A 72,089-nucleotide genomic window follows, 5' to 3' on the forward strand; every position below is an offset into this window, starting at 1 on the left:
AACGTAATCCCACTGCGGGCCTTGGAACCATGGGCATGCACAGTGCATAACCTCGACTCTCACTCCCCTCCTTCCCTCTTCTTCAGACTGTGCGGTGTCACGGCCGTGGCATGCTAGGGATCAGCTGATGGCGCACAGTCTAAAGAAGGCGGAGGGAAATGAGCGAGAGCCCGAGGGGAAGATATGCACTGCGCATGCCCATGGATCCCAGGCCCGCAGTGTGACTCAATCAGAAGACACTGCGAGGCGGGATCTCGGGCAGCGCGGCCGCACAGGCGCAGCCAGCCTGACACCAAATTATGTCAGAAGACAGGCAGCGCAAATAGGGCATGCCCAAGGGATAACAGAGCAGGCTCCGTGACAGCTTAAAACAACGCTGAGGAGGCAGCGCATGGCACCAAGGGGGTAGGAATGACGGCTGTGCTGCGTCACATTACGAAGGAAAGTCCCAGCTCCGGGACGGTATAACGGTATCAGTGAACACATTTTATAAGTGTTAAGTTCTGCGTGTGCAAAGAGCTAAAAAAAAAGAGCTACCTTTTCCTTGTGCAGCATTACTGCTGCACAAGATGGCTCTTTCAGTAACAAACGACGGGGGGGGGGGGACAGGTTACCTTACATTTAGGTTGTTGTGCCAGCGTGGCGGTTGCAGGACACATTGCCGGCTACACAGCTGGGGATCAGCTGACGTTACTGAAACCCAATAACACTGGGTCGTATGTTTTTACTGTGCAGCCTGCACTTCTGAGCCGCAACTGGCGGTGTTGGAGCCCAGGAATAGCAGTTCAGGTGGTAGAAAGATGAACACAGCAGGAGACCTGGATGACACCCAATTACTTAATCAGGCAGAGGAGTGGCAAATTCCTGCGAGATCCAGGCCTGGTTCATTTTCAGGAAAGTAAGCCAGTCAACGTTATCGGAGGATAGTCGCATGCGACGGTCTGTTAGTACACCACCTGCGGCACTAAAGACACGTTCCGATAAGACACTAGCCGCAGGGCAAGCCAGCACCTCCAATGCATACTGGCTTAGCTCTGGCCATGTATCCAGCTTAGAGACCCAAAACTTGAACGGGGAAGAGCCGTCTGGGAGTACAGTAAGAGGGCAAGCCATGTAGTCTGTCACCATCTGACGGAACCGTTGCCTCCTGCTGACTGGAGCCGCCGGTGATGGTGTAGACATTTTGGGCGGGCACACAAAAGTGTGCCAGAGTTGTGCCATACTGGGCTTGCCTTGGGCAGAGGCACTGCTTCTGCTCCCTCTTTGGGCAGAGCCTCCCCCACTGCCTCGACGCACTGAGCTGCTTTGTAAAGCACTAGCAGCACTCCTCTCAGTTGGACAGGAGAAGATGATGGAATTCACCAGTGTGTCGTGGTACTCCCGCAATTTACGCTCCCGGGTCAACGCAGAGATGAGGTTTTGGACGTTGTCCCGGTAGCAAGGATCGAGGAGGGTGAACACCCAATAATCAGGCATGTTGAGAATGTGGTCGATGCGGCGGTCGTTTCTCAGGCACTGCAGCATGAAATCCACCATGTGCTGCAGAGTGCCAACTGGCCCAGAAACGCTGTCCCCTGCTTGAGACATGATCTCTGCCCGCTCGTCATCACCCCACCCTCGCTGTACACACTGACCACTGGACAATTGTGTCGCTCCCTCCTCTGGACGGAGCTCTTCCTCCTCCATTGACTCCTCCTCATCCTCCTCACAAATTGGCCCCTGCGTACCCCTTTGTGAGGAACCACGTGGCGCTGACTCTCCAGAAGCTGATGGAAAAGGTGACTCCTCATCCTCCACCTCTTCCACCACATCATCCCTTAACCCTTGCAAAGTTTGCTGAAGCAGGCAGATAAGGGGGACAGTCATGCTGACTAGTGCATCATCTGCACTTGCCATCCGCGTGGAATAATCAAAAGGACGCAAAACCTGGCAGACGTCCTTCATAGTGGCCCACTCTGTGGTTGTGAAGTCTGATCGGCGCTGACTGCGACTTCTTTGCGCCTGATGCAGCTGGTACTCCATAACTGCTTGCTGCTGCTCACACAACCGCTCCAACATATGTAACGTGGAATTCCACCGGGTAGGTAGGTCACATATGATGCGGTGTTCCGGAAGGCGGAATCGGCGCTGCAGAGCAGCAATGCGGGATCTGGCCAAGCTGGAACGCCGCAAGTGAGCACACTCTAGGCGGACCTTGTGCAGCAGGGCATCAAGATCCGGATAGTCCCTCAGAAAACTCTGCACAACCAAATTGAGCACATGTGCCAGACATGGGATGTGAGTGAGGTTGCCAAGGGCCAAAGCTGCCACCAGATTTCGGCCATTGTCACACACTACCATGCCTGGCTGGAGATTCACTGGCAGTAACCACACATCGCTCTCCTGCTTGATGGCATTCCAGAGCTCCTGCGCTGTGTGGCTTCGATGCCCCAATGAAACTAGTTTCAAGACGGCCTGCTGACGTTTGGCCACGGCTGTGCTCATGTCGGTCATAGGTAAACGTTCACGGGTCCATGTGGAGGTGGACTGTGACGGATCCTGCAGAGAGGAATCAGAGGAACTGGTGTAAGAGGAGGAGTCGACGCGTACAGACTGGATTCCTGCAATCCTTGGAGTGGGCAGGACACGTCCTGCGCCACTCGCACGATCTGTACCTGGCTCAACAACATTAACCCAATGGGCAGTGAGGGAAACATATCGCCCCTGTCCATGCTGACTGGTCCACGCATCGGTGGTGAGGTGGACCTTGCTACTGACGGCGTTCAGTAGCGCATGTTTTATGTTTGCCTCAACATGCCTGTGCAGGGCAGGGACAGCCTGCCTGCTTAAGTAAAAGCGGCTGGGCACCTTGTACTGTGGGACTGCCAATGCCATCAAGTCACGGAAGCTGTCAGTCTCCACCAGCCTGAACGAGAGCATTTCCAGGGACAACAGTTTGGCAATGCCTGCATTCAGAGCCTGTGCTCGGGGGTGGTTGGCCGAGAATGCCCGCCTTTTCTCCCATGCCTGGACTACCGATGGCTGTAGAGTAGACTGGGAGTGTGAGGATGACTGGGAAGGTGGTGCTGTGGGTGGAATTACACTAGGTCTCTGGACAACAGTGGAGGAAGAGGCAACACGAGATGAAGAGGTGGTAGCTGCCGCTGTTGGTTGGCCTACGTCTTCACTGTGTTTCTGTAACTCCACCGCGTGCCTGTTCCGCACATGTTTCCACATATTTGTGGTATTGAGGTTGCTGACACTTTTACCTCTTTTTACTTTCTGATGACACAGCTTGCATTTGACAAAACAAATGTCATCTGCAACTGTGTCAAAAAAGGACCAGGCACTGCAAGTCTTGGGAGCGCCCTTTTTGGCTTTGGAAAGAGACAGGCTCCTAACGGGTGCCAAAGTGGAGGCTACAGGCTCTGCAGTCTTCCCCCTCCCTCTCCCTCTTTGGCCCGTAAGGGGAAGCTCTTCCTCAGAGCTGCTCCCACCACCTTCCTGTTCCTCACGCCACGATGGGTCAAGGACCTCATCATCTCCACTACCCTCTGCCACCAACTGCTCCTCCTGGGTAGTCTCGGCAGCACAGTACGTATCAGAAAGCGGCACCTGAGTTTCATCATCAGATGCGTACTGCGCTGTGGTCACCGGAGGCACTGGCCCACCTGCCTCTTCAGAGTCAGAGAGATAAAGCTTTTGGGCATCACTGCACACTGCCTCTTCTTCCATTTCTCCAATGCTGCTTGGCTGGCCCCCTGTTTCCAAGCCAAGAGATTCAGAGAACAGAAGTAGAGACGGCTCCTGTCCTGGGCTCTCTGACTGCCTGGCCAATTTGGCAGGTGGTGAAGAGACAGATGGCTGCTCTCCAGTGCTCTGTGCCTGAGAGGATGTGGCACTAACTGAAGTCGATGCCGAGGCGTTAGCTGCCATCCACCCGACAACGGCTTCAATTTGGTCTTCACGTAGCAGCGGTGCACGGCGCTCTCCGACAAAGCTGCGCATGAAGGACTGTTCCCTGCTGAAACTGAGTGACGACGAGTCACCGGCACCCGCAGCAGGCACAGAATCACCACGTCCTCTCCCTGCTCCTCTCCCTGCTCCGCGCCCACGCCCACGTGCCTTACTCCCTGCCCTCTTCATCTTGGTTGACAGATAAAGATAAGCAGAAAAGTACTAAGGCCTTAGTGTGCTTATTCCTGAAATGCTCCTCCTAACAGGTGTAAGAAACACTAATGTTGTAAATTGTGGACTAAACTTTATTATTTTTCAAATGTGGCCTACACAAGTGTTAAGTTGTGTTTGGTGAACTTAACTTTTTTTTTGGTGCAGATCGGGCTACAGAGCTAGTTTAAATCACACGGAGACCGTGTAGACAGCCGTAAACGGCGCTGCAAGGCCAAAAAACCCTCCTCTCGGTTATCCTATATAGTGTTTTTCCACTATTTAGCTGGATACGAGTGGAAAGACACTAATAGGAATTTTTGTTTTCAAATTTTAAACTGGCTGCACTATTTGAAAAAAAGGAAATTGTTTTTCAAGGTATGAGGCAGTAACGCACCCTGAGCTGAATCCAACCGGCTATGGCTGCACACAGACTACAGGGCGAGCTGGGCTCACACAGAGACCGTGCAGACAGCCGTAAACGGCGCTGCAAGGCCAAAAAAACCTCCTCTAGGTTATCCTATATAGTGTTTTTCCACTATTTAGCTGGATACGAGTGGAAAGACACTAATAGGAATTTTTTTTTTCAAATTTTAAACTGGCTGCACTATTTGAAAAAAAGGAAATTGTTTTTCAAGGTATGAGGCAGTAACGCACCCTGAGCTGAATCCAACCGGCTATGGCTGCACACAGACTACAGGGCGAGCTGCGCTCACACAGAGACCGTGCAGACAGCCGTAAACGGCGCTGCAAGGCCAAAAAACCCTCCTCTAGGTTATCCTATATAGTGTTTTTCCACTATTTAGCTGGATACGAGTGGAAAGACACTAATAGGAATTTTTGTTTTTCAAATTTTAAACAGGCTGCACTATTTGAAAAAAAGTAAAATTTTTCTCTAGGTATGAGCCAGTAACGAACCCTGAGCTGAATCCAACCGGCTATGGCTGCACACAGACTACAGGGCGAGCTGGGCTCACACGGAGACCGTGCAGACAGCCGTAAACGGCGCTGCAAGGCCAAAAAACCCTCCTCTAGGTTATCCTATATAGTGTTTTTCCACTATTTAGCTGGATACGAGTGGAAAGACACTCATAGGAATTTTTTTTTTCAAATTTTAAACAGGCTGCACTATTTGAAAAAAAGTACAATTTTTCTCAAGGTATGAGCCAGTAACGAACCCTGAGCTGAATCCAACCGGCTATGGCTGCACACAGACTACAGGGCGAGCTGGGCTCACACGGAGACCGTGCAGACAGCCGTAAACGGCGCTGCAAGGCCCAAAAACCCCCCTCTAGGTTATCCTATGTAGTGTTTTTCCACAATAGAGCTGGAGACTGGTGGAAAAACACTAATAGGAAATTTGAGAAAAAATGTGCAGCAGGCTGCACTAAGAGCAAAAAAGGACAACTGTGTGAGGCAGTGTGAACCCCCCCTGAGCTGAATACAACCGGGTATATGGCTGCACACAGACTACAGAGTGAGCTGCACACACACACACACACAGAGACCTTGCAGAACGCTGTTAAAACAGCGCTGCAAGGCAAGAGCAAGGTGAACAGTGAAGAACACACAGCGTTTTGCTAAATTAGCCTTTGGAAAGGAAAATAAAGCAATTAGCTAGCTCGACTGGCCCTCAGTTAGAACACAGCGTCCTGTCCCTAACTGAAATCACAGCAGAGTGAGCGCAAAATGGCGGCAGCGTTTTTTATAGTGCAGAGTGACATCATTTCAGCAGCCAATCCAAGCCTTGCCAGTACTTACATGCCCACCATGCTAAACAGGATGTGCCCACACTTCCAATCATTCCTCATTGGCTGCTGCGTTCAGTTTGAATTCTGGGAACTTCCGATTCCGGTATCCGATACGCTGGAAGTATCGGAATTCGGTATCGGAATTCCGATACCGCAAATATCGGCCGATACCCGATACTTGCGGTATCGGAATGCTCAACACTATTCATTACAAATAAAGAAGCAGGGCGCGTCCGAGGGTGAGTATATACCTAATAAGAATATAATCACCCTCGGACGCGCCCTGCTTCTTTCCGACAGCCTTCCTTCCTAAGAACCAGCCCTTCCGTGGTGTAGAGAGAGGGTTTGTTACACTCCAAGGTGTTCCCCAGGTTGCCTTTCCTGAGCTTCGATCTTCATGCTCTCGTTTAGTAGTTGTTGGAAAGTAGGCTGCATTAGGCCTACAAATTGGGTATGGGGTGGAGAGAGATGGTGTGTTACACTCCAAGGTGTTCCCCAGGTTTCCTTGCCATTGCTTCGGTCTTCCGACTCTCGTTTAGTAGTTGTAGAAAACTACACTGCATTAGGCCTACAAAATGGGTATCGGGTGGAGAGAGATGGTGTGTTACACTCCAAGGTGTTCCCCAGGTTTCCTTGCCATTGCTTCGGTCTTCCGACTCTCGTTTAGTAGTTGTAGAAAACTACACTGCATTAGGCCTACAAAATTGGTATCGGGTGGAGAGAGATGGTGTGTTACACTCCAAGGTGTTCCCCAGGTTTCCTTGCCATTGCTTCGGTCTTCCGACTCTCGTTTAGTAGTTGTAGAAAACTACACTGCATTAGGCCTACAAAATGGGTATCGGGTGGAGAGAGATGGTGTGTTACACTCCAAGGTGTTCCCCAGGTTTCCTTGCCATTGCTTCGGTCTTCCGACTCTCGTTTAGTAGTTGTAGAAAACTACACTGCATTAGGCCTACAAAATGGGTATCGGGTGGAGAGAGATGGTGTGTTACACTCCAAGGTGTTCCCCAGGTTTCCTTGCCATTGCTTCGGTCTTCCGACTCTCGTTTAGTAGTTGTAGAAAACTACACTGCATTAGGCCTACAAAATGGGTATCGGGTGGAGAGAGATGGTGTGTTACACTCCAAGGTGTTCCCCAGGTTGCCTTGCCATTGCTTCGGTCTTCAGACTCTCGTTTAGTAGTTGTAGAAAACTACACTGCATTAGGCCTACAAAATGGATATCGGGTGGAGAGAGATGGTGTGTTATACTCCAAGGTGTTCCCCAGGTTTCCTTGCCATTGCTTCGGTCTTCCGACTCTCGTTTAGTAGTTGTAGAAAACTACACTGCATTAGGCCTACAAAATGGGTATCGGGTGGAGAGAGATGGTGTGTTACACTCCAAGGTGTTCCCCAGGTTTCCTTGCCATTGCTTCGGTCTTCCGACTCTCGTTTAGTAGTTGTAGAAAACTACACTGCATTAGGCCTACAAAATTGGTATCGGGTGGAGAGAGATGGTGTGATACACTCCAAGGTGTTCCCCAGGTTTCCTTGCCATTGCTTCGGTCTTCCGACTCTCGTTTAGTAGTTGTAGAAAACTACACTGCATTAGGCCTACAAAATGGGTATGGGGTGGAGAGAGATGGTGTGTTCCACTCCAAGGTGTTCTCCAGGTTGCCTTTCCTGAGCTTCTATCTTCAGGCTCTCGTTAAATTGTGGTTAAATGGAACAACTGCATTTGGCGTACTAGTTGGTTTGGGGCCTACTAACAGTGTCTGCCGCTCCTTGCTGTTCCCCTGGTTTCCTGTCCTGAAATTCCGTTTTCAGGCGCTCGTTAAGTAGTTGTTAATGTTAGACTGCATTTGGCCTACTAGTTGGGTTGGGGCCTACTATCGGTGTCTGCCACTCCTTGCTGTTCTCCTCCACTGGACAAAGCTGTGCCGCCTGTTTACTACGGTTGCCAATTTTGAACTGCATTTCGACTACTTACTGATTTGGGCCTACTCTCTGTGTCAGCCTCTCATTCCAGTTGTCCTCCACTGCAATGCCCCCTGGTTATTCCTGTGTTACCAATTTTGAACTGCATTTAGCCAACTTTATTCTTTGGGCCTATATCTGTGTTTCCTCCTCATCCTGCCCATTGCCCAGCCAGTGATAGATGAGTCTGCTGGTACATTGACCCATAACGCAACATTCCCCGTGCACGCTACACAACAACATTGTGACCCTGCTGAAAGTCAGGTTGCTCTTCCCGCATACCATACCACCTTACACGGGGACAAAGAGGAAGGTGCAGATGAAAGTGCAGGTTCCTTCATCAGGTGGGGGGAGAAATACTAGTTGGCGACGTCACTGGCACAGGGCCTCTCATAGTACGCAAAAGTGTTGCTGCCGGTGGGAGGCGCCCCCGCCATGCAAACACACCGCTGTACTTTGAGGGGCCCTGTGCCAGTGCCAATGCCAACGAGTGGGCCCCCCCTGCTTGCTCAGGTTCACAGCACTTGCAAAGTTGAAATACTTACCTCTCCCTGCTCCACTGCCGTGACGTGGTCCAGATTTCCTGGGCCCACTAATTACTTGAACCAGCCCTACCCACCACAACTTTAGCCAAATGACCCCCAATTTCAAATGCCTTCCAATTATTATAAGGTAAATTACGCTTGACAAGCTTCATTAAGAAGAATGGATGGTTTTGACATTAAAATGGGCACTCTAGGTGTTTTCCTGGCCCCCACTCACTGCCGACTATGCTGCCCCATTGACTTGCATTGGGTTTCGTGTTTCGGTCGATCCCGACTTTACGTCATAATCGGCCGATTTCACTCGACCCGACTTTTGAGATAGTCGGGTTTCGCGAAACCCGGCTCGACTCTAAAAAGGTCAAGGTCACTCAACTCTATTCAGCACAAATATCCCACTTATGTACCTACTTAAACATGAAGCTTTGCAAATGGACCAGGTGAGATTGTAGCAAGCCCAATCTCATCTCATCTGCTCAGCCTTATTTAGTAGCAATGAGGTGGTGGACACTGAGGAGTAGGAAGGAGTAGGAAGAGGAGGATCAGGATCTAGTAGACTAGTAGCCACACAACCTTTGTCCCGACTCTCCTATGTGGATAGGCTGAGAATGGGAATGAGGAGAAAGAGAGGGAGGAGGAGGATACGGGGAATCATCATCATGGTGGAGACATGGAAGTGTTGGCTGTATGGAGCTTGGCTCACATGGCAGACTTTATGTACCAATGCCTTTCCTGTAACCCTCGCATTACATTAATTTTGGCAAAACTGGTTGTCCACCCTGTTAGACAAGGAGAACTTTGTATCTCTTCTTCTTGAGGTGGAAAGATCTTCTAAAATGATGCTATATCAGAAGACTATTGTGGAAAATATGTTGCAAAAATTCCCATCAGACAACTCTAGCAGTAGGGGGCAAGATTCCTATCCCAACCAAGGAGGAGAGGCCAGGGAGACACACAGCAGAGGAAAGGGTACACTGTCAAAGGCATGGGCCAATTTCATGACACTAGCCAGTGCCCAGGGCCTGATGATTGGATAATTTTGACGCAGAAAAGTTTTTAAAGATGTTCAAGCGATACCTGACCCACAAAACCAGCATTCTCCCTGTGACTTTCAACTATTGAGTCTCAAAGCTGGATATCTGGCATGAGCTCTATGCCTTGGAGAAGTTATGCTGCCCTGCCACTAGCATCTTGTCTGAGTGGGTTTTCAGTGCCAGGGGCGTCATAGCAGACAGGCGCTTTCGTCTGTCAACAGAGAATGCAGACAGGCTCACTCTCATATAAAGGAACAAAGCTTCAATAAGCCCACACTTTTCCACACAACCAGATGATAGCAACACATAAAGTGTTTATAAGGCTAGTTTCACACTAGCATTTACCTGATCTGTGGCGGGCTGCGGACTTCCTCTGTGAAGCCCCGCCCTCTGCCGCACCTCCGCTGCTAGCTCCGCCTACATCTGCATGCGGCCCGCATGCGGCCTGCGTACCTATATTTAACATTAGATACACAAGTCGTGCGGCTGTGTGCGGACGGTGCCGCATGCGTCGTTTTGACGATGCGTAGGACGCAGCCTGTAGCATTTTTTTTTCAACATCATCAAAACAATGCATGCGGCACAATCCGCATACAGCCGCACAACCTGCGTACCTAATGTTAATTATAGGTACGCAGGCCGCATGCAGGCCGCATGCAGATGTAGGCGGAGCTAGCAGCGGAGGTGCGGCAGAAGGCGGGGCTTCACGGAGGAAGTCCGCAGCCCGCCGCAGATCAGGTAAACGCTAGTGTGAAACTAGCCTAATATTCAATATTTTAATGAGGCCCACCAGTTGTTGCATTTCAGGGGTCTATGGATAATCCTCATCATACTTTCTGCAAAGTCTTTATGACTGTATAAGTACATCAAATACACTTTCAAAATATTTTTGTTCAAAATTTTGTTATGGAGTCAATGACTCATCCATATAGTTTAACACGATTATTGTTGCATTATGGTGGTATTTATGTAGAACTTACAAAAAGCGTGGAAAAATATTTCAGGATTACACTACTCACCCATACAGAATTATGAGCTTACTGTCACATTTTGGTGGCATATAGCAGTAGTAAAAAGCATTTCAAAATGTTACTTGTTTCTTTACATTTCCTACCCATACACTACTATGTGTTCTGGGGTACATTTTTGTGATATGTAATATTCAAAAAAGTCTCAAATTTTGTTGTGTTATATTTCTCAGCTGTAAAGTATTGCGTGTTCTTGGCTACATTTCGATGGTATACAACCCTACAAAACCTTTTTCAAAATTTTAACATTATTATATTGATCATCCATAGGGTATTACATCTTCTTGGGTGCTGTTCGTTGCTATAAAAGCCTAAAAAAAATTGGTAAAAAAAACTTATCAGTATAATAATGCTCACCTATAGACTTTTCCATAGTATGGAGTACATTTCATTGCTATAAAAGCATAGAAAACTTGATCAAAATGTATCGGTATTATATTTCTCACCCATAGGGTATTACATCTTCTTGGGTACATTTTGTTGCTATATAAGCCTCAAGAAAATTGTTTAAAATTTATTCTTATTATATACCACACACAAAAACTATTACGCGCTCTGGAGTCTATTTTGTTGTTAGAAAAGCCTCAAAAAACTTGTTCAAAATGTAATTGTTATTATAATGCTCACCCATAGGGTAATCCGTTGTCTGCATTACATTTGTCGATATATCCCTCAAAAAACTTGGTCAAAATGTATCAGTATTATATTGCTTGCCCAAAGGGTATTACATCTTCTTGGGTACATTTAGCTGCTATATTCACGTAAAAAAACTTGTTAAAAAATGTATCAGTATTATAATGCTCACCTATGGACTATTCCATGGTATAGCTTTTTATACCATTTCATTTGTATAAAAGCCTCATAAAACATATTCAAAATTTATCGGTATTATATTGCTCACCTATAGAGTATTACATCTTCTTTGATACATTTCGTTGCTATAAAAGCCTCAAAAACCTTGTTCAAAATTTTATTGGTATTATATTGCTCATCCATAGACTAGTCCATGATCTGGAGTACATTGCGTTGGTATATAACCCTCAACAAACTTGTTAAAGGGAACCTGTCACCCCCAGGACCTATTAAAGTAAAAGAGTCACCTTCAGCAGCACTAAGGCTGCATTCTGTGAAGGTGGCTCTTATGTTTATTATCCCTAGGAACGCTGAAATAATGACTTTTATAAATTTCCCGCCATACCTCTATTGAGTCAGGGAGGTATATTTTCTCCTCCTAACTCAACCGCCTCGCAGCTGTCCATCATCCAGCTCTGTCCTCCGTGCACTACCTCTTCTCTTTCTCCTGACGTCACCAGCGCCTGCGCTCTGCAATCAGTTCTCGGGCATGCGCTTGCGCCTGTGTGTAGCGGAGGCTCCAGATCCCGCCCCGCAGTGTGTTATGATGTATTCACACTTCAGGGCTGGGAATCTGGCACTTGAGCAGTGGAGCGAGCTACCGTGCTCCTCGGTAGGAGTGCTGAAGGCTCGCCAGACTTCACAAATCCGAGACATCGGCACTATCTTCAATGGAGCACGGTGACCGGCTCCACTGTGCAGGTGCCAGATTCCCAGCCCCACAATGTGAATATATCATAACACACTGCGGGGTGGGATCTGGGGCCTCCTCTACATGCAAGCGTGATATCCTTACATCACCTGATGTCAGTTCCCGGGCAGCGCACACAGCGCATGCCCGAGAGCTGATTGCAGAGCGCAGGTGCCGGTCACATCAGGAGAAAGAGAAGAGGCGGCACATGGAGGACAGAGCTGGATGATGGATGGCTGCAAGGTGGTTGAGTTAGGGGGAGAAAACATACCTCCCTGACTCAATAGCGGTATGGCGGGAAATTTATAAAAGTCATTATTTCAGCATTCCTAGGGATAATAAACATAAGAGCCACCTTCACAGAATGCAGACATAGTGCTGCTGAAGGTGGCTATTTTACTTTAATAGGCCCTGGGGGGGTGACAGGTTCCCTTTAATAATAATAATAATAATATTTATTTATATAGCGCCAACATATTCCGAAGCGCTTTACAGTTTAACAGTTTCAAACACAACAGTCATAGGTAACAATGTTATTGTTACCCAATTTGTCACGATTCACACCGTGACCGTCACCCCTATGTCACAGGTCGGGGCGACTTTAGGCCAACAGACAGCTATCACATGTGCAGGGGGGCTATCTTAGTTATCCCTCCACTCCACAATGTGATGAAAAAACACACACAAGGCTATTGACCTCTTAGTTTACAGCAGGGGCTTATTTTAGGTATCCCACTGCTCTTCAATATAACAGGAACTGCAGGGATTTATGTATATCCCGCTTACAGTTCCACTTAAGACTTGCAGCTCTCTGGCGTCCCCCTTACTCTCAGGTCATATGAGGTACTGCACTTGGGGTAATTAGTCGCCAGAAAGGCTGCCTGCTATGTACTGGCTATCAGGCACGCTGCAGCGACGTGATAAACTACTCCCACTCAGGCAGGAATAATAATTATCAACGCCGCAGTCGCTACGACACCCAACTACCCAGTACAAAACGTATGCTGCCACCAGCTTCGATTAAACGGGTCCGAAGCTAACCCAAAAACAGTAGCGTAATTTCCCTTCAGGAGACTTAGGATACGTTTTAGAGCAGGAAGAACGAAAACTAGTAATTTTATATATTTTACTCCGAAATTAAGGCAGTGTTATAAAAAAGATGTTACAATATGAGACAATTGAAATATGTACAAGATAATTATAAAAATAAACAGGGATTAAATAAGAAAAAGGTACAACTCACATGTTCTCAGTTCATATCAGGCAAAAACCATGCTAATGTTATTTCCCTTTAAAAAATGTATCAGTATTATATGGCTCATTAATAAAGTATTACATCTGTCACGATGTGCCAGTCTTAAGTTAGGGATTGGGTGCCTGCAACTGTCACTGCAGCTGGGGCCATACTATTCCTGTCCCAGGCATACTCTTGAAAGTAGAGAGGCATGGGTATCAAACTTTACTATGCTCCTGAATGCACACTGAAACTATTCTCTCCCCCACCCAGGGAAGTATGGAATAGACATGAAACAGATAGCACAAACCAGGCAGACAGGGTAAAGAAAAGAAACTATCACACAAAAATGCTCATGAAACAACAAAGTGGAGAACAAGGAAACAATAGAAGCGACCAACCAAATTGGAGAAGAAAAAGAAATATATACACAACCAAAACCATGCAGAAATACTCTTAGTGTTAGCTTATGTTAAACTAGAAGAAGAGGGGACGGGAAGAAAACATTAGACTCGAACAAAGAAGACCTAGGAAAACATACTCAGAAGGGAGGTAAGAACATTTCTAAAACAATCCACAGCGCGGAGATTGGAACAAAACAAAATCCTCTAAACTGCATGCTTGCAAGCGCCAGAAGCCTGACAAACAAGATGGAAGAACTAGAAGCAGAAATTTCTACAGGTAACTTTGACATAGTGGGAATAACCGAGACATGGTTAGATGAAAGCTATGACTGGGCAGTTAACTTACAGGGTTACAATCTGTTTAGAAAGGATCGTAAAAATCGGAGAGGAGGAGGGGTTTGTCTCTATGTAAAGTCTTGTCTAAAGTCCACTTTAAGGGAGGATATTAGCGAAGGGAATGAGGATGTCGAGTCCATATGGGTTGAAATTCATGGAGGGAAAAATGGTAACAAAATTCTCATTGGGGTCTGTTACAAACCCCCAAATATAACAGAAATCATGGAAAGTCTACTTCTAAAGCAGATAGATGAAGCTGCAACCCATTATGAGGTCCTGGTTAGGGGGGACTTTAACTACCTGCATATTAACTGGGAAACAGAAACCTGTGAAACCCATAAAGGCAACAGGTTTCTGCTAATAACCAAGAAAAATTATCTTTCACAATTGGTGCAGAATCCAACCAGAGGAGCAGCACTTTTAGACCTAATACTATCTAATAGACCTGACAGAATAACAAATCTGCAGGTGGTCAGGCATCTAGGAAATAGCGACCACAATACAGTATTGTACAGTTTCACCTGTCTTTCACTAGGAGGACTTGTCAGGGAGTCCCAAAAACACTGAACTTTAGGAAGGCAAAGTTTGACCAGCTTAGAGATGCCCTTAATCTGGCTGACTGGGACGATATCCTCAGAAATAAGAATACAGATAATAAATGGAAAATGTTTAAGAACATCCTAAATAGGCACTGTAAGCGGTTTATACCTTGTTAGAATAAAAGGACTAGAAATAGGAAAAACCCAATGTGGCTAAACAAAGAAGTAAGACAGGCAATTAACAGTAAAAAGAAAGCATTTGCACTACTAAAGCAGGATGGCACAATTGACGCTCTAAAAAACTATAGGGAGAAAAATACTTTATCTAAAAAACTAATTAAAGCTGCCAAAAAAGAAACAGAGAAGCACATTGCTAAGGAGAGTAAAACTAATCCCAAACTGTTCTTCAACTATATCAATAGTAAAAGAATAAAAACCGAAAATGTAGGCCCCTTAAAAAATTGTGAGGAAAGTATGGTTGTAGATGACGAGGAAAAAGCTAACATATTAAACACCTTCTTCTCCACGGTATTCACGGTTGAAAATGAAATGCTAGGTGAAATCCCAAGAAACAATGAAAACCCTATATTAAGGGTCACCAAACTAACCCAAGAAGAGGTGCGAAACCGGCTAAATAAGATTAAAATAGATAAATCTCCGGGTCCGGATGGCATACACCCACGAGTACTAAGAGAACTAAGTAATGTAATAGATAAACCATTATTTCTTATTTTTAGGGACTCTATAGCGACGGAGTCTGTTCCGCAGGACTGGCGCATAGCAAATGTGGTGCCAATATTCAAAAAGGGCTCTAAAAGTGAACCTGGAAATTATAGGCCAGTAAGTCTAACCTCTATTGCTGGTAAAATATTTGAAGGGTTTCTGAAGGATGTTATTCTGGATTATCTCAATGAGAATAACAGTTTAACTCCATATCAGCATGGGTTTATGAGAAATCGCTCCTGTCAAACCAATCTAATCAGTTTTTATGAAGAGGTAAGCTATAGGCTGGACCACGGTGAGTCATTGGACGTGGTATATCTCGATTTTTCCAAAGCGTTTGATACCGTGCCGCACAAGAGGTTGGTACACAAAATGAGAATGCTTGGTCTGGGGGAAAATGTGTGTAAATAGGTTAATAAGTGGCTTAGTGATAGAAAGCAGAGGGTGGTTATAAATGGTATAGTCTCTAACTGGGTCGCTGTGACCAGTGGGGTACCACAGGGGTCGGTATTGGGACCTGTTCTCTTCAACATATTCATTAATGATCTGGTAGAAGGTTTACACAGTAAAATATTGATATTTGCAGATGATACAAAACTATGTAAAGCAGTTAATACAAGAGAAGATAGTATTCTGCTACAGATGGATCTGGATAAGTTGGAAACTTGGGCTGAAAGGTGGCTGATGAGGTTTAACAATGATAAATGTAAGGTTATACACATGGGAAGAAGGAATCAATATCACCATTACACACTGAACGGGAAACCACTGGGTAAATCTGACAGGGAGAAGGACTTGGGGATCCTAGTTAATGATAAACTTACCTGGAGCAGCCAGTGTCAGGCAGCAGCTGCCAAGGCAAACAGGATCATGGGGTGCATTAAAAGAGGTCTGGATACACATGATGAGAGCATTATACTGCCTCTGTACAAATCCCTAGTTAGACCGCACATGGAGTACTGTGTCCAGTTTTGGGCACCGGTGCTCAGGAAGGATATAATGGAACTAGAGAGAGTACAAAGGAGGGCAACAAATTAATAAAGGGGATGGGAGAACTACAATACCCAGATAGATTAGCGAAATTAGGATTATTTAGTCTAGAAAAAAGACGACTGAGGGGCGATCTAATAACCATGTATAAGTATATAAGGGGATAATACGAATATCTCACTGAGGATCTGTTTATACCAAGGAAGGTGACGGGCACAAGGGGGCATTCTTTGCGTCTGGAGGATAGAAGGTTTTTCCACCAACATAGAAGAGGATTCTTTACTGTTAGGGCGGTGAGAATCTGGAATTGCTTGCCTGAGGAAGTGATGATGGCGAACTCAGTCGAGGGGCTCAAGAGAGGCCTGGATGTCTTCCTGGAGCAGAACAATATTGTATCATACAATTATTAGGTTCTGTAGAAGGACGTAGATCTGGGTATTTATTATGATGGAATATAGGCTGAACTGGATGGACAAATGTCTTCCTGGAGCAGAACAATATTGTATCATACAATTATTAGGTTCTGTAGAAGGACGTAGATCTGGGTATTTATTATGATGGAATATAGGCTAAACTGGATGGACAAATGTCTTTTTTCGGCCATACTAACTATGTTACTATGTTACACAAATAAGGACTACTTCTTCACCACCAAACTGGGCACTTGTAAGCTGTCACCAGCATAAAATAGAGGAAGCAGTGGAGTGTAAATAGAAGCCCCTGCAGAGTGATAGGATAGGTCAAATAGCAGATGGAAAACACCTGCTGTAAGAAAGAAGAGGATGAAAAGACAAATGAGTAAACAGCACCTGGGCAGCAACTGGATTTCTAGTGACTTAGCAGATAGAGACACCAGTAGACAAACACAAGACTGCCTAATCAAATCCTGAGGCATGACAACATCTTTATGGGTACATTTTGTTGCTATATAAACCTTACATATTCTTGCATAGATTTTGTTGGCATGTAACCCTCAAAAAAGTTGCTTAAAAATGTATCAGTATTATATTGCTCATCCAAAGACTTACATTTTCTTAGATAGATTTTGTTGCTATAGAATTGTGGGGTGGTAGTCGTGGTGAGGGGCTGCTGTGTTCCCACACCCTGGCACCCCACAAGAAAATAATGTGCTGTCTGTCGTGTGATTTGTGTGTAGTTCATAACACTCACTTTTGGATTGGAGGTCTGTACTAGAGATGAGCGAATATGTTTCAAAAACGATTGTCAAGCAAAAAATAAAAGCTGGTAATTCATGTGCGGCATTCGGTGAAATCACACCGTGACAGGTTAGAATAGAAAAGAAAGAATAGGTATATACACATAGAATACATATATACAATACAGACCAAAAGTTTGGGCACCTTCTCATTTAAAGATTTTTCTGTATTTTCATGACTATGAAAATTGGACATTCACACTGAAGGCATCAAAACTATGAATTAACACATGTGGAATTATATACTTAACAAAAAAGTGTGAAACAACTGAAATTATGTCTTATATTCTAGGTTCTTCAAAATAACCACCTTTTGATTTGATGACTGCTTTGCACACTCTTGGCATTCTCTTGATAAGCTTCAAGAGGTAGTCACCGGGAATGGTCTTCCAACAATCTTGAAGGAGTTCCCAGAAATGCTTAGCACTTGTTGGCCCTTTTGTCTTCACTGTGTGGTCCAGCTCACCCCAAACCATCTCGATTGGGTTCAGGTCTGGTGACTGTGGAGACCAGGTCATCTGGCGTAGCACCCCATCACTCTCCTTCTTGGTCAAATAGCCCTTACACAGCCTGGAGGTGTGTTTGGGGTCATTGTCCTGTTGAAAAATAAATGATGGTCCAACTAAACGTAAACCGGATGGAATAGCATACCGCTGCAAGATGCTGTGGTAGCCATGCTGGTTCACTATGACTTCAATTTTGAATAAATCCCCAACAGTGTCACCAGCAAAGCACCCCCACACCATCACACCTCCTCCTCCATGCTTCACGGTGGGAAAAAGGCATGTAGAGTTTATCCGTTCACCTTTTCTGTGTCATACAAAGACACGGTGGTTGGAACTAGGGTTGAGCGAAACGGGTCGGCCATTTTCAGAAGTCGCCGACTTTTGGCAAAGTCGGGTTTCATGAAACCCGACCCGACCCCTGTGTGGGGTCGGCCATGAAGTCGGCGATCTTCTGAATCTGGTATCGGAATTCCGATCCGGAGTTCCGATATGTTTGCAATATCGGAAATCGGTATCGGAATTCATATTTAAGTGTAAAATAAAGAATTAAAATAAAAAATATTGCTATACTCACCCTCTGATGCGCCCTGGTACTAACCGGCAGCCTTTCTTCCTTCGAATCAGCGTGTGAAGGGCCTTAGATGACGTCGCGGCTTGTGATTGGTCGCGCGACCGCCCATGTGACCGCTCGCGCGACCAATCACAAGCCGCGACGTCACCGCAAGGTCCTTCAAGCGCTGATTCTTAGGAAGGAAGGCTGCCGGAAAGAAGCAGGGCGCGTCCGAGGGTGAGTATATGCCTAATAGGAATATACTCACCCTCGGATGCGCCCTGCTTCTTTCCGGCAGCCTTCCTTCCTAAGAATCAGCGCTTGCAGGACCTTGCGGTGACGTCGCGGCTTGTGATTGGTCGCGCGAGCGGTCACATGGGCGGTCGCGTGACCAATCACAAGCTGCGACGTCATCTAAGGCCCTTCACGCGCTGATTCGAAGGAAGGAAGGTTCCCGGTTAGTACCAGGGCGCGTCAGAGGGTGAGTATAGCAATACTTTTTATTTTAATTCTTTATTTTACACTTAAATATGGATCGCAGGGCCTGAAGGAGAGTTTCCGCTCCTTCAGACCCTGGGAACCATTGGAGTTTCGGCCGACCCCGACCCCGACTTTTTTATAGGATCGGCCGATTTCACTCGACCCGACTTTTGAAAAAGTCGGGTTTCGTGAAACCCGACCCGATCCTATAAAAGTAAAAGTCGCTCAACCCTAGTTGGAACCAAAGATCTCAAATTTGGACTCATCAGACCAATGCACAAATTTCCACTGGTTTAATGTCCATTCCTTGTGTTCTTTAGCCCAAACAAGTCTCTTCTGCTTGATGCCTGTCCTTAGCAGTGGTTTCCTAGCAGCTTTTTTTACCATGAAGGCCTGCTGCACAAAGTCTCCTCTTAACAGTTGTTGTAGAGATGTGTCTGCTGCTAGAACTCTGTGTGGCATTGACCTGGTCTCTAATCTGAGTTGCTGTTAACTTGCGATTTCTGAGGTTGGTGACTCAGATAAACTTATCCTCAGAAGAAGAGGTGACTTCCTTTCCTTGGGCGGTCCTCATGTGAGCCAGTTTCTTTGTAGCGCTTGATGGTTTTTGCAACTGCACTGGGGGACACTTTCAAAGTTTTCCCAATTTTTCGGACTGACTGACCTTCATTTCTTAAAGTAATGGCCACTCGTTTTTCTTTACATAACTGCCTTTTTCTTGTCATAATACAAATACTAACAGTCTATTCAGTAGGACAGCTGTGTATCCACCAGTCTTCTGCACAAGCCAAACGACGGTCCCAACACTATTTATAAGGCAAGAAATCCCACTTATTAACTCTGACAGGGCACACCTGTGAAGTGAAAACCATTCCCCGGGACTACTTCTTGAAGCTCATCAAGAGAATGCCAATAGTGTGCAAAGCAGTCATCAAAGCAAAAGGTGGCTACTAGAGTGGAGCGACTTTTACTTTTTTTCGGATCGAGTCGGGTTTCGCGAAACCCGACTTTGTCAAAAGTCGGGTCGGGTGAAATCGGCCAATTATTGCGAAAAGTCGGGGGCCGACTGAAACACGAAACCCAATGCAAGTCAATGAGAAATCAAAGTCGGCAGTGAGTGGAGGACAGGAAAACACCTACAGTGTCCATTTTAATGCCAAAAACATCAATTCTTAAGCTTGTCAATCTTAATTTACTTTATAATAACAGTTATGCATTGAAAATTGGGGGTCATTTGGCTAAAATAGTGGGGGGGGTAGGGCTGGCTCAAGATTTTCGTGGGCCCAGGAAACGCGGAATACGTCACGGCGGTGGAGCAGGGAGAGGTAAGTATTTCAACTTTGCAAGTGCTGTGATCCTGAGCAAGCAGGGGGGCCCACTCGTTGGCACTGGCACAGGGCCCCTCATAGTACAGCGGTGTGTTTGACGGCGGGTGGCGCCTCCCACTGGCAGAGACACTTTTGCATACTATGAGGGGCCCTGTGCCAGTGACGTCGCCAATGAGTATGCCCCCCCACCTGATGAAGGAACCTGCACTTTCATCTGCACCTTCCTCTTTGTCCCCATGTAAGGTGGTATAGTATGCAGGAAGGGGAACCTGACTTTCAGCAGGGTCAGATTCTGGCTGTGTAGAGTGCAAGGGTAATGTAGTGGTCTGGGTCAATGTACCAGCAGACTCATCTAGCAGTGGCTGGGCAATGCGCAGAATGAGGAGGAAACACAGATGGAGGCCCAAAAAATAAAGTAGGCTAAATGCAGTTCACAATTGGTAACAGGACTAAACAGGCGGCATTGCTTCGTTCAGTGGAGGACAACTGTAATGAGTGGCAGACACAGTTAGTCGGCCCAAATAATAAAGCAGGCTAAATGCAGTTCAAAATTGGTAACAGGACTAAACAGGCGGCAGTGCTTTGTTCAGTGGAGGACAACTGTAATGAGTGGCAGACACAGTTAGTAGGCCCAAATAATAAAGTAGGCTAAATGTAGTTCAAAATTGGTAACAGGACTAAACAGGCGGCATTGCTTTGTTCAGTGGAGGACAGCTGTAATGAGTGGCAGACACAGTTAGTAGGCCCAAATAATAAAGGAGGCTAAATGCAGTTCAAAATTGGTAACAGGACTAAACAGGCAGCATTGCTTTGTTCAGTGGAGGACAACTGTAATGAGTGGCAGACACAGTTAGTAGGCCCAAATAATAAAGTAGGCTAAATGCAGTTCAAAATTGGTAACAGGACTAAACAGGCGGCATTGCTTTGTTCAGTGGAGGACAACTGTAATGAGTGGCAGACACAGTTAGTCGGCCCAAATAATAAAGTAGGCTAAATGCAGTTCAAAATTGGTAACAGGACTAAACAGGCGGCATTGATTTGTTCAGTGGAGGACAACTGTAATGAGTGGAAGACACAGTTAGTAGGCCCAAATAATAAAGCAGGCTAAATGCAGTTCAAAATTGGTAACAGGACTAAACAGGCGGCAATGCTTTGTTCAGTGGAGGACAACTGTAATGAGTGGCAGACACAGTTAGTAGGCCCAAATAATAAAATAGGCTAAATGCAGTTCAAAATTGGTAACAGGAGTAAACAGGTGGCATAGCTAGGTACAGGGGTGGGCTCCTCTGCTGAGTAGCAGACAGTGATAGTAGGCGCAAAGTATTAACTAGTCTAAATGGAGGCCAGGGCCCCTGTATATTTTAACTATCATCTATCATTTCAACAAATTTGTATTGGCAGTGCCATTGAAGGATTTAACAGCACAGACTACAAAGTGGTGGAGCAGGGAGAGGTAAGTATTGCAAGTGGTAGAGCACTGTTCGAGCTGGGGGTGAACATTCTCTCGTGGGCGGCGGTACTGGCACAGGGCCTCTCATATTAAGACGGTGTGTCTGACGTTGGTTGTGCACCACCACCATCAGAGACACTTCATTGTACTATGAGGGACCATGTGCCAGTGCCGTCGCCCAAGAGTTGGCCCACCCACCTGTCCAGGCAAACGGCACTCGCACGGGTGCTTGCGCCAGGCGGTGACCACGGCTCTGTGGGGGCAGTCAGCCCATTTAGGGAGGTATAAAAATGGCCTATGGTGGACATTCAGCAGCTGCAAATGGAGGAATTGGAGAAGTCAGTAAGAGGAGGCCAAAAGCTAGACATTGTTCCGGCAAGCTACGTGTCAGCAGGGGAAGGTGGGGCAAAATAATTTGAAATCCATGATTGGTTCATTTTAAATGAAGGTTAGGTCATCAACATTCTGGGTAGCCAGACGTGTCCTTTTTTCGGTCAGCATTGAACCAGCAGCACTGAAGACTCTTTCTGATAGCACACTAGCAGCAGGACAAGCGAGCTCCTGTAATGCATATTCTGCCAATTCAGGCCAGGTGTCTATTTTAGATGCCCAGTAATCAAAGGGGAATGACCTGTGAGAGAGAACATTGATAAGGGAGGAAAAGTAGTTTGTAACCATACTGGACAAATGCTGTCTCCTGTCACTTTGAATCGATGCAGCAGTACCTGTCGTGTCAGCGGTCATTGCGAAATCACTCCACAAACTGGTCATAAAACCCCTCTGTACTACGCCACTTCGGATTTGTGCACCTCTAACATCTCTGCCATGTTGCCCCCTACGGCTCGTGTGAGAACCATCACCGCCGCTGTGTGCTGGGAATTCCTGAATCAAACGGTCTACAAGAGTTGCTTGTATGGTAGCCAATATTTGTTTAAGGTTCTCATGTGGCATGATATTTTGTAATTTTGCTTTATATCATGGATCCAGGATGCAGGCCAACCAGTAATCGTCATTGGTTATCATTTTGATAATGCGAGGGTCCCTTTTTAGGATACGCAAGGCATACTCAGCCATGTGGGCCAATGTTCCAGGTGTCAATTCACTGCTTGTGCTGGGTTGAGGAGCACTTCCTTGCAAATCAACATCACTTGTGTCCGCAAAAACCTTGTACCTGACCTTGCAACGCCACCAGTTTGTATTGCCCCCTGAGAAGCATCCTCCTCCCATAAATATTCATCCCCATCATCCTCCTCCTCTTAGTCCGCCACCTCATCCAGGAGAGTTCCCTGAGCAGACAATGGCTGACTGTAATCAAGGCTTCCCTCCTCCTCAGCTGCAGACACCAGCTCCTTAATGTGCGTCAAACTTTGCATCAGCAGACGCATTAGTGGGATGCTCATGCTTATGATGGCGTGGTCTGCACTTACAAGCCATGTGCATTCCTTAAAACACTGAAGGACTTGACAGAGGTCTTGTAGCTTCGACCACTGCACAACTCCATGTCTGCCATCCAAGTGCCTGCCCCTGTATGTGTATCCTTCCACAAATTAATTACAGCACGCCTCTGTTCGCACAGCCTCTGAACCATGTGCAGTATGGAGTTCCACCTTGTTGCAACGTCGATTATTAGGCAGTGCTGGGGAAGATTCAGCGATCGCTGATGGTTCAGCATATGGCTGGAGTGTACAGGCGACCGACGGATGTGAGAGCAAAGTCTTCGCAACTTGAGGAGCAGGGCTGGTAACTCCAGATAATTTTTGAGGAAGCACTGCACCACCAGGTTCAAGGTGTGGGCCAGGCAAGGTATGTGTTTAAGTTCTGAAAGGGCTATGGCAGCCATAAATTTCCTTCCGTTATCACTGACTACCTTGCCTGCCTCAAGATGTACACTGCCCAGCCATGACTGAGTTTGTTGCAGCAAGTACTCGGCCAATACTTCCACGGTGTGTCTGTTGTCGCCCAAACACTTCATTTGTAACACAGCCTGCTGACGCTTACTACTAGCTTTTTGATAATGGAACACCTCATGTGCAACACTGGCAGCTGCGGATGGAGTGATCATGCAACTACACTGTGTGGATGAGCTTTCGCTTCTGGAGGAGGAGGGGTGGCGAATGCCTACAGCCAACTGTGTCCTAGACCATGGGCTAGGCAGAACTGTCCCACTATGGCTGTCCCCTGTGGACCCTGCATTCACCACATTAAATCAGTACGCCATGATGGACACGTAATGTCCATGGCCATGCCTACTGGTCCATGCATCTGTTGTGAGGTACACCTTTCCACTGACTGATTGCCTCAGTGCATGGACAATGCGGTCTTTGTCATGATGGTAGAGGGCTGGGATGGCTTTTCTCGCAAAGAAGTGTTACTGCTTAGGCCATCAGGTCTTTGAAAGCTTCGCTTTCAACCAACCGGTAGGGCATCATCTCTAACTAAATTAGTATAGCAATGTGGGTGTTCAAACCCTGTGTATGCGGATGAGAGGATAAGTACTTTCTTTTCCTAACGAGAGTCTCTTGTAGGGTGAGCTGGACAGGAGAGCTGCATATGGTGGAACAAGCGGTGAAGGTGGACATGGCAGATTGAGAGAGGGTTGGTGGTGGTATTCTTGATGTTGGCCTACAAACAGTGTTTCCTACCAATAACCTTGTGATTCCCTGACTGCTTTGGCCTTGCGACGATACCTCCACATTTGCTGCTAGTGGTGTCCTAACCGGTGGGCTTACAGTGAGGGAAGCAATGTATCATTGCTGACTACCTTCATTCTGAGCAGGTGCACCAACGGTATGGGACGTTTGGTAGTTAGTCCAGGCTTGCAAGTGCATGCTGGTTAAATGTCTAAGCATGCATGTTGTATTGAAATTTTGAAGATTCTTCCCTCTGCTAAAAGTCTTTGAGCATTTCTTACAGATAACTTTTGACTGATCATTCGGATCTTGGTTAACAAATTTCCACACTACACTCTTCCTTCTATGGAATACCTTTTCAGGCATTGCACGCTGTGCTACTTTCACCGGATGGCCACACTGTCCTAAAACTGTTTTTGTTTTTGGCAAACGTTTTTGGTCTGATACGGGCCTGCCAGATGACAGCTGTTGCTATATAGATGGCTGCTGCGGATCATCCTCCTCCGCTTCTGAGCTACTGGCAGCGGCATCCTCTTCCCCCAATGGCTGCCAAACTAGGTTAACAACTGGGTCATGTATCACCTCCTCTTCAATGTCATGTGCACCTTCCTCTGTGTCACCATGTAAGGTGCTATAGCGTTCAGGACGGGGCACCATAGTCTCAGCAGGTTCAGATTCTGGCTCAGTACACTGCGAGGGCAATGTAGTGATCTGAGTCAATGGAACAGCATAATAATCTAGCTGTGGCTGTGCATTAGTGCACTCCATGTCTGATTCATCTTGTAATGGGCAGTTAACAATTTCCATTTCTAACCCAGGCACGGTATGTGTAAAGAGCTCCATGGAGTAACCTGTAGTGTCGCCTGACGCATCCTTCACTTTACGTTTGGGTAAAGGTCACAAGGAAACATCTTGTTCCTGACCGGGAGCATCCACTGACTACTCACTGCTTTTATATTTGGAACTTTCTGAAGAGGAGGCGAAAGAGCTAGAGGCTGAGTCAGCAAGGTAATCCAAAACTTTTTCCTGCTGCTCCGGCTTTAAAAGCTGTTTTCCTACTACCAGATAAGGGAGCCTTCCAGGCCTTGTGTAGCCAGACGATGATGCTGGCTCAACACCTCCAGCCTCAGGTGCTATTGCGCTTTTGCCACTACCATCAGATGCACCACCACCACCACCACCATCAGTACCAACTGGCAACCACCGCCCACCGGCTCTTCCACCAGACTTCCTGTTTTTGGAAAATCTAACCAAAATAACAACCGTTATATGGTACTGTAAAACAAGGTAGAAGGTGTATATAAACTTGTTGAGAATTTAAATCTCCCTTTTTGGGGGGACTGAACAAAAAATCAGGCCCAGTGTATATAACAACGCAATCTAAGTGGCAGAAAGTGGCTGTCTGACATGCGACAAACTAACAGGACTGAAGTATATCCACTTTGTGAGAATTTGTATCTCCCTTTTTTGGGGGGGAGACTGAACGAAAACTCAGGCCCAGTGTATATAAAAACGCAATCTAAGTGGCAGAAAGTGGCTGGCTGATATTCGACAAACTAACAGGACTGAAGTATATCCACTTTGTGAGAATTTGATTCTTACTTTTTTTGGGGAGACTGTACCAAAACTCAGGCTCAGTGTATATAACAACGCAATCTAAGTGGCAGAAAGTGGCTGGCTGACATACAACAAACTAACAGGACTGAAGTATATCTATTTTGTGAGAATTTGAATCCCAATTTTATTTGGGGAGACTGAACCAAAACTCAGGCCCTGTGCATAAAACAACACAATGTAAGTGGCAGAAAGTGGCTGGCTGATATATGACAAACTAACAGGACTGAAGTATATCCACTTTGTGAGAATTAGAATCTCCCTATTTTTGGGGGTGACTGAACCAAAACTAAGGCCCAGTGTATATAACAATGCAATCTAAGTGGCAGAAAGTGGCTGGCTGACATACGACAAACTAACAGGACTGAAATATATCCACTTTGTGAGAATTTGATTCTCTCTTTTTTGGGGGGAGACTGAACCAAAACTCAGGCCCAGTGTATAAAACAACACAATGTAAGTGGCAGAAAGTGGCTGGCTGATATACGACAAACTAACAGGACTGAAGTATATCCACTTTGTGAGAATTTGAATCTCACTTTTTTGGGGGGAGACTGAAACATAACTCATACCCAGAGTATAAAACAACACAATGTAAGTGGCAGAAAGTGGCTGGAAGATATATGAAAAAATACAAGGACTGTAGTACAATTTCAATCTCCCTACAATGATCTCAGGAAAAGTATGGCAGCAATAAAACGGACTGCTACACACAAAAGTGTGGACAAATAAACAAGATAACTGTGCAGAACGGAGCAACAGGATTTTTGCTTTTAGAAAAGCAGTTGGTTTGCACAGCAGCGTGCAAACAGCAATGCAGCTATCAAGAAGCCTTATAAGGCAGCCTAATAAGCTACAGAGATGATGCACAAAAATATAGCCTCCACTGTCCCTGCAAAAAAATGGTGGTGTTGGACAGTGGAAATCGCTACAGCACAAGCAGTTGTGGGGTTAATCTTCCCTCCCTAACTATATCCCTTCTTCTGATGAAGCTACAGCAACCTCTCCCTATGCTAAGATCGGCAGAAGTAAGATGGCGGCCGGCGTGCACACCCCTTTATAGCCCCTGTGATGCCACAGAAAGCAAGCCAATCACTGTCATGCCCTTCTCTTAGATGGTGGGGACTGAGACCTAAGTCATTACGCTGCCCACACTCTGCGCCCTCCTTCATTGGCTGAAAAATGGCGCTGAAAGCGTCATACGAAACGCGACTTTTGCGCACAGATCGCCGACCTAATGGCCGATCCCACACTAGGATCGAGTCGGGTTTCATGAAGTCGGCGATTTTTTTAATTTATCCGATCCGTTTCGCTCAACCCTAGTGGCTACTTTGAAGAACCTAGAATATAAGACATAATTTCAGTTGTTTCACACTTTTTTGTTAAGTATATAATTCCACATGTGTTAATTCATAGTTTTGATGCCTTCAGTGTGAATGTACAATTTTCATAGTCATGAAAATACTGGAAAACCTTTAAATGAGAAGGTGTCCAAACTTTCGGTCTGTACTGTATATAGATGTCAGTGACACACACACAGACATATATATGTATTTGTATTAGATAGATAGATAGATAGATAGATAGATAGATAAGCTGGTAATTCAGCAGCCGCGGTAGTGTAAAATCACAACAGGAGCCGACAGGATAGAAGAGATGGATTACACAAATACAAAAAGAATAGGTAGATATATAGATGTCAGTGACAAATACAGTTAGTACAGTGTGTGTGCAGATTACTGTACATGTATCTAATTAATAAAATAATATTTTTCTGAAAAAAATGGCATGGGCTCCCGCGTAATTTTCATAACTAGTAGAGGGAAAGCCAATGGCTGAGGGCCGATATTTATAGCCTGAGAAGGGTGTAATATTCATGGAGCTTCCCAGGCTATTAATATCAGCTCACAGCTGTATAATTAGCCTTTACTGGCTATTAAAATGAGGGACCCTAATAAAAATGATGTAGGGTTCCCTATAATTAATAACCAGCAAAGGCTATGCAGACAGCTGCAGGCTGATATTTATAGCCTAGGAAGGGGACATGGATACTACCCGCCAGGCTAAAAACTTGAGCTCTCAGCCACCACAGAAAAGGTGTATCTTTAAGATGTGCCAATTCTGGCACTTAGCCAGTGGGATAATAGTTGGGGGGTTGATGTCACCATCAGGTGATATTAAGCCCCAAGGTTAGTAATGGAGAGGCATCAATAAGATGCCCCCATTACTAAACCCATAGTCACATTGTATAAAAACACAGACACCGAGAATAAAGTCCTTTAATTGAAAGAATGACAGACTCCTTTAATAATCTCAATTAAACCATACTTATGACCTCACATAATTCCACCGAATCTCTTGATCTCATGTTCTTGATTTCTTTTAGTCTTTCTTAAAGCCAGGAAGTTGCCATTTGAAATTACTTTAGTTTTGTGCCATGTCTGTGATATGCTTTTGTTCCACAAATTAAACAACTGAATGAACATCCTCCAAGGCTGGTGATTCCATAATTTTTGCCAGGGGTTGTATATGTCCCCACATAATAAACCATGTTACATTTAAAGGTACCTGTTTTATCAGGAAGGGATGCAGGGTATGAATTGATCCCGATAGACCGTTACATCAGCCTGAAAAAACTTGTTCAAAATTTTAGGTTGTGTGCACACATTGCAGATTTGGTACATTTTGTTGTGTTTTTTTTGGTGCAGATTTGTCACAAAACCTGATGCCAGCAAAGTGAATGAGAAACTTAAAGTGTCATGGATATGTTTAGCATTTTAGACTTGCATATTTCATGCAGAAAATGATTGCAGCATGTCAATGCGTTTGTGCCCAGCCTTCTTCACAATTAACTTCACTCAAAGCAATCAAAATGCGGCAAGAACGCAACAAAAATGCATGTTTTTGAAGCTGCATTTTTCCTGCGAAGAGATGTATAAATAATGCATAAGTTTTACTCAACTTGTGCACATACCCTCATAGGTATATTGATCACCCATAGACTATTCTTTTGTCTGGGGTACATTTTGCTGGTATATCACACTCATACTTGTTCAAAAACGTATCAGTATTATATTGCTCATCCATAGGGTATTACATCTTCTTGGGTACAGTTGCAATATAAGCCTCAAAAAACTTGTTAAAAAAAATATCGGAATTATATTGCTCATCTACAGAGTTTAACATATTCTTGGGAAGATTTCATTAGAAATGCTTCCAGAGGTCTTCCCCATGCTGTTCTCCTTCCATTCAGTACTTTTCCAATCCATTTGAACATATTCACTTCCCCCAGACACCTTTGTAGGGTCTGCCAGAAAAATTCTCAACTTTCCCATTGACTCCCATTATACTTGTTACTTGAAATGAGCAAGCAAGTATTAGGTATTGTTAGATTCAAGAAACAAGCATCGGAGCATTTTAATTCTCACTCATCCCTAATCTCTAGCAACCCAGCTCTCACTGAAATTTTGCTTGGTCTTCCAGTCCTTATCTTGACCTCCTCTGTTCCTGTTAACTGCCATTTCAAACTGAGGAAAGGGCAACTTGAAAACACTTTGCTATCTTCTTGTAGCTTTCTCCTGCTTTGTGGGCCTCCACCATTTTCAGAGTGATAGGCAGCTGATTAGAAAAACCTATGGCTGCTGTTTTTTGGGACAAGGTTACAGCAGGTTGGGTTTTTTTATATAGCTGGGAAATTTGCATCACCTGGCCTTTCCTAACGATGATGGTGAATGAACAATAACCCTAACATGCTAATTAAGGTCTGAAACCTTGGTCAAAGTTATCTGGGCACACAAATCTTTAAGGGTGTTTTACGTAAAATACAAAGGAATTGTATTTAACTATGGGCTCTTTAACTATAGGCCTTTTAGAGATATTTTCGCCTTCAACAACTTGTGCTCTTTAATTTTAGGCCTTTTAGAGATATTTTCATCTTCACATAGCTTAACTGTTCAAGTAAGTTTTTACCAGGGGTGCTTAAACTTTTACACGTCACTGTATATTCCATGAGTTGGAATCAGTTGTATTTACATAATACGCTCACTGTGAGTTTCCCAATAAGTAGTAGAAACAGCCATAGGCCTCCTCCATTAAAAGGGAAACTGTCAGCAGGATTGTGCTCAGTAACCTACAGACAGTGTCGGGTTGATGCCATTATACTGATTAAAATTATACCTTGCCTTGTGGTTATTGTTAAATCTTTATTTTTAGTTAATGATATGCTCGTGCTTCGGAGAGGTCTGTGGGGGGTCTAGATGTGGTGCTCTACTTACATATTCAACTGTAGGCTTCTGACAGGTCACTGATCCCTCAGTGACCTGCCCCCTATTTTACATAATGAATATTATATATATTGAAAATGAATCACCTCCAGCAGGCAGGCCCCGATGGCAGTGCCTGTGCTGCAGCTTGATCGCATGTGTAATGTGCAGTTAATTCTTTTAGTTGATGCTATAACTAAATTCATTTAAAAAATGTGTCTCTAAATGGCGCCGGCGGCACCTGCTCCAAGGTATCCTTTTAATGAGTATGACATCGCCAGCCTGACACTGTCTGTAGATTACTCAGCACAATCCTGCTGACAGGTTCCCTTTAATCATCAGTCAATTGCCCAATTGTTCTGATGTTAGGGGGCTGTAGATGGCTCTTCATGACAAAATGGTAACAGCGAGGAGGTTAAGCGTGACTTCCCTGGCTGTGATCTTTGACAGACAGTCTGTGCAATTTTTGAACTTTTAAAATCAGGTTGTATTTTTCCGTGCATGCATTGTTTTTGTCTGTGAGATCCACTTATATACAAGCTCGGAATAGCCCATAAGGGAACAATGAAATCTTCCAGTGGGCCCCCAACCCCACTGTATCGGCAGTATTTGGCATAATTCACTTGATTCACAAGGTACAGAAAAAAGCAGCATATCATCATTCACTTACCAAAGTATCCAGCTTGTAAAGGTTTAGGAAAAATTTGTGAAAGAGAGTAATGTTATATTTACATGCAGTTGAAAAGTGTCCCCCTTTCCAATGTCAATGTTTCTGGTGGGCTCTTGGCATCCTAGTCCGACACTGCTTGTACACCTCACAATCTAGTGTTTGTCTTAGATTAGTGAATTACACTGTATACCCACTGGTCTATGGGACTGTTAACAAGCAGCAATGATATATTATTTCTTCCTTAAGCAATGTGAAGTAATTGATTTGTTACTGGTTAAGATTGAACTGGGAAGGCAGTATATTCCTGCTTGAATTTTTTTAGATTGTAAATTGATTCTCCCTATGGACATTGCTTAACCAGATAGTCAATAGCCGTTATAAAACTGGGCACTTCAGATCACAATGCCTGGAGGCATTAGTATAGTGAATTGACATGTTGGTAGGATAATACTCTTTAACGTTATTGAAATTTTGTTATAACTCTTATGGGAGACCATAATATGCTACAAAGATATAATTTGTAGATATCTTTTCAATCCATTTTAATGTCGCTATTCGGCTTAATCAATATTTTGCTATAGGATTTCCTACAGTAAAATATGTTTGCAACAAGCCCTTAAAATGCAAAAGACAATATGGTGACACAAGTGAAGATAGTCAGCACACTAAAACAAAGCATTGGAAGAGTAAAGAGTGGTTTTAATAGAGCGTTTTATTGTCAGTAATTCAGTCTGTAATAGGTCCCTGGGGGTAGATTTCATTAAGAGAGTAGCAGAGACTGATTGAAGTGAGTAAAGTTATTTTAGCAGCAAATAAACAGCATTCCCTCATTCATATCGGAGATAAAGGCAGATAGTTGTCCTTGATAATTTATTGTTTATCCCAGGAAAGTATCCTAATGCGACTCAAGGCTGGAGAATCTCTGCAGTCTGCTGCATTACATGAGGCACAAACGATGTAATGGGCAATAAAGGAAGGCAGGAGAAAATGTTTTGTAAGGTGCAGGAGCCTCTGAATTGGGTTGCAAGGACAGAAATTCTTTTTTTCACTGTCTGAGTGTAAGAGAGGAAGAAAATGCAAAACACTTGTAAGAAATGAAATTCAAGAAAAATGTGTTTACTGGGTTCACCAAATAAAAGCAGATTATACAATGCAATCCATTACGATATGCTGCAATAACTCAACTCCTTTCTCCATTGTTACTGCACTGAGGATAATATTACAAAGTTTTTTTCCTACAACAGGATGAAGTGAAGTTTGGTTTGCATCACAAGTTTGAAACTGGAAAGTAACGCAAGCCAGGGGCACAGATGATGTTGATCTTTTAGCTGACATAATGGCAACTGTACATCATTTCATGTCAGCATGCCATGCGTCAATAATTAGTATACAGTTCCATTTTCATAGCTAGAAAAGAAGATTAACTTGTTATTCAGTAAGGAAAGATTTGGTATCAAATAGTTGTTCCCAAGGCTACTGACCCCTGGTAAAATGCCGGGTCTTTTTCATGTAAAAACACTGTACCAAGAAAAATAATTTCAAAACTTTTAATGTCAATCATAATCTGTACAAATCCATTGATAAGCAAACTGAAATCATTTTGAGGGGGAAATGAAAAATAACATTATAAAAATAATGTGGTTGCATAAATGTGAACACAGCTGTCACCATGATTAATTTCATATAAAGTTTAGCTGTTCTAGTAGGATTTTCCTGACATTTTCTTAGTTGCTTTCTACAGCCAAACTTAAGGTCTGTAACCATTGTACAACAAAGCAAAGGAATCTCATTGTTGAAAGTTATCAGTCAAGAGAAGGATAAAAAATTCAAGGGCAATAGATTTACAAAGAAATATTAAATTTGGCACAAGAGTGATATTACCTAAAACTGGACATTCCTCATAGATAAATTAATGAAAAGAAGAAAATTCTTCTGGTAGGCTGCCAAGAGATCTATTGCAATATCAAAAGAAATGCAAGAATTTCTGGCAAGTACTGGTTGTTTACTGCATGTGACAAAATATCCGGGATGTTTCATATGTCTGGCCTATGAGGTAGGTTGGCAAAAAATGAAAGCCTTTTCTTATAAGGAAAAACATCCAAACCTGGCTATGTATTACCAAAATCTACATTAAATCTGGCAAAATCATGTGGTACAGCATGTTATGTGTGGATGAGATCAAGGTTGGACTTTTTGGCCATAATTCAAAAAAGGTTTGTTTTTGGCAAAGCCAACACTGTGCATCGCTAAAAGAATACAACACTTACAGTGAAGCATGGTGGAGGCAGTGTTATCCTTCAGGGTTGTTTTTTTGGCTGCTGTAACTGAGCCTTTAGACAAGTTAGAGGGAATTCTGAAGAGCTCCAAATATCAGTCAATTTTGCGAAAAAATCTTCATGTCTCTGTTAAAAAGTGAAAGATGAAGAGGAGTCTCATTTTTTATCACAACAACAGCCCTAAACAAACTTCCAAGTCATCCAAAGATGGCTTCATCAGAAGAAGATCATGGTTTTGGGTTGGCCCAGCCAAAACCCAGACCTGAATCTTGCACCAGGAGATGCCATTACAGTCTTTCATACTTTGAGTGCCACTGAAAGCAAGAGTAGGCAAAGATTGGCAATTCTAAATGTCTCATGTCGATAGACTCCTACTAGTGATGGGCGAGCACTAAAATGCTCGGGTCGAGCAAATTGGAATACTCAGGTACTCAGAACAACAAGCCCAATGTAAGTCTATGGGAGACCTGAGTAATTTTACCTTGATCCCCCCCAGGAGTCCTTTTAAGGTCTAAAACATCTGAAAATGATGGAAACATTGCTCAAATGACACAGGGACCTCATGGAGATCACCCCTGGAAGCATTCCTGACTCCTAGTTCACAGCCTTAATAATTTTTTTCCGAGAGTCATGCCATTTTTCCCGATGCCACAAAAACACGGGAAAACTAAACCAAAATTAGCTTTGCTTGGAAATATGTCAAGGTACATCTTTTGCAGGTTAATGACTTGCCTGTAAGGCCAAATATTTCACCCCAGACCGAAAATGTCCTCTCCCACTTAGGCTTATTTCAAACGCTGCGTTTTTGAAGCATATTCAATTTTAACATTGCTTTCAACCACTACAAATGCATTCACTGGGAAATGTCATTGTAACATTTAACACCCCTAGCTGGCCATCTGGTGTGTGACACATAAGCAGACCCATCTTGTTTCATTTACAAAGGAGGGACTCTTAAAGTCACAGAGCCTATTTTTTACTGGTGCATCAGGCGGCATTAACCTCCTTAAAGGGCCATTGTGAAACAGTGGGTCTCCTAAGCTGTTGTAGCCTATGCTGTTAGTTGATGGGCTGCCAAGGAATACGACGCACCACAACACCCCTGTCATAAGATGTCCAGGGGGGAATCCTGAAAAAGTGTTGCATTGAATTCAAGGCCTGCCCTGCTACCAATTCATATGCACCCCAATATGCCTTTGTACCCACATACTGGATGGGCCCAGGAAAATCCACTTCAAAATATGCATTTTGTGCTCCATACTCCTTTGTTTTATACATTGGCGGCAAGGCTAGCCCTGCTGCATAGTCAGTCATATGCACCCCATTAGGCCTTGGAACCCACATACTGGATGTGCCCATCAAATCCACTGCACAATATGCATTTCGTACTCCCGTGGTTCTTGGTTTTACACATTGGCGGCAAGGCCAGCCCTGGTGCATAGTCAGTCATATGCACCCCATAAGGCCTTGGAACCCACATACTGGATGGGCCCAGGAAAATCCACTTCACAATATGCATTTTGTGCTCCATACTCCTTTGTTTTATACATTGGCGGCAAGGCTAGCCCTGCTGTATAGTCAGGTATATGCACCCCATTAGGCCATGGAACCCACATACTGGATGTGCCCATGAAAATCTACTTCACAATATGCATTTTGTACTCCCGTACTCCTTGGTTTTACACATTGGCGGCAAGGCCAGCCCTGCTGCATAATCAGTCATATGCACCCCATTAGGCCTTGGAACCCACATACTGGATGGGCCCAGGAAAATCCACTTCACAATATGCATTTTGTGCTTCATACTCCTTTGTTTTATATATTGGCGGCAAGGCCAGCCCTGCTGCATAGTCAGTCATATGCACCCCATTAGGCCTTGAAACCCACATACTGGATGGGCCCAGGAAAATCCACTTCACAATATGCATTTTGTGCTCCATACTCCTTTGTTTTATAAATTGGTGGCAAGGCCAGCCCTGCTGCATAGTCATATGCACCCCATTAGGCCTTGGAACCCACATACTGGATGTGCCCATGAAAACCACTTCACAATATGCTTTTTGTGCTCCATACTCCTTTGTTTTATACATTGGCAGGAAGGCGAGCCCTGCTGCATAGTCATATGCACCCCATTAGGCCTTGGAACCCACATACAGGATGGGCTCAGAAAAATTCACTCGTATTTTTTAATGGTATGATGGTTCCCTCTTTGCACAATTATTTACAAGAGAATTTTGCAATTTTATTTGACATGTTTTTAACACCAAGGTTCAGATACGGCTTTAAAAAAGGCAAATAATTGCAATACAAGGCAATTTTAATTCAAACTACAAAATTCAAGGAATAGTATGATTGAATAGTGTGAGTGCATACACTTTTGTATGTGTTAACATATACAGGTTAATAAGTACATATAAGGATTACATTTAATATAGTGATTACGTATCTATGAAGATTAACTACATACAGTATAGTTAGATCATCACCAAGAGGCTTTTAAACATCATCCGTCTGGAATATCAGAGAAGCAACACCAAGACAGAGAACCCCACAAGGATTTAGATCAAACCACCACCGGCATAGTTTCAGTAAACCTTAATGTTTTGCAATGACAAACAACAAACATATAGAGGCTTAGAACTGTTTGTGAAGTGAATAAACAAACATTTATCAAGATTGTGTCACTATGAGCATTCTCTATCACATCTCTAAATGTTTTACAAGAAATGCAGCTATGTGATTGTCTGAAGGCATTCAGTATACAATATTTCAATCTTGTTTACAAATCGCCATTTGTATATTCTCCATTTGTACATTTGAGGCAGACAAAGTTAAGGCTCGTAAGGAGAGAAACAAATATATTGGACAAAGCTATATTTTTAATGAACTACTGAGGCAAAGTAACAGCATTGCTTTATCAAATTTATATGAAGTGTATTGCATCCAATGTTAGCAACCAGGCAACACAAAAAGGAGCTTTTCAAGTAAGCTCTTTAAGGTACACAAATGTTATGAAGTGCTTTCCAAGAAGGATGTGGTTTCACCAATGGGGGGTACCTTTTGTAAAAGTAGACTAGTGCCATCTCAGCCCTCCTTGACCATGACCAAACTTCACCGGCCTATAACAGTACAAAGAACGTTCACCCTGGTGATCTAGTGGCAGTTAAACAAGAGACATTGCAGGAGAAGAGAGTTAAGAAGTAGGCCCAATGGAATGCCATGCCCAATTCCCCAATGTGGGGTCCTTTTTGGACTGATTAAAATAGTGCCATCACAGCCCCCTAGACCTAAATGACTTGTACAGACCACGTTCACCCTGGTCATCTAGTGGCAGTTAAAGGACACATTGCAGGAGACAGACTTAAAAAGTGGGCCCAATGTAATGTAATGCCCAATTCCCCAATGTGGGGTCCTGTTTTTACATTATGAAATAGTGCCTTCACAGCCCCCGTGCTCAAAAATCACTGGTCATTTCGTCGGAGATAAGGAAGAGACATTGCAGGAGACAGAGTTAAGAATTAGGGCCAATGTAGTGGTGTGGGTCTCTTAGACTTAATGCAGTGCATGATCTGCCAAACAATTCCCCGATGGGGCTACCTTTTTTAAAAATACACTAGTGCCATCGCATGCCCCTAGCCCAAACTTCAATGGCCTATAACAGTACTGAGTATGTTCACCCTGGTGATCTCTTGGCAGGTACAGGACAGATTGCAGTAGACCGAATTAAGAAGTTGGCCCAATGTAATGCCGTGCCCAATTCCCCAATGTGTTGTCCTTTTTAAAAAATAAAAGTGCCATCACAGACTCCTTGGCCAACATGCACCATACAGAGCACGTTCACCCTGGTGATCGACTGGCAGGTACAGGCAGATTGCAGGAAACAGAGTTAAGAAGTAGGCCCAAGGTAATGCCATGCCCAATTCCCCAATGTAAAATCCTTTTTTTAAAAAAATGAAAAGAGTGCCATCAAAGGTCCCTAGGCCAACATGCACTGTACATAGCACGTTCACCATGGTGATCTACTGGCAGGTACAGGACAGATTGGAGGAGACCGAGTTAAGAAGTAGGCCCAAAGAAATGTCATGCCCAATTCCCCAATGTGTTGTCCTTTTTTAAAAAAAAAAAAAAGAGTGCCATCACATCACCCTTGGCCAAAATGCACCGTACAGATCATGTTCACCCTGGTGATATAGTGCTTCTGGATGAGGAGGATGAGGATAAGGAGGAGGATAAAAACAAACAGACCAAATCTTGAAGCGTATACCCATGTGTGGTTGTGAAGACGTGCATGAGAATACACCTCCCCAAAAGAGAGAATGTATTTAAGGTTATGTTTCACTGTTTTCACTTGGTGGTGTACAGAAGTCTTTCCCAATCCAGGCCTTGTTCATTTTGATAAGTCACCCTGTCAGCATTTTCAGTTGACAGGTGGATGCGCTTATCTGTTATAATTCCATCAGCGGCACTAAAAACCCTCTCTGACAGAACGCTAGCAGCAGGGCAGGCCAGGACCTCCAAGGCATAGAGAGCCAGTTCATGCCATGTGTCCAGCTTGGATACCCAATAATTAAAAGGCACAGAGGAATCATGGAGGATGTTTGTACGATCTGCAAGGTACTCCCTCACCATCTTCCCAAACATTGCACTTTTTGTGACAGCATCCCTTGCTTCTGTGCCGCCACAATGGGAGGGTCTGAAAAAACTGTCCCAGAACTTGGCCATTGTTCCCCTGCCTGAGCTGTATTGTACTTCTGTCTCTCTCGCTTGGAGTCCTTGGTTGTACAACAAACTTTGATGTCTGCTGCCAGCATTCTCACATGGGAATTTTCTAACTAATTTCAATACAAGAGCCCGGTGGTACTGCAACATTTTAGTACACCTCTCTGCCTCAGGCAGAAGAGATTGGCAGTTCTCCTTGTAGTATGGGTCTACAAGTGTCACCAACCAGTAATGAGTGTCACCCAAAATTTTGGCTCACGTGAAAAGCAGTGCAACATAAAGTCAGCCATGCGTGCCAGGCTGCTAACAGGCAAGACTTCTATGTCCTCACCAACAGGACGACTGACCATGCTGTCCTCCTCCTCCTCTTCCTCCTCCTCCTCCCTGTCCTCAGGCCATCCCCGCTAAGCAGAAGCTAATACAGATGTGTTTGTAGTACCGTCTATAGCGCATGAAAGTAGCTCCTGTTCTTCCTCCTCCTCCTCATTGCCTACCAATCCACATTGAGAAGACATGAGGCTGGGCTGAGTGTAATCCCCCTGTATGTTTCCTTGCTTAATGTCCTCGTGCTCCGCCTGCAATGCATCCTCTTTGATTGTGAGCAGAGAGTTTTTCAGAATGCCGAGAAGTGGGATTGTGATGCTAATTAAGGCATCATCGCCGCTCACCATCTTGGTGCAGTCCTCAAAGTTTTGGAGGATGTTACATATGTCTGACATCCATGTCCACTCCTGAGGTCTTATGTATGGAGACTGACCTGAAATTCGATGGCTTTGTTGATGTTGGTAGTCAACAACGGCCCTCTTCTGCTCACAAATCCTTTCCAACATATGCAGCGTAGAGTTCCAGCGCTTGGGGACATCACATAACAGTCGGTGAGCTGGAAGCAAAAACCGCTGCTGTAGCATGGCAAGGGCAGCTGAAGCTGTAGCTGACTTTCTAAAATGGGCAGACAGACGGCGTACTTTCACTGGCAGTTCCGGCAGCTCCGGGTTGCTTTTCAGAAAACGTTGAACCACGAGGTTAAGCACATGGGCCAAGCAAGGTACGTGTGTGAGCTCACTGTTGTGAATTCTGCTTTTGGGCTCCCTCCGGTGGTTGTAGGTGGTAATGCAGTTGTCTCTGGGCTGCAGTCCTGGACAGGTGTATCTACTGATTGCAGTTCTGACTGGAGTATTTAGGTTTGCAGGACTCATTAGTCCTTGCCAGTTGTCAATGTTTCTTGGGAAGCATTGGTTCTCTGTCTGGCGTCTCCTGCTTAGCTGCCAATTCAGCAAAGATAAGTGTCTGTTTCTTTTTCTATGGCACACAAGCTGTGTGCTTGTTTTTGATTGTATTCCTGCTCTGAGTTTAGTAGTCTCTGGAGTTGCAGATACACGTTCCATGTCTTTAGTTAGATGGAGGAATTTTTGTATAATCTGCTGTGGATATTTTTGGAAGGGTTTTAATACTGACTCTGTCCTATCCTTTCCTATTTTAGCTAGAGCGGCCTCTTGTGCTAATCCTGTTTTCTGACTGTGTGTGTCTTTCCTCTCCTACTCACAGCCAATATTTGTGGGGGGCTGCCTATCCTTTGGGGTTCTGCTCTGAGGCAAGATAGTATTCCTATTTCCATCTTTAGGGGTATTTAGTAGGGTTGAGCGACCTTTACTTTTATAGGATCGGGTCGGGTTTCACGAAACCCGACTTTTTCAAAAGTCGGGTCGAGTGAAATCGGCCGATCCTATAAAAAAGTCGGGGTCGGACGAAACTCGAAACCCAATGCAGTGCATTGGGTTTCCATGGTTCCCAGGGTCTGAAGGAGCGGAAACTCTCCTTCAGGCCCTGGGATCCATATTTAAGTGTAAAATAAAGAATTAAAATAAAAAATATCGCAATACTTACCTTCCTTAGAATCAGCCTTCCAGGACCTTGCGGTGACGTCGCGGTGACGTTGCGGCTTGTGATTGGCCGCGCGGCCGCCCATGTGACCGCTCGCGCGGCCAATCACAAGCCGCGACGTCACCCGCGACGTCACCGAAGGTCCTGGAAGGGCTGATTCTTAGGAAGGAAGGCTGCCGGAAAGAAGCAGGGCCCGTCCGAGGGTGAGTATATTCCTATTAGGTATGCCTTTTCCTTTGGGGAATTTCTCTGAGGCAAGGTAGGCTTTATTTTTTCTATCTTTAGGGCTAGCTAGTTCCTTAGGCTGTGCCAAGTTGCATAGGGAGCGTTAGGAGCAATCCACGGCTATTTCTAGTGTGGTTGATAGGATTAGGGATTGCGGTCAGCAGAGTTCCCATGTCCCAGAGCTCGTCCTATATTATCAGTAACTATCAGGTCATTCCGTGTGCTCTTAACCACCAGGTCCATTATTGTCCTGACCACCAGGTCATAACAGAAATGCCGGTATGGCACACTGGGAGAAATAGTGGTGACTGGGGACCGAGTACCTTGGGACGGCCACTGCCATCAGGTTGTGGAAAGCTTCCATCTCAACAAGCCTAAAAGGCAGCATTTCTAGCACAAGCAGAAGAGAAATATTAGAATTGAGGACTGTAGCCTGTGGGGTGTTGGCGGGGTATTTCCACTTCGCTGTGCTGGGACAAGGACTCGGACGTGCTTGCTGATGTGCTGCTTGACTGTGGGCCACCACAGGTGCAGGGCTAGAGGCATCTTCACATGCACTTTGCACTGGAGATTGGCTTCTACACAAAACAGTGGAAGAAGCAGTGGTGTGACCAGCAGGCAGTGGTCCTGGAGCCTGGGGTTCGGCCCACAAAGTCGGGTGCTTTGCTTGCATGTGCTACCCCTGCTGATGCGGGCATGTCAAATGCTGCAAATGGCCTGTTTGGGATTATTGGCAGAGTCTTTAAAAAATAGTCAGACTCGGGAAGATCTCACAGGTGGAATGGCAACTTCATTCATGTTGGTGTTACGAGGAACGGATGTGTTGTGAATTCCGCTCTTGGGCTCCCTCCGGTGGTTGTAAGTGGCACTTTTGTGAGTTCTGCTCTTGGGCTCCCTCCGGTGGTTTTAAGTGGTATGGCTGCTCCTTGGATTTAGCAGTCTGCAGCTGCTTCCACTGATTGTCTTTCTGCTCGGCTATTTTTGCCTGGCTCTTCCCTTCAGCCAGTGCCACTTGTCAATGGTTCCTGGTTGGATTCACATCTCTCTTGGATTTCCCTGTTATCCTGACCAGTCCTGCAAAGTTAAGTCCTTGCTTGCTCTTTTCTGTCCACATGTTGTGGACTTATTCGTTCTGTGCATTCTATGTTTTGTCCAGCTTGATAGTATGGATTAATTCAGTTAAGCTGGAAGCTCTGGGAAGCAGATTTACCCTCCACACCTTTAGTCAGGTGTGGAGATTTTTGTAAACTCTGTGTGGATTTTTGTAGTTTTTAATACTGACAGCACAGTAATCTATCCTGTCTTATCTATCTAGCTAGACTGGCCTCCTGTGCTACATCCTGGTTTCATTCTGTGTATGTCTTTTCCCTCTCCACTCACAGTCATTACTTGTGGGGGGCTATCTATCCTTTGGGGATTTTCTCTGAGGCAAGGTAGTTTTCCTGTTTCTATCTTTAGGGGTAGTTAGTTCTCAGGCTGTGACGAGGTGCCTAGGGAGTGACAGGAGCATCCCACGGCTACTTCTGGTGTTGTGTTGAGCTTAGGGACTGCGGTCAGTACAGGTACCACTTCCTTCAGAGCTCGTCCCATGTTGCTCCTAAACCACCAGATCATAACAGATCCGGCATTGCTGAATGTAGACGCATTTTTTCAAGCGCTCGGATTATTGTATGACGAACCTAATTCTGTGGATGATGCAGAAAAAACCCTGTTGGCCCTGTGTCAAGGTCAGGAAGCGGCAGAATTATACTGCCAGAAATTTAGGAAATGGTCTGTGTTCACTAAATGGAATGAGGATGCTCTGGCTGCTATTTTCAGAAAAGGTCTTTCTGAAGCCCGTAAAGATGTTATGGTGGGTTTCCCTACGCCTGCTGGTTTGAGCGAATCTATGTCTCTAGCCATTCAGATTGATCGGCGTCTGCGCGAGCGCAAAGCTGTGCACCATATGGCAGTGTCCTCTGGGCAGAGTCCTGAGCCTATGCAATGTGATAGGATTTTGACTAGAACAGAATGGCAGAAATTCAGACGTCAGAATAGGCTGTGTTTTTACTGATGTGATTCTGCTCATGTTATTTCTGATTGCCCTAAGCGTACTAGGAGGGTCGCTAGGTCTCTTACCATCAGTACTGTACAGCCTAAATTTCTTTTATCTGTGACCCTGATTTGCTTATTGTCGTCCTTTTCTGTCATGGCGTTTGTGGATTCAGGCGCTGCCCTGAACTTAATGGACTTAGAATTTGCCAGGCGCTGTGGTTTTTCTTTGCAGCCTTTGCAAAGCCCTATTCCTTTGAGGGGCATTGATGCTACACCATTGGCCAAGGATAAACCTCAGTACTGGACGCAGATGACCATGTACATGGCTCCAGCACATCAGGAAGATTGCCGTTTTCTGGTGTTGCATAACCTGCATGATGTGGTTGTACTGGGTTTTCCATGGTTACAGGAACATAATCCGGTGCTGGATTGGAAATCTATGTCTGTGACTAGTTGGGGTTGTCAAGGGGTACATAGTGACGTTCCTTTGATGTCAATTTCCTCTTCCCCCTCTTCTGAGGTCCCTGAGTTTTTGTCGGATTTCCAGGATGTATTTGATGAGCCCAAGTCCAGTTCCCTTCCTCCACATAGGGACTGTGATTGTGCTATTAACTTGATTCCAGGTTGTAAATTCCCTAAGGGCCGACTTTTCAATCTGTCTGTGCCAGAGCATGCCGCCATGCGGAGTTATGTTAAGGAATCTTTGGAGAAAGGGCATATTCGGCCGTCTTCGTCACCATTGGGAGTGGGTTTCTTTTTTGTTGCTAAGAAGGATGGCTCCTTGAGACCCTGTATAGATTATCGTCTTCTTAATAAGATCACGGTCAAATTCCAATACCCCTTGCCTTTGCTTTCTGATTTGTTTGCTCAGATTAAGGGGGCTAGTTGGTTTACTAAGATTGACCTCCAAGGGGCATATAATCTTGTTCGTATTAAACAGGGTGACGAATGGAAAACTGCATTTAATACGCCCGAAGGCCATTTTGAATAACTCGTGATGCCATTCGGGCTCTCTAATGCTCCATCTGTGTTCCAATCTTTTATGCATGATATTTTCTGCAATTATCTTGATAAATTCATGGTTGTATATTTGGATGATATTTTGATTTTTTCCGATGATTGGGAGTCTGATGTGAAGCAGGTCAGGATGGTATTCCAGATCCTTTGTGATAATGCTTTATTTGTGAAGGGGTCTAAGTGCCTATTCGGAGTTCAGAAGTAGGGTTGAGCGAAACGGGTCGTTCATTTTCAAAAGTCGCCGACTTTTGGCAAAGTCGGGTTTCATGAAACCCGATCCGACCCCTGTGCGGGGTCGGCCATGCGGTACGCGACTTTCGCGCCAAAGTCGCGTTTCAATGACGCGAAAAGCGCCATTTCTCAGCCAATGAAGGTAAACGCAGAGTGTGGGCAGCGTGATGACATAGGTCCTGGTCCCCACCATCTTAGAGAAGGGCATTGCAGTGATTGGCTTGCTGTCTGCGGCGTCACAGGGGCTACAAAGGGGCGTTCCCGCCGACCGCCATGTTACTGCTGCTGATCTGAGCTTAGGGAGAGGTTGCTGCCTCTTCGTCAGAAGCAGGGATAGCATTAGGCAGGGTCCATTAACCACCAAACCGCTTGTGCTGTAGCGATTTCCACTGCCCAACACCACCTTCGGTGTGCAGGGACAGTGGAAGCTACATTTTTTTTTTTTTTTCCCTCAGCGCTGTAGCTCATTGGGCTGCCCTAGAAGGCTCCCTGATAGCTGCATTGCTGTGTGTACGCCGCTGTGCAAACCAACTGCTTTTTTCAAAGCACAAATCCTCTTGTTCCTTCCTTTCTGCACAGCTATCTTTTTGGTTTGTACACACTTTTTATTTAATTTGTGCATCAGTCCACTCCTTATTGCTGCCTGCCATACCTGGCTGAGATTACTGCAGGGAGATAGTAATTGAAGGACACTCCCTGTTTTTTTTTTTTTTTTTGTGGGAGATTAAGATTGACATTTCTGCTAGAGTGCCATCCCTGTCTGTGTCATCTCTCACTCAGTGGGCCATAGAAAGCCTATTTATTTTTTTGCTTGATTTGGGTTATAAAATCTACCTGAAAAAATCACTACATCAATCAGTGGGAGAAAAATATTGGCCTCAGGGCTTGTGTGCCACTCTTGACTCCTGTGTGCATCATCACTCACTCAGTGGGCCATAGAAAGCCTATTTATTTTTTTGCTTGATTTGGGTTCTAAAATCTACCTGAAAAAATCACTACATCAATCAGTGGGAGAAAAATATTGGCCTCAGGGCTTGTGTGCCACTCCTTACTCCTGTGTGTGCCATCTCTCACTCAGTGGGCCATAGAAAGCCTATTTATTTTTTTGCTTGATTTGGGTTCCAAAATCTACCTGAAAAAATCACAACATCAATCAGTGGGAGAAAAATATTGGCCTCAGGGCTTGTGTGCCACTCCTGACTCCTGTGTGTGCCATCTCTCACTCAGTGGGCCATAGAAAGCCTATTAATTTTTTTGCTTGATTTGGGTTCTAAATTCTACCTGAAAAAATCAATAAATCAATCAGTGGGAGATTAATATTGGCCTTTGGGCTTGTGTGCCAGTCCTAAGCGTGCCATCTCTCTCTCTCAGATAGTGGGCCATAGAAAGCCTATTTACATAGTAACATAGTAACATAGTTAGTAAGGCCAAAAAAAGACATTTGTCCATCCAGTTCAGCCTATATTCCATCATAATAAATCCCCAGATCTACGTCCTTCTACAGAACCTAATTGTATGATACAATATTGTTCTGCTCCAGGAAGACATCCAGGCCTCTCTTGAACCCCTCGACTGAGTTCGCCATCACCACCTCCTCAGGCAAGCAATTCCAGATTCTCACTGCCCTAACAGTAAAGAATCCTCTTCTATGTTGGTGGAAAAACCTTCTCTCCTCCAGACGCACAGAATGCCCCCTTGTGCCCGTCACCTTCCTTGGTATAAACAGATCCTCAGCGAGATATTTGTATTGTCCCCTTATATACTTATACATGGTTATTAGATCGCCCCTCAGTCGTCTTTTTTCTAGACTAAATAATCCTAATTTCGCTAATCTATCTGGGTATTGTAGTTCTCCCATCCCCTTTATTAATTTTGTTGCCCTCCTTTGTACTCTCTCTAGTTCCATTATATCCTTCCTGAGCACCGGTGCCCAAAACTGGACACAGTACTCCATGTGCGGTCTAACTAGGGATTTGTACAGAGGCAGTATAATGCTCTCATCATGTGTATCCAGACCTCTTTTAATGCACCCCATGATCCTGTTTGCCTTGGCAGCTGCTGCCTGGCACTGGCTGCTCCAGGTAAGTTTATCATTAACTAGGATCCCCAAGTCCTTCTCCCTGTCAGATTTACCCAGTGGTTTCCCATTCAGTGTGTAATGGTGACATTGATTCCTTCTTCCCATGTGTATAACCTTACATTTATCATTGTTAAACCTCATCTGCCACCTTTCAGCCCAAGTTTCCAACTTATCCAGATCCATCTGTAGCAGAATACTATCTTCTCTTGTATTAACTGCTTTACATAGTTTTGTATCATCTGCAAATATCGATATTTTACTGTGTAAACCTTCTACCAGATCATTAATGAATATGTTGAAGAGAACAGGTCCCAATACTGACCCCTGCGGTACCCCACTGGTCACAGCGACCCAGTTAGAGACTATACCATTTATAACCACCCTCTGCTTTCTATCACTAAGCCAGTTACTAACCCATTTACACACAATTTCCCCCAGACCAAGCATTCTCATTTTGTGTACCAACCTCTTGTGCGGCACGGTATCAAACGCTTTGGAAAAATCGAGATATACCACGTCCAATGACTCACCGTGGTCCAGCCTATAGCTTACCTCTTCATAAAAACTGATTAGATTGGTTTGACAGGAGCGATTTCTCATAAACCCATGCTGATATGGAGTTAAACAGTTATTCTCATTGAGATAATCCAGAATAACATCCCTCAGAAACCCTTCAAATATTTTACCAACAATAGAGGTTAGACTTACTGGCCTATAATTTCCAGGTTCACTTTTAGAGCCCTTTTTGAATATTGGCACCACATTTGCTATGCGCCAATCCTGCGGAACAGACCCTGTCGCTATAGAGTCCCTAAAAATAAGAAATAATGGTTTATCTATTACATTACTTAGTTCTCTTAGTACTCGTGGGTGTATGCCATCCGGACCCGGAGATTTATCTATTTTAATCTTATTTAGCCGGTTTCGCACCTCTTCTTGGGTTAGATTGGTGACCCTTAATATAGGGTTTTCATTGTTTCTTGGGATTTCACCTAGCATTTCATTTTCCACCGTGAATACCGTGGAGAAGAAGGTGTTTAATATGTTAGCTTTTTCCTCGTCATCTACAACCATTCTTTCCTCACTATTTTTTAAGGGGCCTACATTTTCAGTTTTTATTCTTTTACTATTGATATAGTTGAAGAACAGTTTGGGATTAGTTTTACTCTCCTTAGCAATGTGCTTCTCTGTTTCCTTTTTGGCAGCTTTAATTAGTTTTTTAGATAAAGTATTTTTCTCCCTATAGTTTTTTAGAGCTTCAATGGTGCCATCCTGCTTTAGTAGTGCAAATGCTTTCTTTTTACTGTTAATTGCCTGTCTTACTTCTTTGTTTAGCCACATTGGGTTTTTCCTATTTCTAGTCCTTTTATTCCCACAAGGTATAAACCGCTTACACTGCCTATTTAGGATGTTCTTAAACATTTCCCATTTATTATCTGTATTATTAGTTCTGAGGATATTGTCCCAGTCTACCAGATTAAGGGCATCTCTAAGCTGGTCAAACTTTGCCTTCCTAAAGTTCAGTGTTTTTGTGACTCCCTGACAAGTCCCCCTAGTGAAAGACAGGTGAAACTGTACAATATTGTGGTCGCTATTTCCTAGATGCCCGACCACCTGCAGATTTGTTATTCTGTCAGGTCTATTAGATAGTATTAGGTCTAAAAGTGCTGCTCCTCTGGTTGGATTCTGCACCAATTGTGAAAGATAATTTTTCTTGGTTATTAGCAGAAACCTGTTGCCTTTATGGGTTTCACAGGTTTCTGTTTCCCAGTTAATATCCGGGTAGTTAAAGTCCCCCATAACCAGGACCTCATTATGGGTTGCAGCTTCATCTATCTGCTTTAGAAGTAGACTTTCCATGGTTTCTGTTATATTTGGGGGTTTGTAACAGACCCCAATGAGAATTTTGTTACCATTTTTCCCTCCATGAATTTCGACCCATATGGACTCGACATCCTCATTTCCTTCGCTAATATCCTCCCTTAAAGTGGACTTTAGACAAGACTTTACATAGAGACAAACCCCTCCTCCTCTCCGATTTTTACGATCCTTTCTAAACAGACTGTAACCCTGTAAGTTAACTGCCCAGTCATAGCTTTCATCTAACCATGTCTCGGTTATTCCCACTATGTCAAAGTTACCTGTAGATATTTCTGCTTCTAGTTCTTCCATCTTGTTTGTCAGGCTTCTGGCGTTTGCAAGCATGCAGTTTAGAGGATTTTGTTTTGTTCCAATCTCCTCGCTGTGGATTGTTTTAGAAATGTTCTTACCTCCCTTCTGAGTATGTTTTCCTGGATCTTCTTTGTTCAAGTCTAATGTTTTTCTTCCCGTCCTCTCTTCTTCTAGTTTAACGCCCTCCTGATGAGTGTAGCGAGTCTTCTGGCGAATGTGTGTTTCCCAGGTTTGTTGAGGTGTAGTCCGTCTCTGGCGAGGAGTCCATCGTACAAGTAATTCACACCGTGGTCCAGGAATCCGAATCCTTGTTGTCTGCACCATCGTCTTAGCCAGTTGTTTGCATCAAGGATCCTGTTCCATCTCCTGGTGCCATGCCCGTCTACTGGAAGGATAGAAGAAAAAACTACCTGTGCATCCAGTTCCTTTACTTTCTTCCCCAACTCTTCAAAGTCTTTGCAGATTGTCGGTAGGTCCTTCCTTGCCGTGTCATTGGTGCCAACATGTATCAGAAGAAATGGGTGGACGTCCTTGGAGTTGAAGAGCTTTGGTATCCTATCGGTCACATCCTTGATCATCGCACCTGGAAGGCAGCATACTTCTCTTGCAGTTATGTCTGGTCTGCAGATGGCTGCTTCTGTGCCTCTCAGTAGTGAGTCTCCCACCACCACCACTCTTCGTTGCTTCTTGGCTGTACTTTTTGCTGTCACTTGTTGCTGTGTGCCCTTTTCTTTTTTGCTTGCTGGTATTGCTTCATCCTTAGGTATGCCATCTTCATCCTCTACAAAGATTTGATATCGGTTCTTCAGTTGTGTGGTTGGTGATTTCTCCATGGTCTTCTTGCTTCTTTTGGTCACATGCTTCCACTCATCTGCTTTTGGAGGTTCTCTGACACTTTTTTCACCTTCTGTGACCAGTAGAGATGCTTCTGTTCTGTCTAGAAAGTCTTCATTCTCTTTGATGAGTTTCAAGGTTGCTATTCTTTCTTCCAGACCCCGCACCTTTTCTTCTAAAAGGGCCACTAGTCTACACTTCTGACAGGTGAAATTTAATTCTTCTTCTGGTCAATCTGTGAACATGTAGCACATGCTGCAGCTCACCATGTAGGTTGTCACATCTGCCATGTTGCTCCTAGATCCTGCTGACTTGCTGTGTGTTTTCCTTCTTGTGTAATCTACTCAGCCAAGCTCTCTTGCAATAATGTCCTACAGGCAAAAATTTGCGCGCCGTAAGGCGCGCGGTTTGGTGATTCTTTCCAAAAATATTATTTTTTTTATTGGGTTTATAAATTTTCCCTGGAAAAAAAAAAAAAAGTGGGAGATTAATATTGGCCTCTGGGCTTGTGTGCCAGTCCTGAGCGTGCCATCTCTCTCACAAATAGTGGGCCATAGAAAGCCTATTTATTTTTTTGGTTTATTTGGGTTCTAAATTCTACCTGAAAAAATCAATAAATCAATCAGTGGGAGATTAATATTGGCCTTTGGGCTTGTGTGCCAGTCCTAAGCGTGCCATCTCTCTCTCTCAGATAGTTGGCCATAGAAAGCCTATTAATTTTTTTTTTTTTTAATGGGTTTATAAATTTTCCCTGGAAAAAAAAAAAAAAGTGGGAGATTAATATTGGCCTCTGGGCTTGTGTGCCAGTCCTGAGCGTGCCATCTCTCTCACAAATAGTGGGCCATAGAAAGCCTATTTATTTATTTTTTTTGGTTTTATAAATTCTCCCTTAAAAAAACAGGGAGATTAATATTGGCCTTTGGGCTTGTGTGCCAGTCCTAAGCGTGCCATCTCTCTCTCTCAGATAGTGGGCCATAGAAAGCCTATTTATTTTTTATTTTTTTTAATGGGTTTATAAATTTTCCCTGGAAAAAAAAAAAAAGTGGGAGATTAATATTGGCCTCTGGGCTTGTGTGCCAGTCCTGAGCGTGCCATCTCTCTCACAAATAGTGGGCCATAGAAAGCCTATTTATTTTTTTTTTTTTTTGGTTTTATAAATTCTCCCTTAAAAAAACAGGGAGATTAATATTGGCCTTTAGGCTTGTGTGCCACTCCTGACTCCTGTGTGCGTCATCTCTCACTCAGTGGGCCATAGAAAGCCTTTTTTTGTTTTATTTGTTTTCTAAATTCTCCCTGAAAAAATCATTTTATTTTATTTGGTTTCTAAATTCTTCCTGAAAAAATCATTTTATTCTATTTTTTTTTTCCTAAAGTCTCCCTGAAAAAAAACAAAAAAAAAAACAAATCAGTGGGAGATTAATATTGCCCTTTCTGCTTGTGTGCCAGTCTTGACTCCTGGGTGTGCCATCTCTCTCTCTCTCTCTCCAATTGTGGGCCATAGAAAGCCTATTATTTTTTTAGCTTGATTTGGGTTCCAAAATCTACCTGAAAAAATCACTACATCAATCAGTGGGAGATAAATATTGGCCTCTGGGCTTGTGTGCCACTCCTGACTCCTGTGTGCGTCATCTCTCACTCAGTGGGCCATAGAAAGCCTTTTTTTGTTTTATTTGTTTTCTAAATTCTCCCTGAAAAAATCATTTTATTTTATTTGGTTTCTAAATTCTTCCTGAAAAAATCATTTTATTCTATTTTTTTTTCCTAAAGTCTCCCTGAAAAAAAACAAAAAAAAAACAAATCAGTGGGAGATTAATATTGCCCTTTCTGCTTGTGTGCCAGTCTTGACTCCTGGGTGTGCCATCTCTCTCTCTCTCCAATTGTGGGCCATAGAAAGCCTATTATTTTTTTTAGCTTGATTTGGGTTCCAAAATCTACCTGAAAAAATCACTACATCAATCAGTGGGAGATAAATATTGGCCTCTGGGCTTGTGTGCCACTCCTGACTCCTGTGTGCGTCATCTCTCACTCAGTGGGCCATAGAAAGCCTTTTTTTGTTTTATTTGTTTTCTAAATTCTCCCTGAAAAAATCATTTTATTTTATTTGGTTTCTAAATTCTTCCTGAAAAAATCATTTTATTCTATTATTTTTTTTTCCAAAAGTCTCCCTTAAAAAAAAAAAAAAATCAAATCAGTGGGAGATTAATATTTACATTTGTGTTTCAGTGACAGTCCTGCGTGTGTGGCATCTCTCTCATTTGTTGCCACCAACAACAGAGTGTGTAACATTGTGCCTGATTTTCGTTGTGGTCTCACTCACCTGTAAAGGGGTAGCTAAATCATACTGAAGTTATAGCTCACCGTGTAATTTGTGTGACAGCAACAAATACCGTTAGTTTGTTTACGTTTTTAAAACAATGAGGAAGTATGGTGGAAGAGGTCGTGGCTGGGGGCGTTCATTGTCAGCTGGTAATGAGGGTAGTGGTAGTGGTGGAGCATCAGCTGGTCGTGGGAAAAAAAATATTGCACCTAAGTCTGGAGCTGTGGAGCCAGGTTCGTCGTCTGGCTACACAAGGCCTCGAACGCTCCCTTTTCTGGGAGTAGGAAAACCGCTTTTAAAGCCGGAGCAGCAAGAGCAAGTTTTGGCTTATCTTGCTGACTCAGCCTCTAGCTCTTTTGCCTCCTCTCGTGAAACTGGTAAATGTCAAAGCAGCGCGTCGTTAGTGGATGTTCACGGTCAGGGACAAGTCGCTTCCTTGTCCTCTTCAGCAAAAACAACAACAGAGAAGAATGCAGCAGGCGACACAACGGGTTACTCCATGGAGCTCTTTACACATACCGTCCCTGGCTTAGAAAGTGAAGCAGTTAACAGTCCATGCCCATTACAAGTTGAATCTGACATGGAGTGCACTGATGCACAGCCACAGCCAGACTACTATGCTGGTCCTTTGACTCAGACCACAACATTGCCCTCGCAGGGTGCTGATCAAGAATCAGACCCTGATGAGACTATGTTGCCCCATCACGAACGCTATACCACCGACCGACACGGTGACACAGACGAAGTTGCACACGAGCTACAAGAAGAGGTAATAGATGACCCAGTTCTTGACCCCGATTGGCAGCCATTGGGGGAACAGGGTGCAGGCGGCAGCAGTTCTGAAGCGGAGGAGGAGGGGCCGCAGCAGGCATCAACATCGCAACAGGTTCCATCTGCCGGGCCCATATCTTGCCCAAAACGCGTGGCAAAGCCAAAACCTGTTGGAGGACAGCGTGGCCATCCGGTTAAAGCTCAGTCTGCAATGCCTGAAAAGGTATCCGATGCTAGAAAGAGTGCAGTCTGGCATTTTTTTAAACAACATCCAATTGATCAGCGCAAAGTCATCTGTCAAAAATGTTCAACTACCTTAAGCAGAGGACAGAATCTGAAAAGTCTCAATACAACTTGCATGCATAGACATTTAACCACCATGTATTTGCAAGCCTGGACTAACTACCAAACGTCCCTTAAGGTTGTAGCACCCTCGGCCAATGAAGCTAGTCAGCAACGCAACATCCCTTCCGGCAGTGTAGGGCCACCATTTTCCGCACCACCTGCAGTATCTGTGCAGGTTTCTTTGCCAGGCCAAAGCAGTCAGGGTCAGGGAATCACCAGTTTCGTAGTAGGAAACACTGCATCTAGGGCACCGGTGGCAACAATACCATCTCCCACCGTCTCTCAGTCTGCCATGTCCACCGGCACCCCCGCTAGTTCCACGATCTCCAGCTCTCCAGTCCAGCTCACCCTACATGAGACTATGGTTAGAAAAAGGAAGTACTTAGCCTCGCATCCGCGTACACAGGGTTTGAACGCACACATAGCTAGACTAATCTCGTTAGAGATGATGCCCTACCGGTTAGTTGAAAGCGAAGCTTTCAAAGCCCTGATGGACTACGCTGTACCACGCTACGAGCTACCCAGTCGACACTTTTTTTCCAGAAAAGCCATCCCAGCCCTCCACCAGCATGTTAAAGAGCGCATCGTCCATGCACTCAGGCAATCTGTGAGCACAAAGGTGCACCTGACAACAGATGCATGGACCAGTAGGCATGGCCAGGGACGTTACGTGTCCATCACGGCACACTGGGTAAATGTGGTGGATGCAGGGTCCACAGGGGACAGCAAGTTTGGGACAGTTCTGCCTAGCCCACGGTCTAGGAAACAATTGGCTGTAGCCGTTCGCACCCCCTCCTCCTCCTCTTCGTCCTCCTGCAGAAGCGAGAGCTCGTCCACAGACCGCAGTCGCACAACCACTCCATCCGCAGCTGCCACTGTTGCACACCAGGTCTCCCATTATGGGGCAGCTACTGGCAAACGTCAGCAGGCTGTATTGGCTATGAAGTGTTTGGGCGACAACAGACACACCGCGGAAGTTCTGTCCGAGTTCTTGCAGAAAGAAACGCAGTCGTGGCTGGGCACTGTAGATCTTGAGGCAGGCAAGGTAGTGAGTGATAACGGAAGGAATTTCATGGCTGCCATCTCCCTTTCCCAACTGAAACACATTCCTTGCCTGGCTCACACCTTAAACCTGGTGGTGCAGTGCTTCCTGAAAAGTTATCCGGGGTTATCCGACCTGCTCCTCAAAGTGCGTGGACTTTGCTCACATATCCGCCGTTCGCCCGTACACTCCAGCCGTATGCAGACCTATCAGCGTTCTTTGAACCTTCCCCAGCATTGCCTAATCATAGACGTTGCAACAAGGTGGAACTCAACACTGCACATGCTTCAGAGACTGTGTGAACAGAGGCGGGCTGTTATGTTTTTGTGGGAGGATACACATACACGGGCAGGCAGTAGGATGGCAGACATGGAGTTGTCAGGTGTGCAGTGGTCGAAGATTCAAGACATGTGCCAAGTCCTTCAGTGTTTTGAGGAATGCACACGGCTGGTTAGTGCAGACAACGCCATAATAAGCATGAGCATCCCCCTAATGCGTCTGCTGATGCAAAGATTGACGCACATAAAGGATCAGGCGTCTGCAGCTGAGGAAGAGGAAAGCCTTGATGACAGTCAGCCATTGTCTGGCCAGGGCAGTGTACAGGACGAGGTAGCGGGCGAAGAGGAGGAGGAGGACGAGGAGGATGATGGGGATGATTATATTTTTAATGAGGAAGCTTTTCCGGGGCCACTGGAAATTGGTGGCGCGGCAAGGCCGGGTTCTGGTTTTTTGAGGGACACAAGTGACGTGGATTTGCCTGAAACTGCCCCTCAACCAAGCACAACCGCAGATTTGAGAACTGGAACTTTGGCCCACATGGCGGATTATGCCTTACGTATCCTCAAAAGGGACACACGCATAACTAAAATGATGAATGATGACGATTACTGGTTGGCCTGCCTCCTTGATCCTCGCTATAAAGGCAAATTGCAAAATATAATGCCACATGAGAACTTGGAACTAATATTAGCAACCAAACAATCAACTCTTGTTGACCGTTTGCTTCTGGCATTCCCTGCACACAGCGCCCGTGATCGTTCTCACACGAGCTGCAGGGGCCAGCAGACCAGAGGAGTTAGAGGGGCAGAAATCAGAAATGGCGTTGGCCAGAGGGGTTTTCTGACCAGGTTGTGGAGTGATTTTGCTATGACCGCAGACAGGACAGGTACTGCAGCATCAATTCAAAGTGACAGGAGACAACATTTGTCCAGTATGGTTACAAACTATTTTTCATCCCTTATCGATGTTCTCCCTCAACCGTCATTCCCATTTGATTACTGGGCATCAAAATTAGACACCTGGCCAGAATTGGCAGAATATGCATTGCAGGAGCTTGCTTGCCCGGCAGCTAGTGTCCTATCAGAAAGAGTATTCAGTGCTGCAGGTTCAATACTAACAGAAAAAAGGACTCGTCTGGCTACCCAAAATGTAGATGATCTAACCTTCATTAAAATGAACCACAACTGGATTTCGAAATCTTTTGCCCCACCTTGCCCGGCTGACAGCTAGCTTTCCTATGAAAAGGTCTTGCCTGTGGACTATTCTGAATGCCTTTTCCAATCTCGTAATTTTCTGCACCTGATTGTCCAGCATACGACATGTTTACACCTCACTAAATGGCCAAACTCCCCACACGGGGCCGTGGTATCGACACTTGGCGACAGCACCCGTGAGAGTGCAGTTTGTCTGAAGAGGTGGGTGAGCCCGATTTTGGTCGACGGCACTGCCACTGGGTCCCTCCTAGTACAATAAAGTGTCTCTGGCGGTGGTGGTGCGCACCCAACGTCAGACACACCGTTGTAATATGAGGGGCCCTGGGCCTGTACCGCCAGCCACAAGACAGTTTCCCCCCACCCCAGCTCAAACAGTGCTCTACCACTTGCAAAATTATCTCACAGCTCCACCAATGTTTAGTCTATGCGCTGACATCCTTCAATGCCTGCCACTGACAATACCATTGTATTGACATTTTTGTTATGTTAGGCCTTCGATGCCTGTCTGTGGTCACTCCTTCCACTAGGCCTCCACTGACCACACCACTGCTGCCCGTGTACCCCTGGAACCAATTTAAAATTGCCTACAGCCATGTGTTATTATTTTAGGCCTTCGATGCCTGTCTGCGGTCACTCCTTCCACTAGGCCTCCACTGACCACACCACTGCTGCCCGTGTACCCCTGGAACCAATTTAAAATTGCCTACAGCCATGTGTTATTATTTTAGGCCTTCGATGCCTGTCTGCGGTCACTCCTTCCACTAGGCCTCCACTGACCACACCACTGCTGCCCGTGTACCCCTGGAACCAATTTAAAATTGCCTACAGCCATGTGTTATTATTTTAGGCCTTCGATGCCTGTCTGCGGTGACTCCTTCCACTAGGCCTCCACTGACCACACCACTGCTGCCCGTGTACCCCTGTAACCAATTTAAAATTGCCTACAGCCATGTGTTATTATTTTAGGCCTTCGATGCCTGTCTGCGGTGACTCCTTCCACTAGGCCTCCACTGACCACACCACTGCTGCCCGTGTACCCCTGGAACCAATTTAAAATTGCCTACAGCCATGTGTTATTATTTTAGGCCTTCGATGCCTGTCTGCGGTCACTCCTTCCACTAGGCCTCCACTGACCACACCACTGCTGCCCGTGTACCCCTGTAACCAATTTAAAATTGCCTACAGCCATGTGTTATTATTTTAGGCCTTCGATGCCTGTCTGCGGTGACTCCTTCCACTAGGCCTCCACTGACCACACCACTGCTGCCCGTGTACCCCTGGAACCAATTTAAAATTGCCTACAGCCATGTGTTATTATTTTAGGCCTTCGATGCCTGTCTGCGGTGACTCCTTCCGCTAGGCCTCCACTGACCACACCACTGCTGCCCGTGTACCCCTGGAACCAATTTAAAATTGCCTACAGCCATGTGTTATTATTTTAGGCCTTCGATGCCTGTCTGCGGTCACTCCTTCCACTAGGCCTCCACTGACCACACCACTGCTGCCCGTGTACCCCTGGAACCAACATCAGAAAATATAAAAATAAGTATTTTGCTTATAAAAAAGAAAATACTGGAGAGATATCAAATGCAGACATTTTAACATTAAAAACAAACACATACAACAAAAATCTGGTACAGTACTAAAAATGGCCACCAGCTACAATAACTTTCTCCTGCAAGTAGTTAACTGAAAGGTTTTTTCAATTTTAAACACAGATATGGCATCCACCGAGTGTTGTCCTGTCGCGTCTTCTTTATATTATTGCCAAGAAGATGCAAAACAATGAAAATAATAAAATCATTATTTACCAAAAAAATAGAGTAAGTCAAAACCACATTGCAAATAAACATTCATTACAAATAAAGAAGCAGGGCGCGTCCGAGGGTGAGTATATACCTAATAAGAATATAATCACCCTCGGACGCGCCCTGCTTCTTTCCGACAGCCTTCCTTCCTAAGAATCAGCCCTTCCGTGGTGTAGAGAGAGGGTTTGTTACACTCCAAGGTGTTCCCCAGGTTGCCTTTCCTGAGCTTCGATCTTCCGGCTCTCGTTTAGTAGTTGTTGGAAACTACGCTGCATTAGGCCTACAAATTGGGTATGGGGTGTAGAGAGATGGTGTGTTACACTCCAAGGTGTTCCCCAGGTTTCCTCTCCATTGCTTCGATCTTCCGGCTCTCGTTTAGTAGTTGTTGGAAACTATGCTGCATTAGGCCTACAAATTGGGTATGGGGTGTAGAGAGATGGTGTGTTACACTCCAAGGTGTTCCCCAGGTTTCCTCTCCATTGCTTCGATCTTCCGGCTCTCGTTTAGTAGTTGTTGGAAACTACGCTGCATTAGGCCTACAAATTGGGTATGGGGTGTAGAGAGATGGTGTGTTCCACTGTAGAGAGATGGTGTGTTCCACTCCAAGGTGTTCCCCAGGTTTCCTCGCCAATGCTTCGATCATCATGCTCTCGTTTAGTAGTTGTTGGAAACTACGCTGCATTAGACCTACAAATTGGGTATGGGGTGTAGAGAGATGGTGTGTTCCACTCCAAGGTGTTCTCCAGGTTGCCTTTCCTGAACTTCTATCTTCAGGCTCTCATTAAATTGTGGTTAAACGGAACAACTGCATTTGGCGTACTAGTTGGTTTGGGGCCTACTATCGGTGTCTGCCGCTCCTTGCTGTTCTCCTGGTTTCCTGTCCTGAAATTCCGTTTTCAGGCGCTCGTTAAGTAGTTGTTAATGTTAGACTGCATTTGGCCTACTAGTTGGGTTGGGGCCTACTATCGGTGTCTGCCACTCCTTGCTGTTCTCCTCCACTGAACAAAGCTGTGCCGCCTGTTTACTACTGTTGCCAATTTTGAACTGCATTTCGACTACTTACTGATTTGGGCCTAATCTCTGTGTCAGCCTCTCATTCCAGTTGTCCTCCACTGCAATGCCCCTGATTAGTCCTGTGTTACCAATTTTGAACTGCATTTAGCCCACTTTATTCTTTGGGCCTATATCTGTGTTTCCTCCTCATCCTGCCCATTGCCCAGCCAGCGATAGATGAGTCTGCTGGTACATTGACCCATAACGCAACATTTCCCGTGCACGCTACACTGCAAGATTGTGACCCTGCTGAAAGTCAGGTCCCCCTTCCCGCATACCATACCACCTTACACGGGGACAAAAAGGAAGGTGCAGATGAAAGTGCAGGTTCCTTCATCAGGTGGGGGGAGGAATACTAGTTGGCGACGTCACTGGCACAGGGCCTCTCATGGTACGCAAAAGTGTTGCTGCCGGTGGGAGACGCCCCCGCCGTGCAAACACACCGCTGTACTTTGAGGGGCCCTGTGCCAGTGCCAATGCCAACGAGTGGGCCCCCTCTGCTTGCTCAGGTTCACAGCACTTGCAAAGTTGAAATACTTACCTCTCCCTGCTCCACTGCCGTGACGTGGTCCAGATTTCCTGGGCCCACTTATTACTTGAACCAGCCCTACCCACCACAACTTTAGCCAAATGACCCCCAATTTCAAATGCCTTCCAATTATTATAAGGTAAATTACGCTTGACAAGCTTCATTAAGAAGAATGGATGGTTTTGACATTAAAATGGGCACTCTAGGTGTTTTCCTGGCCCCCACTCACTGCCGACTATGCTGCCCCATTGACTTGCATTGGGTTTCGTGTTTCGGTCGATCCCGACTTTACGTCATAATCGGCCGATTTCACTCGACCCGACTTTTGAGATAGTCGGGTTTCGCGAAACCCGGCTCGACTCTAAAAAGGTCAACGTCGCTCAACTCTATTCAGAAGGTTTCTTTTTTGGGTTTTATTTTTTCTCCCTCGTCCATGGAAATGGATCCTGTTAAGGTCCAAGCTATTCATGACTGGATTCAACCCACATCTGTGAAGAGCCTTCAAAAATTTTTGGGCTTTGCTAATTTCTATCGCCGTTTCATTGCCAACTTTTCCAGTGTGGTTAAGTCCCTTACTGATTTGACTAAGACAGGCGCTGATGTGGCGGATTGGTCCTCTGTGGCTGTTGAGGCCTTTCGGGAGCTTAAACGCCGATTTACTTCTGCCCCTGTGTTGCGTCAGCCCGATGTTTCTCTTCTTTTTCAGGTTGAGGTTGACGCTTCTGAGATTGGGGCAGGGGCCGTTTTGTCTCAGAGGGATTCTGATGGTTCTTTGATGAAACCGTGTGCTTTTTTTCCCAGAAAGTTTTCGCCTGCGGAACGCAATTATGATGTCGGCAATCGGGAGTTGTTGGCTATGAAGTGGGCGTTTAAGGAGTGGCGACATTGGCTAGAGGGAGCTAAGCACCGCGTTGTGGTCTTGACGGATCATAAGAATCTGATTTACCTCGAGTCGGCCAAGCGGCTGAATCCTAGACAGGCTCGATGGTCCCTGTTTTTCTCCCGTTTTGATTTTGTGGTCTCGTATCTTCCGGGATCTAAGAATGTTAAGGCTTATGCCCTCTCTAGGAGTTTTTCGCCTGATTCTCCTGGAGTCCTTGAGCCGGTTGGCATTCTTAAGGAAGGGGTGATTCTTTCTGCCATCTCCCCTGATTTGCGGCGGGTGCCTAGGGAATTTCAGGCTGATAGGCCTGACCACTGTCCAGTGGGGAAGCTGTTTGTTCCTGATGGATGGACAAGTAAGGTGATTTCTGAGGTTCATTGTTCAGTGTTGGCTGGTCATCCTGGGATTTTTGGTACCAGAGATTTGGTTGCAAGGTCCTTTTGGTGGCCTTCCTTGTCGCGCGATGTGCATGCTTTTGTGCAGTCCTGTGGGACTTGCGCCCGGGCCAAGCCTTGCTGTTCCCGCGCTAGTTGGTTGCTTTTGCCTTTGCCGGTCCCTGAGAGGCCCTGGACGCATATTTCCATGGATTTTATGTCGGATCTTCCTGTTTCCCAGAAGATGTCTGTTATCTGGGTTGTTTGTGACCGGTTCTCTAAAATGGTCCATCTGGTACCTTTGCCTAAGTTGCCTTCCTCCTCAGAATTGGTTCCATTGTTTTTTCAGCATGTGGTTCGTTTGCATGGCATTCCGGAGAATATTGTGTCTGACAGAGGTTCTCAGTTTGTCTCTAGGTTTTGGCGGGCCTTTTGTGCTAGGATGGGCATTGATTTGTCTTTTTCTTCAGCGTTTCATCCTCAGACAAATGGCCAAACTGAGCGAACTAATCAGACTTTGGAGACCTATTTGAGATGCTTTGTGTCTGCTGATCAGGATGATTGGGTGGCTTTCTTGCCGTTGGCCGAATTTGCCCTTAATAATAGGGCTAGTTCGGCTACTTTGGTTTCACCTTTCTTTTGTAATTTTGGTTTTCATCCTTGTTTTTCTTCGGCGCAGGTTGAGCCTTCTGATTGTCCTGGTGTGGATTCTGTGGTGGACAGGCTGCAGCAGATTTGGACTCATGTGGTGGACAATTTGACGTTGTCTCAGGAAAAGGCTCAACGTTTTGCTAACCGCCGTCGGTGTGTTGGTCCCCGGCTTCGCGTGGGGGATTTGGTTTGGTTGTCTTCTCGTCATGTTCCTATGAAGGTTTCTTCCCCTAAGTTTAAGCCTCGGTTTATTGGTCCTTATAAGATTTCTGAAATTATCAATCCGGTGTCTTTTCGTTTGGCTCTTCCAGCCTCTTTTGCCATTCATAATGTTTTCCATAGATCTTTGTTGCGGAGATATGTGGTGCCCGTTGTTCCCTCGGTTGATCCTCCTGCCCCGCTGTTGGTTGAGGGAGAGTTGGAATATGAGGTTGAGAAAATTTTGGATTCTCGTTTTTCGAGGCGGAGGCTTCAGTATCTTGTCAAGTGGAAGGGTTATGGCCAGGAGGATAATTCTTGGGTTGTTGCCTCCGATGTCCATGCCGCCGATTTGGTTTGTGCTTTTCACTTGGCTCGTCCTGATCGGCCTGGGGGCTCTGGTGAGGGTTCGGTGACCCCTCCTCAAGGGGGGGGGGGTACTGTTGTGAATTCCGCTCTTGGGCTCCCTCCGGTGGTTGTAAGTGGCACTTTTGTGAGCTCTGCTCTTGGGCTCCCTCCGGTGGTTTTAAGTGGTATGGCTGCTCCTTGGATTTAGCAGTCTGCAGCTGCTTCCACTGATTGTCTTTCTGCTCGGCTATTTTTGCCTGCCTCTTCCCTTCAGCCAGTGCCACTTGTCAATGGTTCCTGGTTGGATTCACATCTCTCTTGGATTTCCCTGATATCCTGACCAGTCCTGCAAAGTTAAGTCCTTGCTTTGCTCTTTTCTGTCCACATGTTGTGGACTTATTCGTTCTGTGCATTCTATGTTTTGTCCAGCTTGTTAGTATGGATTAATTCAGTTAAGCTGGAAGCTCTGGGAAGCAGATTTACCCTCCACACCTTTAGTCAGGTGTGGAGATTTTTGTAAGCTCTGTGTGGATTTTTCTAGTTTTTAATAATGACCGCCCAGTAATCTATCCTGTCTTATCTATCTAGCTAGACTGGCCTCCTGTGCTACATCCTGGTTTCATTCTGTGTATGTCTTTTCCCTCTCCACTCACAGTCATTACTTGTGGGGGGCTATCTATCCTTTGGGGATTTTCTCTGAGGCTAGGTAGTTTTCCTGTTTCTATCTTTAGGGGTAGTTAGTTCTCAGGCTGTGACGAGGTGCCTAGGGAGTGACAGGAGCTTCCCACGGCTACTTCTAGTGTTGTGTGGAGCTTAGGGACTGCGGTCAGTACAGGTACCACCTCCTTCAGAGCTCGTCCCATGTTGCTCCTAAACCACCAGTTCATAACACGGATGCATCCCTTCTGTCTGTGGCCACCACACTGCTTCTTCCTGCCTGTTGGGGGATATGCCTCCTTCCCCATTTGTGCTGCTGTCCTCGCTATGCATGTCCTCCTGCCAGGTTGAGTCAGTCACTATGTCATCCACCAAATCGTCTTCCACATCCACACCCTGCTCCTCCTCCTGACTTTCTGGCAATTGTGTCTCATCATCGTCCACTTCTTGTGACACTTTCCCACCATTACCTTCGTGTGACTGGGCCTGGTCAAAGCTTTGGACAGCTGTACATGCAATCTCCTCTTTCCCCACTTCAAGTTGACTGGCAGAGGTTTCTGAATCTTGAAATGGAAAACTGAACAGCTCTTAAGAGTGTCCAAGTGTGGGATCAGTTGTCTTAGGGCACTCGGCATGGTGGAGGAAGGAGGATCAGGGTGAGGAATATCCTGGCCACACTCACGGCTACTCAGACTTGACCGTGTGGAAGACAAGGTGGTGGTGGTGGTGGCTAAGTGACTGGAAGCATTATCCGCCATCCAACCAACAACCGTTTCACACTATTCTGGCTTCAATAGTGGTGTGCTGCTGTCCCCTAGAAACTGGGACAGGAAGGTAGAGCGAGAAGATGTGGGTCTTTGTTGTTGCCCTCTTTCACCTTGCCCACGGCCTCATCCTCTGGATGTACCATCAGCATCACGTCCACTTCCCCGTCCCTTGCCCCTTGCCCCTTGCCTTGCCCATTTTAAATGGACTACTGCACTATTTCAAATGCTCAACACAAATGTCTTTATTAGTAGCGAAATAATATGTGATCAGTATGCCAGCAAATCTACGATTTTTCAAACTCAAACACCAGGCAGGCCTCAGCCTGACCTAACAGACTGTATTCAATTTTTTTTTAAGTTAATTTATGCGAAATAGCACTGTATAGTGTATAGTATTTGAGTATCTCACAGCCAAAAAAAAAGGAAACTGGCCTCCAATGCCAAAACTTGGAGCAGAGATATATGACGGCTGTAACAGAAATACCACACTGTCAAATCTGTGGCCTTTAATTTTTTTTTTAGGCTAAATAGCACTATATAGAATTTGAGTATCACACAGCCTAAAGATAAGTACACCAGCCTCCAATGCCAAAACTTGGAGCAGAGATACAGTATATGTAGGCTGTAACAGAAATACCACATTGGCAAATCTGTGGCCTTTCAAATTTTTTGTAGGCTGAATTGCGCTGTATAGAATTTGAGTATCACATTGCCAAAAAATAAGTACACCGGCCTCCAATGCCAGAACATGGAGCAGAGATATATGACGGCTGTAACATAAATACCACACTGTCAAATCTGTGGCCTTTAATTTTTTTTTTAGGCTAAATAGCACTATATAGAATTTGAGTATCACACAGCCCAAAAATAAGTACACCGGCCTCCAATGTCAAAACTTGGAGCAGAGATATGACGGCTGTAACAGAAATACCACACTGGCAAATCTGTGGCCTTTCAAAAATTTTTAGGCGAAATAGTGCTGTATAGAATTTGACTATCAGACAGCCAAAAAAAAAAATACACCAGCCTCGATTGACCAAACTTGGAGCACGCAGATATATGAGGCCTTTTTTGGTGAATTTAAAACACCTAAAAAAAAAAGGGGGCACAAGGGTAGCACACAACTTTCAACAGGCCTCAGTCTGAAGCTGCAGCAGCAGGCCTTGCACTGATGTGGATATGCTGAGCCCTGCCTACCTAACGCTGCAATATCGGGACCCACGAAATAGCCCTAAAAAGGACTTTTGGTTTCTGAGGAGTTGTGGATGTAGGAGTTGCAGACCTACACTAACTCTAAAATCACGATTCTGACCCTATCTTGGCAGCAGCCCAGTCCCTACTCTTGCTGAAACAGGAACAGAATGCGGCAAGCAGGGCGGCGCCAGGTCTCTTATACTCGGGATGATGCTGTGCGGCCAGGCCAATCACTGTACGACCACAACAAAAATGGCTGCGGCGTTTCATGGCCGGGCAGACAATCCCGGCACCGTGATTGGATCTCTAAAGTCCGCCAAAACTGCTGGGTGGAGACTGCAGTTACCGCCGAATAATCCCGGAAATGCTCACTGCTCGCCGAGTACGCCGTGCATAGCGATACTCGGGTGAGTAGCGAGTAGTGGCGAGCACGTTCGCTCATCACTAACTCCTACCCAAAAAACTGAATGTTGTCATAAAGTCAAAGTGTACTTCTACAAAGTATTAGATAAGGAGTGTGCATATTTATGCAACCACATTATTTTAGTTGTTTATTCTTTTTCCACCTATGAATATTTCAGTTTGTTTTTCAATTAAATTGTACATATTATAGCAGACATTTAAAGTTGAAAAAGTTCTGACATTATTTCTTAATATATATTTATTTTGCATGCCAAAACCTTGGCATTTTAACAGTGGTTTGAAGATTTTTTTATATTCACCATACCTGCATGCGATAAATGCAGATCTGAGCAGTATGGCTTGCGCTTATCAAACACGTATGTATCCTGAGGATCTGCAAAAATATGTAGAACATGGAAATAACCCTCTAATATAATTGTATTTGTTAATACAAAACACAGCAATTATAACATAAGTCCAGGTTTGGATGTTAGCGTTAATGGATATACCTGTACGGATGTATGAAGGGTACTCAGGAGCTGAGTCTGCTGCACACGTAGCAGATGTCTACTAATGTCAACTCAATTGTATTACTGGCATCTGCTTTTAACAGCAGCCACTTAAGCTAGCTCCAATATATGCTATTAACAATTTAGATGCCTCTTTCAATCACTGGAGAGCTTTTTGAAGGACCCCTTGACAATCATGTTGGTACTTCTGTGAAGAAGACCTTCACTAAATTTGTTTTTGAAAGTTTTAAAAGAAAAAACCTCTAATATTGTAAAAATATATATATACAAATTTGGTATTGCCATATTCATACAGACCTGAAGAGTCATATTACCAGGCCATTTTTACAAGAAAGTCAACAAATCAAAACCCAAAACACAATGGCAGAATTGTGTGTTTTTCACCAATGTATCCCTCTTGCATTTTGTTTACTGTTATTTAATACACTGTATTAATTGTGTCATTCATAACCACAGCCCGTCCCACAAAAAAAAACACTTTTTTATATAGCTATAGCTATGTAAAAATAAAAAAACTGATGGCTTTTTCAGTTCATAAGGTGTTAAATAAATATATATTTTGTTCTAAACAGCATTCTAAAGAATATGGATTTTTGTAGAATTCAATTCCACTTGAATATATACATTTGCTTTTTACTATGACCCAGTTACACATCTATTGTGCAGAGAAGTCTGGCCAAAAGTGGTCTTCATTGAATTGACACCAAAAACCATACAGTCCACATGGAAACAAGGCAAAGAGACTCAACTATGTATCAAAGCATAGGAACTGCATATGAGTGCTGAAAATAGTATCAGATGCTCCTTAGTTAAAATTTGAAATATTTGACAGTAACAAAAGACAGTTTCTTCATGGAAATGCTGAAGAGCAATCAAATAATGAGTATATGTAGGCAACAGTGAAACATGGTGGAGGTTCTTTGCAAGTTTAGGCTGCATTTCAGATGGAGTTGGGAATTTGATCAGGATTAACGATGTTCTCAATGTTGAGAAATACAGAATCTTATCAATTGTTCAATACCATCAGCGAGGTATCTGATTGAGTCCACATTTATTCTGCATCAGGAAAACCACCCCAAAACTTACGCCAATGTCATTAAGAAATGTCTTCACCATAAAAAAAGAACAAGGGGTCCTGGAATTAATTATGTGGCCCTGCACACCCCTGATCTCTTCATCATTGAGTCTGTTAAAACCACAGATGCACCGACAATTGCTCCAATAAAATATATAAAACAATATAAAAAAAGTGTAAGAGTACAGATACAATAATCCAGTGCTCTATGAAAAAGTGAAAACCACCAAACCAGGAAGAACAGCTCAGCAACCAATCTATAGATTACCAGGGAGGCACCACACAGGAATATATTATAAAATGCCTTTATTTAATTTTGATGGCATAATAAAACTGCAAATGTCTGTGCGCATAACAGGACTATGAACAACACATATAGTTGTTTCACAGCCTAAAAAGTACTGGCCGACCCAATTGATATATGAATAAATCCCTCAAAAGTGAAAATTGTGCAAAAATAACCAAGCAACAGTAATAAATATAAATATATATATATATATATATATATATATATATACTAGATGGCAGCCCGATTCTAAAGAATCGGGAGTCTAGAATCCATATATACTTTATTTATTCAAATGTAAGAATAATACAATTAATTAATAATAGTAAGAAAGAACAAAAAATGGCTGCACTCACCAGCTCTTGACAATTCTTGTTATTTAAGAAATTGCTGGGCAATAATGGACAATGTCCTTATGTGGCAAATAATAGAGCAATATACCCAATGTGGCAAAGAAGAGGTTAATAAACGGCAGTCTCTCAGTATAACAGTCAGTGAATAATAGGCAGTATATGGAGAAAACACCAAACAAAAGTTCAAAATTGGTGTGAAAATGTCACTGAACCACTTCACAACTAAATATATATAGTTTTGGTAAATGGTATTATCATTTTTTTGACGAAATTCGGCAGGAGCTTGAAGAACAACGTCACTGGGCCCGCCTCCACGCAGTAGAAACTTGCTGTGAGGTAAAAATTCAAAAATCACACCAAAATGGCGGGCGGAGTGTGTCACAGTACGGCACGTTTCTGATTGGTCGCTCGCAGCAGGCAGCAACCAATCAGACACTGGACACTGTTGACGTCACTTATCTCCGGACATTAGCTCCGGACATTAGCTCCGGACATTATCTCCGCACATTAGCTCCGGACAGGAAGTTGGCACAAATTGCAGGAAGTAGTATTCTAGGCAATTATATATTAGATATATATATATTAATACATATATATATATATATATATATCCAAAAAGTGCAATGTGCAAAGCAGCAATTCACACCCAAAACTGGTGTAAATATATAACTATATACTCAGATAATTTGTAGGTGCAATAACAGGTCCAAATAGAGTATAGTATATTATCCAAAGTGCAATGTGCAAAGTAGCAATTCATATGTCAAAACCTAGTCACACAGCAAGTGTACCAATAAACTGAAAGTGCGATGTGCAGGCAGAGGGATAAAAAGTACTCAATATCTACCTTGATGAGTCGCCACATCATGTATTAGTGCACCCCGACGCGCGTTTCGGAAGCTATCCTTCATCAGGGCATGGCTATTGTAAGGCTATGTGTACACGTTGCGGATTAGGCTTAGGAATTTCTGGTGCGGATTCTGCCTCTCCTGGCAGAAAACGCACCTGCGGATTTGTCGCGTTTTTTGTGGGGTTCCACAGCGTTTTTTGTGCGTTTTTGCTGCTGTTTTCTTGCGGATTTGCTGCGTTTTTTATCCCTGCCGTTTTCTATAATGGAATGGGTACAAAAATGCTGCAGATTCACAAAAAAGAAGTGACATGCTACTTATTTTAAACCGCAGCTTTTCCACAGTGGATTTTCCGCAAAGTGTGCACAGCATTTTTTTTTCTCATTGATTTACATTGTACTGTAAATCAATTGTGGATCTGCAGCGTATCTGCACTGCAAAAAATGCTGTGGATCCGCAGAGAATCCGCAACGTGTGCACATACCCTTAAAATTGGGGGTCTATTTATACCAAACATCCTCCTACCACCGTGGTCCGAGCATATTTGGCGCGTGCACAGTCAGGAGGATCCGGAAGTCCCAGCACCTGCGCCACGTGACCAGACGTACGAGAGCCGTGTACCCGACATTGCCAAGGACACGGGGACGCGGCGTGCCAGGACTCCAGACCACAGACAGAGCACGCGCGCTACCAGGAGCACGGTCTAGGAGGATTAGAAAACAGGGATATGTACAACAACGCAGAATATCTTACGTATTGGTATAATGGGCTGCATGGATAAAATGAACTGACTACTAACAAATGGAATCATAAGCCTCATAATGTTACTTAAACAAATATGAGAATATGAGGCAAATATCCATATAAGTAGATAAACGAACTCTGACAAATTTATACATCAAATGAATCAAAAATATAATTATGATGAAACAATACATCAATTATATATCTATAATGCACAATAACAAAAATTCAAAAAAATAATACAAATTAAATAAATCATAAATGATAATAAAAAATCAAAAATAAATCATAATTAAAATTAAAAAATAATAATAAATAATAAGCAATAATAATACATAATAAGGGAAAATTAATAGCAAAAAATAGAAAAATTATATAAATCTCCAACAAAATAAATAAACAATAATAGAAATTATTATAAAAAATGTATAATAAAAATAATAGATATGAAAAAGATAAAAATAAATAATAAGAAAATAATAAAAAATAAAATATGAAAAATAATAAAAAATAAATAAAAATAAAATAAAAAGTAATACAAAAATAAATAAAGAAACATTTTTTTTAAACCAAATATCAATCTGGTATTTACAAAGTGGATTTTAAGTATCCAAATGTATAATATAATCCATATATCTTTTATCTTCAGTCATAGGTAATATTGAATTCAGTCCAAATGCTCCGATCCGAAAATTCCATCTTCCTCTACGATCCGGGGCATAGAAGGCCAGTCCACCCAAGAATACCAGCAACACAGAACATCCGGGAAATATGGTTTGCACAAGGTAAGTGAAAATATCACTAAAAATTTAAAATTTAAATTAAAATAAATTAAAATCACAATACCATAAAAACAGGTTAAAAAGTTGTTTAAAATAACAGTGGTTTACAGAAAAGGAACAAAGCTTAAGTTCTCATTTAGACCCTTCGGAGATACTGTGTCTAGGGTCCAGATCCATTTGGTCTTCATTTTTGCCAAGGGTATACTAATTTCCCCTCCCCGTTCATTTAATTCAGTGGTATCAATATCAATGACTTTCAATTGGGACGAATCACAGTTATGATGGATTCTAAATTGTTTAGGGATGGTTTTCAATAGCGAAAAGTCCTCAGTCTCCTTTGCGGCTTGTATCCCCAGTACGTGTTCACGAACACGTACTTCCAAATGTCTCGTAGTCATACCTACATAGATTAAGGGGCATGGGCAGGTGGCATAATAAATCACGGCCTTCGCAGTGCATGCTATGGCGTGTCTGATTTTAAATGTGCTCGTTCCATTATAATTACTAAAAGTTTTGGCCTTTACAATATTCGGGCAAGCGACACATTTGCCACACGATTTACCCCCTAACGGACATTTGGCATTCGCTAAAAATGAGGTGGATGCCGGATTGGGTTTATAATGGCTCTTCACTAAACAGTGCCTCAAATTCCTAGATCTTCTATATGTAATGTTAGGCTTTTCACCAACATACTGTGACAGGATTGGATCAGCTTTAAGTATTCCCCATGATTTAATCAATTGAGATCTCATCATCTCCATTTGTCTGTAGCATTGAGTGATAAATCTGACCATCTGATTGGATTTTGACGGCTTCGTGCCATATAAGGCTTGATGTCAAGTAGTGTTTTTTCCTCGATTATAGCCTCTTTTTATCCATCGTCGGCTAGACCCTTGTTCTTTAAATCTTTCTTTTAAATCTGAAGCCTGTTTTTGAAATTCCATCTCATCAGAACAAATCCTCCGCAAGCGCAAAAACTGTCTTATAGGGACAGAGTTTATCATTGCAGGGGGATGGGAGGATGCAGCCTGAAGGAGGGAGTTCACTGCCGTTGTCTTACGGAAGATATTAGTATAAAGACAATTGTCACCTCCTCTATAGACGCTTACATCCAAGAACTCCATCTTATTTGCGTCAAATTTATATGTAAGATGCAAATTACGAGAATTTTGATTTAATTGTAACATAAAACCCTGAAGAGATTCCACCGAGCCCTGTCAAATGAAAAACATGTAATCAATTAACCGCACCCACAATGGGATGCGGTCCACCGGGCCAAGTCCAGATAGAAAGAGGTCCCTCTTCCACAGCCCCAGGAATAAATTTGCATAAGCTGGTGCAAATGAAGCACCCATTGCAGTGCCCTGGTGCTGTAGGTAGAGGGACCCCTTGAATAGAAAAAACATTTTTGATAATGAGAACTCAAGTAGTTGAATAATAAATGTTCTCATGGGTTTGGGTAGAAGCGATGATCCCAGGAAGTATTTTACTGCCTGGACTCCATCATTATGGAGAATATTGGTATATAAACTTTCCACATCACATGACACCAAAAGGGTGTCGACACCAATATTAAGGCCATCAACTTTTTTCAAAAATTCATTAGTGTCTTTTATGAACAAAGGTAGTTCCACAATCATTGGCTGCAGCCTAGAGTCCACAAATTTATTAATCTTCTCTAAATAGTTACCACAGCCTGAAATTATGAAAACCACCCCAAACTTAAGCAAATGTCATTAAGAAATGTCATCACCATAAAATAACAAGGGGTCCTGGAATTAATTATGTGGCCCTGCAGAGCCCTGATCTCTTCATCATTGAGTCTGTCTAGTATTACATGAATAGGCAGAAGGATTTGAGCAATGCTACATCCACAGAAGTTCAAAAAGTATTCAACAGAAAAGCAGCACTCACCCGATCCTTTGGTTAAAAGTCCCTTACTGCATACATCTGGACATCATTTTAGCAGCACGTAGGGAGGAACAGATTATGGCCACTTCATGTCTCGCTGACACTTCTACGAGTCCATTCTCCCAGACCCGTAGAAGAGTCAGTCAGACATTAAACGGACGTAGTCTGTGTTCTTCTCACCGCCTAACTCCCTTTTATTTACCTGCATGTCCATTTGTATACAATAAAGGACTTTTAGCCTAAGGATCGGGGGAGTACTGCTTTTCCGTTGAATTCTTTTTGCTATTTTCAGCAGTGCACCACACTGGAGTATCCTACAAGAAGTTGATTAATCAGGATAATCACCAGAGAACGTTAAAAATTGGTGCCCAGTTACCTTTATTCTACGAGGTTGAAAAAACTACATCTACAGAAGATCTGTGGTTAGTTCACCAAGATGTTTGGAACAATCTCCCTGGTTTCCAGCAGTGGCTGGGTGATCATGTGTAAGAGAAATTAATATTCACCTGACTCCATTCCCATAGGCGTGGAGTGAAGTGAATATTCATTCCCTTAAGTAGCGGGAGCACATGATTGCCTGGTCACTGCTGCTGGCATCGGAACAAAGTGATGTGAAGAAGCACAGGGATGGTAAGTAGGATGGTTTTTTTATGCCTTTCTTATGGTGCCATGTATACAAGGATAGGGATAAGGGTGCCATGCATACCAGGATAGAGTTGAGGGTGCCATTCATACCAGGATGGGGATGATGAGGCCATGCATACCTGGATGGGGATGAAGAGGCTATGCATACCAGGATAGGGATGAGGAACCATGGATACCAGGATAGGGATAAGGAACCATGCATACCAGGATAGGGATGAGGGGACCATGCATACCAGGATAGGGAAGACGAACCATGGATACCAGGATGGTGATGAGGAACCATGCATACCGGAATAGGGATGAGGAGCCATGCATACAAGTGTAACAAGGTGGCACGGGGTGGTAGTCATGGGCGAGTTCATTAACCCCTTCCCGACCTGTGACACAGCGTATGCGTCATGAAAGTCGGTGCCAATCCGACCTGTGACGCATATGCTGTGTCACAGAAAGATCGCGTCCCTGCAGATCGGGTGAAAGGGTTAACTCCCATTTCACCCGGCGTGCAGGGACAGGGGGAGTGGTAGTTTAGCCCAGGGGGGGTGGCTTCACCCCCCGTGGCTACGATCGCTCTGATTGGCTGTTGAAAGTGAAACTGCCAATCAGAGCGATTTGTAATATTTCACCTAAAAAACTGGTGAAATATTACAATCCAGCCATGGCCGATGCTGCAATATCATCGGCCATGGCTGGAAACACGTATGTGCCCCCACCCCACCGATCTCCCCCCAGCCCTCCGATCTGTGGTCCGCTCCCCTCCGTCCTGTGCTCCGCTCCCCCATCCTCCTGTCCGCTCCCCCCATGCTCCAATCACACCCCCCGTGCTCCATTCAAACCCCCCGCACTCCGATCCTCCCCCCCACACAGCGATCCCCCCACTGTGCTCCGATCCACCCCCCCGCACAGCGATCCCCCACCTCCACCTCCCCGTGTTCCGATCCACCCCCCCATGCTTCGATCCACCCCCCCCGTGCGCCGACGCCCCCCCCCCCGTGCCCTGATCTTCCCCCCCTTATACTTACCTAGCCTCCCGGGGTCCGTCCGTCTTCTTTCCTGGGCGCCGCCATCTTCCAAAATGGCGGGCGCATGTGCAGGGCGCCCGCCGAATCTGCCGCCTGGCAGATTCGTTCCAGAGTGAATTTTGATCACTGAGATATAACCTATCTCAGTGATCAAAATAAAAAAAATAGTAAATGACCCCCCTTTGTCACCCCCATAGGTAGGGACAATAAAAAAATAAAGAATTTTTTTTTTCCACTAAGGTTGGGGTAAGAACTAGGGTTAGGGTTAGGGGTAGGGTTAGGGGTAGGGTTAGGGTTAGGGGTAGGGTTAGGGTTAGGGGTAGGGTTAGGGGTAGGGTTAGGGGTAGGGTTAGGGGTAGGGTTAGGGTTAGGGGTAGGGTTCGGGATGTGCACACGTATTCTGGTCCTCTGCGGATTTTTCCGCAGAGGATTTGATAAATCCGCAGTGCTAAACCGCTGTGGATTTACCGCGGTTTTTCTGCGCATTTCACTGCGGTTTTACAACTGCGATTTTCCATTGGAGCAGTTGTAAAACCGCTGCGGAATCCGCAGAAAGAAGTGACATGCTGCAGAATGTAAACCGCTGCGTTTCCGTGCAGTTTTTCTGCAGCATGTGTACAGCGATTTTTGTTTCCCATAGGTTTACATTGAACTGTAAACTCAT

Source organism: Ranitomeya imitator, chromosome 1, assembly GCF_032444005.1.
Source record: "Ranitomeya imitator isolate aRanImi1 chromosome 1, aRanImi1.pri, whole genome shotgun sequence".
In the NCBI taxonomy this organism is placed as follows: domain Eukaryota; kingdom Metazoa; phylum Chordata; class Amphibia; order Anura; family Dendrobatidae; genus Ranitomeya; species Ranitomeya imitator.